Genomic DNA, 72,089 nt, shown 5'->3' on the forward strand with positions numbered 1-72,089 from the left:
AAATAGATTGGTATGGGACGTCATCTGCTTTTCTTCTGTCATCGTCTGTCGAAATCTTACCTGAGAAAAAAAACAGAGTATACTTATGAAGGAATATACCGCGGGTACTAGTGAGAGATGGGTATGAGTAGAGATGTGCAGATTATGCACTCGCATTAATTGCATAATTTTTAAAAAGGCTTTAAAACGATTCAAAGTTGATACCTGAGTCATCACTAAACCTTCCTGAGGACGAATACACCCTGCATAATAACGCATAATTGGGTCGTTTTGCAGCATAATGCGCAAAGTGCATAATTATCGCATAAAGTGGCATTTATTTTTCCTTTTTTCTGCAATTTAAATTTTCTCAACCCAAAAGGTTCATTTTTCTTAAATAAAATCAATTTAACGGCGAGTTGAACACCCTAAATTTGGTTTTAATCAAAGATTTGTCGGTAAAGTTTGGCTCCCCGAAAGTGCCGCAAGGCGAAACTTTAGCCACTTTCGAACTTTAACCCCTCCCGTACGCCAAAAGTAAGGTTAGAAGTTAAAATTTCACAAAAATAACAAAAAAAACACAAAGGTTGTCTATGAGAAATAAGCAGTTTGGTAGTTTAACCTAATGTCGGATGAGGTGAAAGAGGCAGTTCAGAACTCCAAAACAAATAAAAATAACAGATTTTGTATGCAAGGTACTGTTGGGATTGAGACCCAATTATCCTGGGTTTTTTACATACTGCATGTAAGTTTTGCATATCCGAGTGGCAAATGTCGATAGCGAACGAGCTTTTTCAGCCTATGGAGATATTCTCTCCCCTAGACGTTGCAGACTTTCTCCTGAAAACGTTGATGAGTAAAACATGAAGAGTATGAATTTGGGAAATGATTGTTCAGATTGGGTTCTCGAAGATGATGTTGAAACTTAGCTTCTTTTTTAGCTTTTTTATGAGATTAATAGTTGATAATATTATTAAATTTTTGTTATCTTGTTAAGATGTTTTATAGATTTATTATTTTTATTATCATTCGTGTCTAAGTCCCATTCTAGTTGGATGATATTATCGATCATATATTTGCCATAATTCTTTAGATCTTGCACGGAGAAAACGAGGTTGGTTTTATGAGGGTTGGGAGTTTTTTCAGCCAAGTAATCAGCTCTGTCATTGCCAGGAATTCCTATGTGGCTCGGAAGCCAAAGGAAAAGATGTTTTATAGTTACCAAAAAATGACACTGTTTAAATATAATATGTTGCGTTTTGTGAAATCTTGTGTGTTTGGTTGAAAAAGTGAAAGTTTTGTGAAATCTTGTGTTGTTTGGTTTTTGTGAAATCTTGTGTGTTTTCTGTTTATAAAAAAAAACTAACCATTTTCAACACCTTTATCAACACCTTTAACGAAAATACCCACCTTTATGCACTTCTTTACGTAAAAACATAAAATTACTTTTCTAGGAGCATTTTTTCGCATAATAAGTAACTTTTTAACGCATAATAGCCGCATAATGAGCCATTTTTGGGCGCATAAAAGCCGCATAATCAAAATTTGTTTGCATAAAATATATTCAATATGAGAAATTGAATCACACGATTCAATTTCTCATATTGAATCGACGCCTACGATTCGCTCATTTGAACGAATCACATGCATATCTAACTGTGTCTGAGCCAATGTTAACAATCTATTGACCGATCTTTTATCATAAGCTTGTACTATTTTTAAAGATAATTGAGTTTTTTCTGCTTATTAATTTTCGTGGCCAAATCGAAATACTCTCGTATTTATCAAAGCTCGATTGGGAAGTGACATAAGAAGCTATAATTGATAGATGGTATGTAAAATTGGAAACTTTCCGGGAAGGTTCCCGGAAATATTCCCCAAAGCAGAAAAGTGATAAAGTTAAGAAAATATAACTTTCAAAATATATTTAATTTTTATTATTCTCATAAATCTAATAATAAATCAAGTTGCTGTTGTCAAGGCCTGTTCACAACTTTTCCAATGTTTTGATTACTTTCCCTAAATTTAAGAAAAGTTCCCGAAAAGTGTATCTTTTCAAAAAATATCTCAAATTGTGATAGTTTGTAACAAGATTGTATCAATTGAAAATGCTTGGATGTCAGTGGATGCTGACGTCATTTCAAATTTAATTGATTCAATGCCCAAGAGGTGTGAAGCTGTGATAGCAAATAAAGGGTACTGAACAAAATATTGATAGTGCGGCCTTTTTGATACTTAAATTTAGTTTGTATTCTTAATAGCTTGGAAAAAAATAAAAGTTGCTTTATATTTGTCGCAGTAAAAAAATAGGATTATTGGAATATTTTTTTAAAGAAACTATAGGAAATAAAGATTTGTTAGTATTTTCTTGTTTCATTTGTAAATCGTGTTTTAGGGTAGTAGTTTCAAATTCATATTACAAAATAATTTGCCTTGAGTGGAAAAAATCATAAAGTTGCTCTAATTTTGTCCGATACTGTACATATTATAATGATGTCGGAGTAGAAGATGTACTTGCTTCAATTTCAAGCTGCCCGTAAACACACCGGAAAAGTCTAGGGATATTACAATTTTATCCAGCCATCATCAGTAATTTTATTATTTGCATTTCTGATATAATTAAATTAAAATAATCAAAGAGTTTATAGGACGCATTGGAAATAAAAATGCGAAATTTACCGATTTTTTCAAATTTACCTTGATTTTTATTGAACTCAAAAAATATACACATTTTTTTTATTCTAAACTGTGAATTAAAAAAAAAAGATAAAACCATTTTTACTTCATAAAGGGTATAGCCTCCTCTACTGTTCATTACAGCCCTACATCGTCTCTCCATGCTCCTGATCAGGTTGTCGATCTCTTCTTGAGGTACAGCCTGCCACGCTGCATTCACGGCCCGAACCAGATCCCTACGAGTTTCACGCGGCATACCCATTCTCAAAATTCTTTGAACCGCGTCCCATACGTGCTCGATGGGGTTGAGGTCAGGAGATTGTGCCGGCCAGGGTAAGATGTTTAATTGATGAGCATTGATAAACTCACTTACCACTCTGGCTGTATGAGGCCGTGCATTGTCATGCATGAGAATGAAGTTTCTCCCAAAATCATTGGCATATGGTAACACGACATGCTCAAGAATTAAATTACGATATGTGATTCCTGTTAGAAACCTGTTCAAGAAAAACGAGATCGGTTTTTCGGCCTAACTGGACTCCTCCCCAGACCATAACTGTTCTACCTTGATAAGGGTGCACTTCCTGAACATGATCCAACCGAATAAAATTTCCCGGTTCTCTCCATACCCTAAGCCTTCTCGAATCCGGATGAATTCCAAAGCGTGACTCATCCGTGAAGAGAACATTGGCCCATTGTTCATTCGACCACTGAACATGATCTTGAGCCCACAAATATCGTACTTCTCGATTTCCTCTCGTTAAGGGTTGAGCTCTCCAGGGGCAGCTGCTTCTTAAGTTGACCTCTCTTAATCTATTGCGAACAGTGTCAGGACTAACGGTTACATTATGTGTTTCCTGGAAAACTAAACTAAGCTCTGGTGCTGTAAGAGTCGGTCGGCGTCGATCATTTAATTGTAAAAAATGATCTTGCTGAGGGGTAGTAATGCGATGTCGCCCTGTGTGCCTTTCAGCAACTCAAAAACTTTACGTTGTATTTAATGCTCTAGCTACGTCGATTTGGCGCATTCCAGCTTCGAGCATACCCATGACCCTTAGCATTTCGTCTCTGTTAAGATGTCTACGCTCCATAATGTCGTTTAATACTAAACAGAGTTATTTGAATGAATTTTGGCCAGTTATCATAAAAACATAGCCAGTACAGGTTAAATTCGAACAATTGATGCTAGGTGCTTTTTATACATTTGACAAAAAATGCACAAACACTTCTGCAAATAACCCAAATTTAGAAATAACTAGTGTGACTACTTCGTTTCAATCGAAGTAGAAAGAATCGGCCTACAAATATGTGGTTGTTTATTCAAAACATTTATTTTTAACTTTAATAAAATGATATCCCTAGATTTTTCCGGTGTGTGTATTTTGCTGATCCACTAATTTTAGTATTTTTTTTGTTAACAAGTAGGTAATCATAATATAACTGTGAGCAGGTAAATTATTTTAAATTAATCTGCGTTCCCAATATCGCCTTAACATACGATACGGAGAGCCTGTTTCTGTCATCTGTCTATTGGGACCCTTTAATGGAAAAATTCTCTCAGAATTTGTGTTATGTGATAGTAGTGCGAAAAAATTTGACATGTTTGGAGAAACTCGCTATGGGCTTCCTCATAGGAAACGGTAGAAAATAGGAGAGTAATGTATAGAAATATTCTTCGTTGTCGTGATTTATTGATATATTAGCAGATAGGTATATCAAAATTGAAAAAAAACACGTTATTAAACATATTTTTATGTAATGTGAATAAAGAGGACAATTCGGTTAAATTCTAAAAAAGAGACCGGACGCCCGGACATAAGAGGACACATCCGGTAAAAAGAGGACGTCTAGTAACCTTAAAATGACCAATCTATTGAACTTTTAATAAATGCAGTAAAGAAAGTATGAAAATGGCGTGTAGTGATGATGGATATATCCTTTTAAATCTTCTGATCTAGGATTAAACCCTGCATTTTTTTACCTAAAAGTTTCTACATGACAAATTCAAGAAATACATGTATCTATCGTTCGTCTTACGGTTTTGGTTTCTTTCGAAAATCTCGTAGTAAAAAGCACTTACAGTTTCTTAATTTTAGGATTTTCCAGTCAACTTATTCAGTTTTCCTTTTTCCAAAGTCTATTTGTATTATGATTATCCTTTTGAAGAGACAAATAACCCAATATTAGAGAAGAGCTTTAATTTATTTATAATATTGATTATATTTTATTCGAATACATGTCATTGTGGTTCATTGGTTTTTGATATAAACATTTATGCATCCGGTATAATGTTGTTTTGTAACTTTGTAACTGAGGAGGAGATAAGATATCTATTTATCTTACTTTGGCATTTTATTCAGTTCGCTAAAGTCAGCAGCGTAATGTATATTGTTTAAATTCCTCTAACATTGCAAAAATATTCAAAAGTGATCTAAATTACCAACTCATCTTGTGTGTTTTGTGTAAAAGTTTTTAAACATGAGCGAAGACAGTTCTACAGGTAGTGACAGTGATACTGGCAATGAAGATAACAGAACAGCGATGGCACTGTTTACAGCCATTTATAAAAACGATTGTGACGAAATCCGAAAACTTGTCTCAAAAAATCGGTCAGTGGTGAATTTTAATATGAACGGTACTACCCCTCTACATGCCGTTTTGAAACAAGCGATTAAGGCCAAAGGATCTAAAAAGCCTTTAATGGAAGCTATAAAGGAGTTACTGAAAAACGGAGCCAATCAGGAAGCAAAAAATGAAAAAGATGAATCGGCTGTAGACGTAGTAACAAAACGATTAAAGAAATATCCAGATGATTCAGACTGGAAATCAATAAATAGTCTTTTTGATAGGTCTAAAGAAAAAACTCAATTGTCTTCAAAAACAGTACAAGCTGACGATAAAAGATCGGTCAATAGAATGTTAACATTGGTTCAGACACAGTCAGATGCTCCAACTACATCAAAAACGAGACCACCTGGAGAAACTTATGCAGTCTCAGGCTTAAAAACTTCTCTGCACGGTACCATCTATCAATTACAGCTTCTCATGTCACTTCTCAATCGCGGTTTGAATAAATACGACCACTTTGATTTGGCGACGGAAATGAACAAAGCAGAAAAATTTGACGACGCAGTGATTCGGTACAAGACCTCTCAAAATGAACAGTGGTCCTGGCGATTTTTTCAAGCTAAACACAAACAGGACGTCCAGCGAGATAGGATAACGGTCAACGATTTATTAACCGAATCAGACGGCCCTTTTAGCATTCAAAAGTACTTTGTTTCTTTCTGTAAAATCAAGAGCAGCGTCATGTTTGACCAATCGAACTTGGAAGAGTTTGACCTTTGCACAAACACCGATTTTGATTTTTCGGAAATTAAAAAACGGAAAAACGATGGAAACTTAACTCCCGCCGCACAGCAAAAAAACGATTTGGTAAATTTGTGGAAAAACTTATTAGAGCTGGAGAATTTAGAAAGCGATGTATTTTTATCATTTCCTAATATAACGAATGCTAAAAAATATAAGTTTAGTGATAACGCTATCCCATCGTTGTCTAAACTTTTAAACTCCAATTTCCTGAAAAAATCATTAGAATTGGAAAAACTCAAAGAATTGAAGTCAGTGATGGAGACGCTACAAGCGACACAAGTAATTGAAGATTTAAAGGAAATATTAAAAGAAATAGAATACAATGTTCTTGAATTAGAAGGTTCATTAAATAACAATAAGAGCGAAAAAGGTAAATATATTTCACTTGCTAACAAATTATTAAATGTGAAAAATAAATTTATGAGTAGCAGTAGATACGACTATTTAAAAAAAATAATTGTAAAATTTAAAAAAATTGATGTAAAAGATCAAAATTATTTTTCGGAAAGACTCAAAGTTTTTGATGTTTCAAAAGATCTGTTAAAGGAGAATTTGAGTTTTGTGTCAGAGGCTGAGAATAAACTTTTTTGTTTTGAGGATATTTCATCATCGGAACATCAAGCTCTAAAAAAAGACATATGCACGATAATAGAAACGAAAGAAAGGTATATTGATTTCAGTGATGAAATAGTAAAGTCTAAAGATCTTTCTATCCTAAAAAGCAACCTATATCGATTTCCCTATTTTCAGAAGAATTTAGATAATTTTGAGAAAAAAGGTTTGGGTTTGGATAGCGTTAAAGAAAAATTGTTGGATAATTTAGAAAATGATATTTCTGATCTTGTTATGTTAGAACTAATATTAAATAATATCAAACTAGAAGAATTTTTGAAAGAGTTTTTACGAAAGTTTAGATTCGTAGTTTGTTACCCCGATGTGGATCGGCTCAATCTGCTTATAAAGAAAGAAATGAGAAATAAGTATTCTTTTATAAATACTGATTTAATAACAGATTCTTTTCAAAAGGAAATGCTCGATTGGTTTAAAGATTATAAAGAAGGCCGAAGTGAATATTTATCTAAAGACAGAGGTGTGGAATTTTTTCAACACATTAATCTAAAAATAAAATCCTTAATGGTGTCAGGTTTAAATAAAGCTTATCCAGAAAAATTAAAGGGATTCAATATTTCATTCGAACGTTCAATATTGACTGATTTTTTGTCCTCTGAAAACAAGTTCGTGCATTTATCGACTAAACGCACTAGGCTAAGTGCCATTAAAGTCTTACAAGGCATAACCGAATCAGGATTATATAAGGAACATGATAGTTTTATATTTATTCCTTTAGAGAATCTAAGCAGATCAGAAACTCAAAAACTAGTCATTGATACTTTTGGTGCAATTGGAAGACATGATCTTCTTGTCATCGAATGCTATCCTGAAACTTACAGCAATTTTCCTTTACCTTATTGGCAAGAGTTTATTGATAATGTACATTCCATATTAATAAATAACAAAGAAAAAAAGATAATTTTAATAGGAGGACAATTTGATGAATTAGCAACGCTGTTTAAAAGTTTGAATATTTCTGGAACTGAAATGCTGCAAGACGAGTCATCTTTTAAGTGTTTAAGCCACGAATCTCAATTTAAACTATTACAACAACCAGTTACCTTTCAAGGAGAAAGAATGTCGATTAATCAATTGATCGGTTTAGAATGTGCTAGGAAAATCATTAATGAAACACATTTAGATGATCTTATTAATGGGAAAATCATTAGTTTGGGAGACGAAAAGGCTTTCAAATTTACGGATTGTGCTTTTGACTGTTATGTGCCACGATCGTTGCATATGCAGAAGCTTAAAAAATGTGTATTTGGCATTAAGCGAAGTATTTTCTTTCTTACTTGCGTCAGTAACAGTAATATATATCCTTTTATCGAAAATCTTCCCACATACGAATGGGTTGAAGGAACTATATATTCTTATGGAATCATATATACAAAACAAAGCGATGACCCTATTCGAGTTTTTAATAAAATTTGTACTAGCCATCCGGAATTGGCAGTTTACTGGATACATCAAATTCAAAATGATTTTTTTTGGAAGGTGGCTACAAAAAATGTTGATCAAATACAAGATTGTGTAGAATTGGAATATGAGTTATCTGACGACCAGTTATTTACAGAAGAAAATTTTGTTAAAGATTTTTCTAATAAAGTTATGTTGCTTGCCAATGGTCCCGGAACTGGAAAATCTACATTTTTAGCAAGTGTCGGTAAAAGACTGAAAAAGAAACATAATATGTGGTGGATTGCGAGAATTAACTTAAACGATTATGCATTTGAGAACGAATTACTACATTCTGACGATCTCAGAAAATACACGAGAAGTGTAAATGAAATCCATGAGAATATCAATACTACGGAAGCCATTGAAGTTATTTCGGAAATGGTAATTCCTCGAAGTCCTCTCATCTTTAATAACGATTTTCAAAGAGAAATATTTAAAGAAGGTCTACGAAATGGTAACGCGGAACAAATTACTCCAAAAATTGTAATTCTTTTTGATGGTTTTGACGAAATCAGTCCTCACTATAAAGAAAAAACTGCGAAGCTTATCACAGAAATTAGCAAGACAAATATTCAAAACATTTGGATTACAACTAGAATGAACGAAAAGGATTTTCTAGAACGAGCATTTTCTACGCCGGCGTTTATGTTAAGTCCTTTTAACGAACAACAGCAAATTAATTTTTTGATGAATTTTTGGAGGCACAATTTTAAAAATGAATTAGGAAACATTAGTAATCAAAATATATATCTGTTTGAAGAAACAATAAAAAAATATGTGACTACAATTCAAAAGAACTTACTTTATAATGAAGAAAGAGAAGATTCTTTGATCTCCATTCAGTGTGCAGATGATATATTTGCTCTCTTCAACTTTACGCATTTTGCACACCAGTTAGTCGACCAATGGAAAAATTCAGTTAAGGATACAGCAACCGCTTTTACAAATAATCCTCTTCAATTGAAAATGTTGGCTGAAATAGTATTTTGGGAAAATTTTGAACTGATTGGGAATTTAAGTTTACTGGAATTATTCAACAGGTTTATTGATAGAAAATTTGCTATATTTTATGAGCAAAAAAGTATTTTAGGAGTAAGCACGGGCTCAGCTGAAATTCGAGAAGATCATTCACAGATTCTTCTACACAAACATGATTTAATTGCTTTTCAAGAGATATTTCCAGACCATACTGAGTACATGGAAAACATAAATATCGAGAGAGAAATTTCAAAATTAACTCGAGTTGGACTGTTAGTGAAGAACGAGTCAAGATTAATTTTCGTACATCGAAGTTTTGCAGAATATTTTGTGAGTGGATATTTAACCAAGAATTTAAATATGACAGAAGTCCAAAATATTTTGTTCAAATATGTATTTTCTTACGAAGATTATTTAGTCGTTGCGTTATTCCTCGATCAACGGCTTGGAAAAGAAACGCATGGAATGATATTGCAGGAACCGGCAATTGCATACATTAATGAAGCAATTTCCAAGCAATTTATAGAAATTTTTACACATCATTTAGCACTAAATAACTTATCTAATACCCTCAAATTTATTTTGAGGGTCCTTTGCGAATATCCAGCCTTATTGGAAAGTGTGCTTTTAAAGGACGGGATATACGGTAAATTTTTATTATTTGAGTTAGTATATGATCCAATTGGTAGATATAACTTTTCAGAAAGTTCTAACATATTAAATGCCATCTTGATGACCATTAATGATCAGGATGATCTTCTGCTGAAACTATATACAAAAAAAGTTCTAGAAGGACTAGTTCTTCTCGATAGTAGACAAGCTAATATAACAATTTTACAAGTTACTTTACTGTCTTCTTCTAACAAGAATATGTTTCAGTTGTTACTTGATTTCGTCCGTTCAAAAATGTACATTCTTCGCCAGATTCTTTTCCAGAGTGGAGACGAACTAGGGACCTTATTACATTTTTGTTGTAGGTATGCTTCCAGAAAACTAAAGTTCTTTTTGGATTGTTTAAATTTGTCTGAAACGTGTGTAGGTTCACCGCATTTTGATCTACTGAGCGAACTAATTTTATCCAAAGATGCACTAGGTAGCACAGCATTGCATTTGCTGGCATTTAGAAATCGTTCAGAGGATATTCAGTTATTTCTGGCATGCATAAAAAACTTTTCAGAGAAACTTTTGACAGAACTACTACTATCCCGCGATAAGAAAAGTTTAACTGTTCTAGATATAGCAGTGTACAGAAACTACTCGGAAACTACAGTTGTATTACTCGATTTTTTGAAGCATCGGAAAGAATTTAAAGCTGTAGTTTTTCAAAACGGGCTCGAAAATAATATTTTATATAGAGCTATATGTCAAGGTAAGGATACTAGTATGCTGGCATTGCTTGACTGGCTTCATTCCGCCTGTCTCGATTCAGGTGATCTTTGTCTAATGGATTTTTTATTTGAAAAACATCCTGTCGATGGTAGAACATCTCTCGGTATAGCTGCGGCTAGAAATTTCGGTTCAACTTTATTCCGCTTACTGGAATGGCTAAATGGAACTAATGACGATCGCTGTACAAATAGATTTTTACTTCAGCTATTAGCTTCAACTTCTCCAGATCATGACGGAAAAACTGCTTTGCATCAAGCTGTATATTGGGAATCGGAGGATGCATTAAAAGTTATTGTGGAATACATTATAGAAAACTTTGATATCGAAGCTCTGGCAACACTTCTGCTAGCTACAGATAAGTTCTATGATACACCAATGGATTTAGCTAAGAACGAACAAACAAAAACAATTCTGCGTCAAGGATATGATATGATTATTTCAACTCTACTTTCAGTATCAGAGAAATCGTTTGTATCCGACACTCCAGTTGTTTTGTTTCTGGACCATCTGAACGTTCTGGAAAACTTTATTAAAAAACATGTGGAGCACAGTCAGAAAGAAGCTTTGGATGCAGTCATTAAATTGAAATGTATGTCGAATTATGACTTCAAACAAATACAAACACAGACCAGCGGAATTATCTTTTTAACACTTCCGGGTCCAGGGGAATCGACTCCGGTCGTAGATGATGGAGGGATGGACAATGAGGGATAATGAAATATAAAAAACTAAAAGGTATTTTATATTTCCATATATTTCTAAATATAACTTTGAACTGATATGAAACAATTTTTAAAAATTCTAGGAATATCGCCACTAAATAGAAAATATTATAGTGTTCTCATTTTTGTCATTTATACAGGGTTAAGAGATATTTTGTCATTTCTAAGGGTTATAAAAAAATCTTAATTTTATAAATGTATTTTAAGTATTTTATCTTATATACAGGGTGAGTCTTATATCAGTGCAAATATTTTCAGGACTGGTAGATCTCGATAAATGAAACATATTTTCTCTTGACCATTTTTCAAATAAGTCCAAAGTTATTCAAGTTTGAAAATTACAAAAATAATTTTCAAAAATTTTGAGAGCCAACGGTTTTTTTTTTGTATTTATATCCTTTTTAGTGCCGTAACGGAGATTAAGAAATTATACCGTGGGAAAATTTGCGGTGGACAGACAGTTCTAAAATGTTTTCTAAAACATACAGGAAAACTTAAAAGGAAATGCACGATTTTCAACACCTTTTTTACGAAAAAAAAACTACTCATAAATGTGTTCTTGGGGTCGAAACATACCACTCCTAAAATTATTTGTACTTATTTAAGATTCACTCTGTATAGTTTCATTATTTTTTCTTATTTAATTTCCAATTAGTTAGTTGTTTTCATTTGTTAGAATAGTTTTCATTGGTTAGAATAGTTTACTAGTAAAGCCACGAGAAAGTTATTCCAGAACTTTATAAAAAATAGTCAGTTCATAACTTATTTTCAATCTAGTTTTTTGCAAAAGATTACTTCATTGCTGAACTTTCTGCGTTAGTTTACATTTCCACTGAATGTTATTTTTGCGATTTGATGTAACCCATACTTGTTCTTCACATTTTGCAGCTGGAGATGCTATCGTTGACTTGTTTATCTACAGTGGTGGCCAAAAGTATGGAAACTTTTTTAATTTGTCATTTATGCTGAGAAATTAAAATATGAAATAAAACGACTTATATAATCGTGACCTACAAATAATTTCCTACAAAACCTAATACATTTAAATAAAAAATTACAGCTATCAAAAAATATATAAAAAATTATGAATATTTTCTTGGTCAAAAGTATGGAAACTTAAGAAGAATGTTTATTAAAATTGAAGATAATATAAAAATTACTAATATTTAGTGGAATATCCCTTTGAATTAATTACTTCTCTACATCTTCGTGGCATCGAATTGATCAATCTCATACAATCTTTACTGGAAATGGCCGCCCATTCAGTTTTTAGCACTTCCCATAATTCATTTTTATTTGAAATAGAATGGCTTCGAATTTCGAATTTTGCTATCCAAATGGTCCCATAAATTTTCTATGGGGTTAAGATCCGAAGACTGTGAGGGCCAATCCATTAGTGGAACATTATGTTCATTTAACCAATTTTGAACAAACCGAGATTTGTGCTTGGGATCATTGTCTTGCTGGAACAACCATCTGAGTGGCATTTCTTCATCAGCATGAGGCAGCATATTATTCTCCAATATGTCCTTGTTCAAAAAACGGTCCATTATCCCATCAATTTTAACAAGAGGACTAACACCTGAGCAAGAAAAATACCATACCATTATACTCCCACCCCCATGTTTTACTGTGGGCATCTGGTACTTACGGCTGTACCGAGTACCTTTTGGTCTTCGGACATAACGTTTCCCGTCACTACCAAACAGTTGAAACTTACTTTCGTCGCTAAACAGTACAGTATTCCATTTCTGATAAGACCAGGTGAGATGATCTTGAGCAAATTTAAAGCGGGCCGTCCTATTTTTCTTTGATATTAGTGGTTTTTTCACCGCAACTCTTCCAAAAAGTCCCATGTCATCCAACGTTCTTCTCACCGTGCGTGCAGACACCGATATTCCCCTTACACCCATTTCTCGAGAAATGTCTGTGGATGTTTTTCTTGGATCTCCCATTGATATCTTCATTACTTTCATTGTCCTGTTGCACAACTTTCTCGGTCTTCCTGATTTAAAAGCTGTTGAAACGTTCCCTGTTTTATTAAATTTACGAATTATTTTCGAAACGGTGCCTTTTAAAATGTTTAAATTTTTACTTATTTGAATTTGTTTATAACCGCTCTTGTATAATTCAACTATTTTATTTTTTAAATCCGTAGAGAAATATTTAGACTTGGGCATGATGTTTATATTTATCTGAAGCAAATCGTACCGTTTATCAGCTTAAACTAAATAATTTTAATGTATTTATTTATAGTTTCCATACTTTTGGCCACAAGAAATCTATTGTTCTCCTACAAAAACTGCCAAACATATTTTTTTCGCTGTGTAATTTTTGGAATACTTTTATTTGCTGATAAGCTGTTCTTTATATTCCTGAGAGTTTAAGCATAGCAATATTTTCTGTGATATTTTAAGAAGTAAAAAGTTTCCATACTTTTGGCCACCACTGTATATCTATACTAATTATAAAATCCTTAAGTGACTGACATACTGATTAATCACGATCCTGCTCAAACCACTCAACGTAAGAAGCTCAATTATGGCATACAGGTTGATTCTAGGGTGTAGAGGTTCGATAAGAAGGGATTTTTCGAAATTCCAGTTCCAAGAGGGTGAAACCACCCCTCAACTTACAATATTTTTTATTTAAAAAACGGTCAAGTTTCCGAAAAAACGCTTAAACACTTATATTTTATTTTGTTTTTTTACATGTTTTAAGATTTTTTAAAAATGTATACGGGGTGTTTCGAAAAATCTGGTCATTGATTAATCACGATCCTGCTTAAAGCGCTTGACGTAAAAATCTGATTTTTGGCAAACAGATTGACTTTAGGGTGTAGAGGTTCGATAAGAAGGGATTTTTCGAAACTCGAATTCTAAGGGGGTGAAACTATCCCTCAAATATTAAAATATTTTTTATTTAAAAACCGGTGAGTTTTTCGGAAAAACTCTTAAACACGTATATTTTATTTTGTTGTTTTACATATTTTAAGATTTCTTATAAATTTATACAGGGTATTTCATAAAATATGACCATTGAGTAATCACGATTCTGCTTAAACTGCTTGACGTTTAAAGCTGATTTTTGGCAAACGGATTGACTGTGGGGTGTGGAGGTTCGATAAGGAGGGGTTTCTCGAATCTCAAATTCCAAGAGGGTGAAAACGCCCCTCAAATATTACCATATTTGTTATTTAAAAAACGGTTAGTCTTTCGGGAAAACGCTTGGACGAGCATAATTTATTTGTTTTTTTAACATATTTTGAAATTTTTTAAAAAAATCATATAGGGTGTTCCAAAAAGTTGGGTTATTTCTTAACCACGATTCTGCTTAAACTGCTTGACGTAAAAAGCTTATTTTTGGCAAATGGATTTTTTGAAAGTCAAATTCCAACGAGATGAAACTACCCCTCAAATATTACCAAGTTATGTAATAATATCGCCATATTGTTTTTTTCTCATTCTGATGTAAATGCGAGGAAATTTTATCCAGTTTGTATGTTAATGGAAATTCTTGCTTTGCTTTATCATCACCATTACAAATGATTAATTCGACGCGAACGAAGTCGCTGGTACACGCTAGTGATTATATGAAGAAGTACCATTGCCTCGCTGATCGTAGAAATTTACTGTATCTTTGTGCAGCAGTATATTGCAGCGACATAATTCCGATAAAAAGGTGGAGTGGATTCTTTATTTCCCAATAAAACGTAACTCCTGGCTCTTTTTTTATCATTGTGCCTTTTACACTTGAAAGCTGAACAAAACCAACTATTAAAATTCGCTAAAATTCTGGCTGATGACCAGCTGATGACTCATTGGTTATGTCCAAAGAACTGGCGTCTAAGGTCACAAATTCTGCTGCAGCCCGTATATGGGCGTTACATGTCCTTGTGTCCTTTAGTCATTGCTTTGCACGGTATTTCTTCTGTTACGACCACAATGAACGAGTTTGGGTTACATCAAATCATAGTAAAAATCATTCGGATATAAGAAGTGAACACTAGCATATAAATATCTCCAATAAAGAGGAAATTTTGCAAGTACAATACTCTCTTAATCTGAAGTGAATTCATAAAGAATCAAGAAGAGAATTAGTAAATGTATTCTAGATTTTGTTCTTTGTCTAAATGTTAAAATTTATTTGAAACTTTAATTTTGACTATTATTAAAACATTTCTTTTATTTTAGATAGTAAACTGAGAGCTGATCGTGATCTAGAAAATTTCTGATCTTCCAGGTTTTGCCATGGAACATGATATTGACAGTTGTCATTCTTTCCTACAATGTGGATATTTTTAAAAATTTATTTGCATTTAGAGTATTTTTGTGTATTTACGCATATCTTTATTAAATTATTTTAATTTTGAATGTTATTATACATTTTTATTTCATCCCATTGCTGAAAACTCCTGTAAAGTATTTTTATAGATATTAATTATTGGTATACCGTGTGTACTTCTATCATAGTATAAGCAAACTAGTAGTTTTACTCCTTGTCAAATCCTTTGTTCTTTTTCTGCCACTTTATATGACCTTGTTCTCGTCTCCGTAGCCGACGACGTAGATGTATAGTCGTGGTCTATTAACTAGGCAAAGTATAGACGTGGCACTCGCCATAGTTTCACAGATATGTATTTAGGAAAATATGAGTTCACAATAAAATAAAATAAAAAAAATGACCATCGAGTAAAAACTTGCTTGAAAACAGAATATTTTCACATTTCGTGTAGGTAACAATTCTTCTGTATCTGAAAATCTTCTGATGGGAAGAAATGCGGAAAAAATATATAATGACATATTTTTATATTATTATCTATTTCAGAGATTTTCTACGCCTTTTTTTTATTTAAAGCAAGTTTAATTTTCTGTAGATTACTGGATTCGGCATAAAATTATGCTATAGTACACTGTTTTTATTTAAAGCACACTGCGGTGTTGCTAATCTATTTCTTATTTACTAAAAAACTTTGGTTAAAAACATTATATACGAAAAGTGGTAAAAACTAGAGTAAATATAACTTTATTAATACTTTGCTATGTTTTCTTAAACATGAAGGATATCGGAATAAATTCGTGTAGAAAAATTTACTTTATCGTATACAGGATATTTTTTATGGCGTCACCAAAATCGTAATATTTAAAAAATGTTGTATCTCATTTTTTTAAATACAACACCTTGTATATTATTTTTCTTTCAGATGTAGAATTAAAAGGTGATCATTTTTTGACAAGACAAGATAGACAAAGATCATATTAGGTGGCTTTGAAAAAAATTTACTGTTGAAAGAGCCATATGTAATATAATACTGCGAATATCTGCGACAGCGGTAAAAATTTAGAAACACTTTAAATTAATAAAAAAATGTTCACTTTTTAATTCTGCATCTGACAGAAAAATAATATACAGAATGTGTAAATATGCATTTAAAAAAGTTGAGATATACCATTTTAAATATTGCGATTTTGGTGACGTCATAAAAAATACCCAATATAGAATAATGTATATAGAATGATGTAAAATAATAAAAAAAATCAAACTAACTTTACCATAACTTTTTTTGTGACACCCTGTATATAACAAAATATTTTAGGATACACCCCTTTATAAACCTTGAAACTAAATATAATATGAATAAAACTTTTTTCACATCTTCGACAACGACGACGATATTGGACTTCCTCGCACTAATGGGCCACCCTGTATATTTACGGATGTTTAAAGCTAGGTGTGGCACTTTTCTTCCCTCAAATATAAACTCAATATTTTGTCTATAATATTTTAAATATTGTTATATTACGACCACTTATAATAAAAAATAAATAACAAAAACATAAAAAAATACAGTCCACTAAATTTATAAGAGATTATGCTATTATAAAATTCTTTCAATTAAAAAATATGAAGAATTTGCGGAGACTTTAGATGTACAAGATATTTACTCTAAAATTGTTTCAAAACCCAATTTATATAAATTATCTCGTAACATTATTATTGGCCGAAAATGAACTGGAAAATCCCCTGACCAAAAATATTTTCATGCGCATATTTGAGACAACCTGTATATCTAAAAACTATTTTTAAAAAAATAATAACATTTAATTAATTACATAATATCTCAGCTTCTAAAATAAACAAATATAATTAAATGTTAATTGATAATTACTATCAGCTTGCCGATTTACATCCGATGGAAATCTAAAAAGACCCAAAGAACAATTTTTTGAATTATTTCCACAATTAATAGCAGCGCACAGTAAGGCACTCATTTTTTGTCAATCCGTCCCTGTGCTCGGACGCAACGCTCGAACCTCACAGCTCGACGGACCGAATTGAACTGAAACCACAGACGCACAGACTGAAACGCTTTGCAACCTGCCAGCTTGCAAAAACTGGCAGAAAATATTTGCGAGAGTGCAACTACTCTTTTCCTTAAACTATGCTTCTATCCCTGTATGTATATGGAAGCGAAACCTAGGTGGCCGTACCGCCGACACATGAACGCATTAAACAAGTTGCAACTGAGACATCTTAGACAACTCTTAAGAATAAAATGGTTCCATCATGTCTCAAACGTATCGGTCCTTGAAAAAGCTAACTGCGAGAGTATTGAAGTCATGATTACAAAGTTCCGCTTAAAATGTGCTGGTCACGTATGCAGAATGCAAGAAAACCGCATACCAAATTCTCTGCTTTACGGTGAGCTTGTAGACGGTAAGAGGAGGCCGGGTGGACAACTCAAAAGGTACAAGGATATTTTCCACGAATAGTTAAAAGGGATTAACAAGCAGAATGAGTGGGAAGAGGCAGCTCACAATAGAACGGAATGGAGAAGAATTGTAAAGTCAGTTAACAGCGACAACCAAAAAGTAAAGAGGCAACAAAGCAGTGATATTTTTGAATGTCTGGAGTGCGGTAGGCAAATAACTTCACGTATCGGGCTTTTCAGTCACAGAAAAGCTCATGAACGAAAACGCCTTGCGTGACCATCTTCTGATGCTTGCCAAATACTCGTCAGCGAGTAATGGCAATATGTATGTCTATCCCTGAAGTTCTTGACAGTGCAGTGACAAATTTTGAGTTACTAGAAGTTGTTAAACTATAAAATTACAATATAATAAATATATCACGCGTTTTTCCATCATGAAATATATTTTATATATGAAATATATTTTATATTATTTAGTTAATACATGTTACAGAAATAACGACAGAAAACAGCAAGTTTCGCAAAGCTTTAAGCATGAAAACATTCGAATTCGCTAACAATCAGGCAATCAACTTGAAAATATTACAAAAACAGTACATAATATTTTAAAAATATTTAAGTAAACTAAAACACCAACCAAAGAAGTAAGAACAAAAGAAAAGGAAAAATGAAGAGAGCAAAACGTAAAGCAATTATTAATAAAATATTATAATGTTATTTCTAATCGGAACAAGAGGAAAATCAGGCATCAGAACAGCTAAAATAACTGAAAAAAAACTTTCACAAAAACTCTCAACAGGAACTACTACTACAATCATACGAATTATAAAAAAATTGTGAAAAAAATATAATGAAAACATGATATTTAAGCAAACGGTAATGAATGCCGGCGACTTAGAAATACTAAAATTTGAAAAAAGTTAGAACGCCTTGGATATCATTTTCCTAGGGATAGTCTTAAAAGACTTCAAACTGTTGCAAACGACGAAGTATGTAACCGACAATTATAATAAAGAAATCAAATTAATTTATTAATATGAAGTACTATTACAAATTAATTCCTAATTTTCCTTTTTTTAGAAACCTTATTTGAAATATGACGATCATTTAAAAAAATATATCCAAATTATTATAGTTGTTTGTTCTCTTTTAATGCGCCTATCAATCATTTCAAGGATCATTAAAAAAAAGCAATATTTATATCTATATAGATTGTATTTTAGTCGATTGCATGTACATTGTTTGTGGTTTCTCCTATACCGGGTGAGTCTCAAAAGTGGCTCACCTTTATAACTTTTTTATTTTTTCCGACAAAAAAAACGAGATTTGGTATGTTAGTATATAACATAAATTAGGATTGATTGACGTGTTCAATTGTTTTCGGTCACTTCTTGTTTCACTGGAAATGACTACAACTTTTGATTTTTAAATGGCACACATGGGTATTTTTTTTACTTTACTGGATAAAAAATAACATTCTGAACAGAATGACATATATGTCAACTTTTGACATTTTTGCATATGGTTTATTTGACATTATAACTTGCGGTTCGTAACGAAAATTTGACTCGAAATACCAAGTGTGTAGTACTATTTGTAGTACTTACTACTCGAATTATTTGTAAAAAAAGGCTTTTTCCAAATATGCTAATAAGTCACCCTCGTTCCATTTGAAAAAATTGAGATATGATTAAAAATACGATTTGGGCATTTTCTAACTGCCCAGGACAAGACACTAAAAACATTAGACGTCAAAATCTATTTTTCCAAGGCTCCTTGATTTAGAATTAGTGTTTTTAACATAGCCATGGCACTCTAGATTGAATTTTAAAATGCGATTTTTTTATTAAGGGAGAATGTCAAAAGTTGACATATGATATGTCATTGTATTCAGAATGTCATTTTCTATCGAATAAACTAAAAAAATACCGAGTATGCCATTTAAAAATCAAAAGTTGTAGTAATTACTGGGGAAATCGGAAGTGACCGAAAACAATTGGATATGTCAATCAATCCTAATTTATGTGATATACTAACATACCAAATCTCGTTTTTTTATCTGAAAAAATAAAAAAGTTATAGGGGTGAGCCACTTTTGAGACGCACCCGGTATACTTATGTATCATCATATGCACTCTCAGTTTTGCTTAAACTGTATTTAACTAAAATGGAGATAAGATATATTTATCTTATTTTTGTTATTTTATTTAGTTCGGCAAAGCTCGCATTAGGAGTATACATCATTTAACCATCGTAAAAACATTCAAAAGCGATTTTAATTACCAGTTTGTGATTGTGTAAAAGTTTCTAAACATGAGTGAAGACCGTTCTTCCGGTAGCGATAGTGATACTGGCAATGAAGACTACGCGACCGCGGCGGCGTTTTTTACCGCAATTTCTGAAAATAATTGGGATGAAATCCGAAAACATGTCTCAAGAAATCCGTCAGTGGTGAATTCTAATATGGACGGTACCACTCCCCTACATGCCCTTTTGAAACAAGCGATGAAAACGAAAGGATCTAAAAAGCTTTTAATGGAAGCTATAGAGGAGTTACTGAAAAACGGCGCTAATCAGGATACTAAAAACAACAAAGGTGAATCGGCTGTAGACATAGTTATAAGACGTTTAAAAAAATATCCAAATGATTCAGATTGGTTATCAATAAATAGACTTTTTGATAGTTCTTTAAAAAAAACTCAATTACCGAGAAAAACAATGCATCAAGCTGGTGATAAAAAATCGGATACCTTAACTGCATCAATAGCAAGACCGCCTGGAGAAACTTACGCAGTCTCAGGCTTAAAAACTTCTCTGCACGGTACCATCTATCAATTACAGCTTCTCATGTCACTTCTCAATCGCGGTTTGAATAAATACGACTACTTTGATTTGGCGACGGAAATGAACAAAGCAGAAAAATTTGACGACGCAGTGATTCGGTACAAGACCTCTCAAAATGACCAGTGGTCCTGGCGATTTTTTCAATCCAAACACAAACTGGACGTCCAGCGAGATAAGATAACGGTTAACGATTTATTAGCCGAAACAGACGGCCCTTTTAGCATTCAAAAGTACTTCGTTTCTTTCTGTAAAATCAAGAGCAGCGCCATGTTTGGCCAATCGACCTTGGAAGAGTTTGACCTTTGCACAAATACCGATTTTGATTTTTCGGAAAACACGAAGCGGAAAAACGATGGAGATCTAACTGCTGCCGCACAGCAAAATAATGATCTTGTAAATTTATGGAAAAATTTATTAGAGCTGGAGAATTTAGAAAGCGATTTATTTTTATCATTTCCAAGCAGAACGAATGCTAAAAAATATAAATTCAGTGATGACGCTATCCCATCGTTATCTAAACTTATTAATTCGGCATTTCTTAAAAAGTCACTAGTCTTGGAAGAACTTGAAGGATTGAAGACAGTAAAGGAGAAACTAAAGGCAACAAAAGTAATTAAGGATTTAAAAGAAATGCTAAAAGAAATAGAGAGTAATGTTAACGAATTAGAAGGTTCATTAAATAACAATAAGAGCGAAAAAGGTAAATATGTCGGATTTGCTAACAAAGTATTAAATGTGAAAAATAAATCTATAAGTGCCAGCAGATACAATTACTTAAAAAACTTACTTTCAAAGTTTAGAAAGATTGATGTAAAAGCTCAAAATTATTTTCCCGAAAGACTCAAAGTTTTTGTTGCTTCAAGAGACCTCTTTAATGAAAATTTCAGTTTTGTATTAGAGGCTGAAAAAAAACTTTTATGTTTTGATAATACTTTATCATCGGAACATCAAGCACTAAAAAAGGATATATGTGCGATAAAAGATAAGAAAGAACAGTATATTAATTTCAGTGATGAAATAGTAAAGTCTAAAGATCTTTGTATCCTAAAAAGCAACTTATGTCAATTTTCCTATTTTCAGCAGAAATTTGATAATTTTGAGAAAAAGGGTTTGGGTTTGGATAGCGTCAAAGAAAAATTGTTGGATAATTTAGAAAATGATATTTCTGATCTTGTTATGTTGGAACTATTATTAAATAATGCCAAACAAGAAGAATTCTTGAGAGAATTTTTGCAAAAATTTAGACTGGTAGTTTGTTACCCGGATGTAGATAGGCTAAATATTCTTATAAAGAGAGAAATGAGAAATAAGTATTCTTTTATAAATACTGATTTGATAACAGATTCTTTTCAGAAAGAGATGCTCGATTGGTTCAAGGATTATAAGGAAGGTCGAAGTGAATATTTATCTAAAGACAGAGGTGTAGAATTTTTCCAATTCATTAATCGAAAATAAACTCCTTAATGGTTTCAGGGTTAAACAAAGTTTATCCAGGAAAGTTAAAAGAATTTAATATTTCCTTTGAACGTCCAATATTGACCGATTTTTTGTCTTCTGTAAACAAATTCGTGCATTTATCGACTAAATGCACTAGACTAAGTGCTGTTAAAGTTCTACAGGGTATAATCGAATCAGGATTATATAAGGAGCATGATAGTTTTATATTTATTCCTTTAGAATATCTAAGCAGATCAGAAACTCAAAAACTAGTTATTGATACTTTTGGTGCACTTGGAAGACATGATCTTCTTGTCATAGAATGCTATCCTAAAACTTATAGCAATTTTCCTTTGCCTTATTGGCAAGAGTTTATTGATGATGTACATTCCATATTAATAAATAACAAAGAAAAAAAGATAATTTTAATAGGAGGACAATTTGATGAATTAGCAACGCTGTTTAAAAGTTTGGATATTTCTGGAACTGAAATGCTGCAAGACGAGTCATCTTTTAAGTGTTTAAGCTACGAATCTCAACTTAAACTATTACAACAACCAGTTGGTTTTCAAGGAAAAAGAATGTCGATTAATCAGTTGATCGGTTTAGAATGTGCTAAGAAAATTATTAATGAATCACGTTTATATGACCTTATTAATGGGAAAATCATCAGTGTGGGGGACGAAAAGGGTTTTAAGTTTGTGGATTGTGCTTTTGACTATTATGTGCCACGATTCTTGCATATGCAGAAGCTTAAAAAAAGGGGCTTTGACATAGAAGAATGTATTTTCTTCCTTACTTGCGACAGTAATAGTAGTATATATCCTATTATCGAAAATTTTCCCTCATACGAATGGGTTGAAGGAACTATTTATTCTAGTGGAATCATATATACAAAACAAAGCGATGACCCTATTCAAATTTTTTATAAACTTTGTACTAGCCATCCACAATTGACAGTTCACTGGATACATCAAATTCAAAATGATTTATTTTGGAAGATGTCTACAAAAATTTTTTATGAAATACAAAATTATGTAGAATTAGGATATGACCTAACTGACGACAAATTATTTACAGAAGAAATTTTTGTTAAGGAATTTTTCAGTACAGTGGTGCTAATTGCCAACGACCCCGGAACAGGAAAATCTACACTTTTAACAAGTATCGGTAAGAGACTGAAAACAAAACATAATAAGTGGTGGATTGCGAGAATTAATTTAAACGAGTACGCATTTGAGCCCGGATTACTACATTCTGACGATCTCAGAAAATACACGAAAAGTTTAAATGAAATCTATAAGAATATCAATACTCAGGAAGCCATTGAAATTATATCTGAAATGATAATTCCTCGAAGTCCTCTAATATCAAATAGTGATTTTCAAAGAGATATTTTTAAGGAAGGTCTTCGAAATGGTAACGCGGAACAAATTACTCCAAAAATTGTAATTCTTTTTGATGGTTTTGACGAAATCAGTCCTCACTATAAAGAAAAAACTGCAAAGCTTATCACAGAAATTAGCAAGACAAATATTCAAAACATTTGGATTACGACTAGAATAAACGAAAAGGATTTTCTAGAACGAGCATTTTCTACGCCGGCGTTTATGTTAAGCCCTTTTAACGAACAGCAGCAAATAAATTTTTTGATGAATTTTTGGAAACACAATTTTAAAAATGAATTCGAAACCATTAGGAATCAAGATATATATCTGTTTGACGAAACAGTAAAAAAATATGTGACTGCAATTCAAAAGAACTTACTTTATAATGAAGAAAGCGAAGATTCTTTGATCTCCATTCAATGTGCAGATGATATATTTGCTCTCTTCAACTTTACGCATTTTGCACACCAGTTAGTCGACCAATGGAAAAATTCAGTTAAGGATACAGCAACCGCTTTTACAAATAATCCTCTTCAATTGAAAATGTTGGCTGAACTAGTATTTTGGGAAAATTTTGAACTGATTGGGAATTTAAGTTTACTGGAATTATTCAACAGGTTTATTGATAGAAAATTTGCTATATTTTATGAGCAAAAAAGTATTTTAGGAGTAAGCACGGGCTCAGCTGAAATTCGAGAAGATCATTCACAGATTCTTCTACACAAACATGATTTAATTGCTTTTCAAGAGATATTTCCAGACCATACTGAGTACATGGAAAACATAAATAACGAGAGAGAAATTTCAAAATTAACTCGAGTTGGACTGTTAGTGAAGAACGAGTCAAGATTAATTTTCGTACATCGAAGTTTTGCAGAATATTTTGTGAGTGGATATTTAACCAAGAATTTAAATATGACAGAAGTCCAAAATATTTTGTTCAAATATGTATTTTCTTACGAAGATTATTTAGTCGTTGCGTTATTCCTCGATCAACGGCTTGGAAAAGAAACGCATGGAATGATATTGCAGGAACCGGCAATTGCATACATTAATGAAGCAATTTCCAAGCAATTTATAGAAATTTTTACACATCATTTAGCACTAAATAACTTATCTAATACCCTCAAATTTATTTTGAGGGTCCTTTGTCGATATCCAACATTGTTAGAAGGTGTGCTTTTAAAATCGGGGAAATATGAAAAAATTTTATTGTTCGAATTGGTTTTTGATCCGATTTTAAGATATAAGTCTTTAGAAAGGTCTAACATATTAAATGCCATCTTGATGACCATTATTGATCAAGATGATCTTCTGATGAAACTTTATACAACAAAATATTTAGATGGATTTATTCTTCTCGATAAGAGAATACAAGCTGATATGACTATTTTACAAGTTGCTTTACTGACTGATTCCGAACACAATATATTTCGGCTGTTAATAAATACGGTACGTTCTAAAATTTCCATTCTTCGAAAGATTCTTTTTCAAAATGGGATAAACGAACTAGATACTTTATTACATTTTTGTTGTACGCATGCTTCCAGAAAACTAGAGTTAATTTTTGATTGTTTAAATTTGTCTGAAACTGTTCAAGGTACCCCGTATTTTGGTTTATTGAGCGATCTTATTCTGGCGAAGGACGCACTAGGACGCACAGCATTGCATTGGCTGGCATATAGAGAATGTTCAGACGATATTCCGTTTTTTCTCGCCAGCATAAGCAACTTTTCAGAGGAGGTTTTGACAGAGCTAGTGCTGTCTCGGGATAAGCAGAAGTTAAGTGTTCTAGATATAGCAGTGTACAGAAACTACCCCGAAACTATAACTGTATTGCTCGATTTTTTACAGAATCGGAGAGAATTTAATGCATTGGTTTTTCAAAATGGCCTGGAAAATAATATCTTATATAAAGCGATACGCCAAGATAAGACTACTAGTATGCTAGCATTGCTTGACTGGTTTAAATCAACCTGTCTTGATTCCCATGATATTTTTGTAACGGAGTTGTTATTAGAAAAACATCCCATTGATGATAGAACGTCTATCAGTTTGGCCGCGGCTAGGAATTTCGGTTCAACTTTGTTCAGCTTACTGGAATGGCTTAATCAAACTAATGACGATCGCTGTACAAAGGAATTCATACTTCAGCTATTATTATCTTCAGATCGTGACGGAACAACTGCTTTGCATGAAGCTGTATATTGGAAATCTGAGGATGCAGTAAAAGTTATTATGGAATACGCCATAAAAAACTTCGACATCGAAGCTCTAGCAAAAGTCCTGTTAGCGACAGATATATTATATCATACACCAATGGATTTAGCTGAGAACGAAGAAACAAAAATAATTATACGTCATGGATATGATATGATTATTTCAACTCTACTTTCAGTATCAGAGAACCTGAATGCATCCGATACTGCATTTGTTTTATTTCTGGATCACCTTAACGTTCTGGAAAATTTTGTTAACAGGCATGTGGAACACAGGCAGAGAGAAGCTTTGGACGCAATCGTTAAATTGAAACGTATGTCAACGACTTTAAAGAAGTACAAACGCAGACCAGCGGAATTAAAATTTTAGCACTTATGGATCTAGTGGAATAATAGATTAAATGATGGATAATGAGTGATACTGAAATATATCAAACTGGTAGGTATTTTATATCTACTAAAATTTATTTAAAAAAAAGAAGACTCGGCCTTTTTTAATTCTACAAATCAGATCTCTTTCAGATAAATGGACGCCTTCTTTAAATTACTAAGGACTCAAACGCACTGACGACCAGGTCACAGCGACCAGCAATAACATTGAATTAAACGCTTTTCGCTGCGACCTGGTCGTCAGTGCGTTTGAGCCTTTGAATAAGAAGACTAAGGAAGGAGCATAATGCTATCCATGTATTCATGCATGGTGGGCGGAAAAAGCACTCTAGAGTGGGGATCCTTGACAGTTCTGTTTGACGATTCATTTGACACATTTGAATTTGATTTGAAATTTTATGGATTTGTCAGTCTTTACGGAGCTTATTTTATGTTATTTATTATTTATTCTACTACTGATAGTTGTATAAAGGTTGTAAATCTAGATGGAAATTGTGGCAGAACTTAAATTAACAGTGACACTATCGCGATTTATCGAAAAAGACTCTAATATATACATCGAAAAAGACTCTATAATATACATACGTGTAGTAAACCGATCATTTATGAAATTCACTTAAATTAACTATAACTATAACTATATATTTTTTCTTGCATTTTTGCTTTTATTTACTACTTGTCAAAGATTAGATGTCAAAGAATTTAGATACGTCAATTTGATTTACCAGATTTACCTGCTTCAGTAGCGTATCGGATGTTTGTGTTAATAAATAATTATTATAACTTATCTATTTTTATTAGAATTATATATTTTTGTAACAATTTTAATAACTACCAACATTTATTCACAACGTCAAATAAAACAACATATTATTGAGTCTACCCCACGTCTACCCTACATCATAGTTTTACATTTTTAAATAAAATTAGAACGGCACTGAATAACCGCAATTTAAGTCGGCCATATTTGAGGCCCATCGCGGTGGACCTAAGATTTTTGATATGCTCCTTCGTTAGTCTTCTTATTCAAAGGTTTGAGCCCTAATGCTTATAATTATAATCTTGAATTCGATATGAAAAACTTCTGCAAAGATCTGGGAATATCGCCACTGAATAAAAAAAAAATACTATTGTGTTCTCTTTTTACTTTTTCATCATTTCAAACTACACTTTTTCAAACATGTCCTTCAAATCCTTCAATTTAATAGCTAATAGTTAGTAAGAAGTTTCACTTCAAATATGCGCACATAGTGCAAACACAGTTTTTTTCCCGTTTATATAATTTGCATATTTTCCGTTTTTCATTTTTGCTTCCCGGAAGTAGGGGGTATTTTTTGTAATTTCCTTATTTCCGCAAACGTCAGCTGATTTTGTTAGATAGAAAAATATGTTTACTATGAAAATGAAATGTAATCTTTCAGTGGCAATATTTTTACAACTTTTTACCCTTAATACGAAATATATTAATCAAGAATTAAATACATAAATAGTTACCGGTATTTCTTTTTTTCTGTTTCTACATTTTTTTGCAAAATATAAGTTTGTTCTTTAGTGCTGAACTTTCTACATTAGTGTATATTTCGACTCAGTGTTGCCAACTATCCTAAATAAAATTTCCCACGGAGAGAAATTTCACGTTTTTTTTTCCAAAAGAAAATTTTCAAGTGAGCTTCATTCCTTCCTATACGAGTATATTAACTGTGAAAAAAAATTCTTCACGGATAGCACAATAATCAAAATAATTCAATTTTGCATTTTTGGGTTTTCAAAGTAATATAAAGTATCGTTGATCATTATAAAAGGTTCAATTTACTCAATTTGCTGAATACGATAACTATTTTTTACGAATAATATATTAACTTTAGAATCTCCCACGAATATCCATGGTGTTTTGGGTTAAAATTTCCCTTTTCCCTTTTCCCTCTCGGGAAATTTCCCACTGTGAATTAGCATCACTGTTTCGACTGAATGTTATTTTTTGCGATTTGGCGTAACCTAAACTTATTTTGTGGCTCGTAGCTGTAGATGATATCATTGACTTATTAAGGTTAACTTTTTCTAAAAAATTATCAACTCACTTAGATTTTTTTCTGATTTACCCAGTGAACATAATTTTGTTATGCAGCTTATGATCCTGTTACCAGCAGCTGTATGCAGCTTATGTTCTTCCTTACCTTACTGGGCCTAGAAATTTACTGTTCCTGTGTGTTTCTGTTAGCTTTTTGTTTCGAAGGTTTTATAGCATAGTATGGTATTATTTTTGGGGTAATTCCAAGGGGATGGAAAGGATATTTCGAGTACCAAAACATGCTTATGGAGTATCTTCGGATTGAATCAACAGAAAACCTGCAGGGAGATTTTTCTTAACGTGCTTACAGTTGCTTTGATATTTTGGATGCTGTGATGTTGGATTTTAATCTTGTAATTGCTTGATTGTTTTTGCAATTACAGATTGCTTTTTTGCATTTGCACTCATTTTTTTCTCTCATCACAATAATAAACGAAGTTGGATATAAGAAGTATAAATCTCTCTCTTTGCTTTCAACCTTCTAAGTAAAATACTCTCTGAATTTGAAGTAAATTCAGAGTGAATCAAAAAGAGAATTAGTGAATGTATTCTAGATTTTAATTTAAACTTTAATCTTGTCTATTCAATTTTTTTATTTTAGATAGCAAAGTGAGAATTGATCACAATCGAGGAAATTTCTGATCTTCCAGGTTTTGCCATGGAGCATGGTATTAACAACAGTTGTCATTCGTCCTTACAATGGGGATATTTTTAAAAATGTATTTACATTTAGATTATTTTTGTATGTATATATATAGGCATTTCTTTATTAAATTATTTTAAATTTGAATTTTAGTATACATTTTTAATTCCATCCCATATTTAATTGCTGAAAACTGCTGTAATGTATTTTTATAGACATTAATTCGTACACCGTGTGTATTTCTGTCACTTAAGTTCTTGACAGTGCATTGACAAATTTTGAGTTATTAGAAGTTGTCAAACTTTAAAATGACAATATACAGGGTGGTCCGAACTGTATTCCGGAAACTTCGGCAGCATATTCTGCAGATAAAAATAAGTAATTTTTTTTATAAATGTATGTCCTAAAATGGGGGCTTAGTTTGGGAGATACAGGGTGTAGAAGTTTCATTTTTATTTTGATTTTTTCTAAATAATTTCTTTTCGCCCGTACCTGTATAAAACTACTGAGTTAAAAAGTATACATTTACAATATTTTTTACGTAAAAATGTGTCTTGATAAAAATCGCTACCAATAATGGTTCCCGAGATATTTGGAATCGAAATTATCAATACCTGTCATCATTGACATAAATTAAACATGTTGACTAAATAGTTATTAGTCTAAAATCATAAATATGAAATGTTTTTGTACCAAAAGTTCAACAGGAACTGTTTTATTATCATTTTTTTTTCATTTTTTCATTTCTAAAGTCCCAAATTTTGAACCCAGTACTAAAGAATAGCTTTAATTTAATATTAATTATATTTTATTCGCATACTTCGTCATTGTGGTCGTTGGTTTTTTATATAAACATTTATGCATCCGGTACAATGTTGTTTTGTAACTTTGTAACTGAGGGGGAGATAAGATATCTATTTATCGTACTTTGGTATTTTATTCAATTCGCAGTTCGCAGTTAAGTCGGCAGCGTAATGTATATTGTTTAAAACTCCTCTAACGTCGCAAAAATATTCAAAAGTAACCTAAATTATCAACTCAACTTGTGTTTTGTGTAAAAGTTTTTAAACATGAGCGAAGACAGTTCTACAGGTAGTGACAGTGATACTGGCAATGAAAATAACAGAACAGCGATGGCACTGTTTACAGCCATTTATAAAAACGATTGTGACGAAATCCGAAAACTTGTCTCAAAAAATCGGTCAGTGGTGAATTTTAATATGAACGGTACTACCCCTCTACATGCCATTTTGAAACAAACGATTAAGGCCAAAGGATCTAAAAAGCCTTTAATGGAAGCTATAAAGGAGTTACTGAAAAGCGGTGCCAATCAGGAAGCAAAAAATGAAAAAGGTGAATCGGCTGTAGACGTAGTAACAAAACGATTAAAGAAATATCCAGATGATTCAGACTGGAAATCAATAAATAGTCTTTTTGATAGATCTAACGAAAAAACTCAATTATCTTCAAAAACAGTACAAGCTGATGATAAAAGATCGGCCAATAGAATGTTAACATTGGCTCAGACACAGTCAGGTGCTCCAACTACATCAAAAACGAGACCATCTGGCGAAACTTATGCAGTCTCAGGCTTAAAAACTTCTCTGCACGGTACCATCTATCAATTACAGCTTCTCATGTCACTTCTCAATCGCGGCTTGAATAAATACGACTACTTTGATTTGGCGACGGAAATGAACAAAGCAGAAAAATTTGACGACGCAGTAATTCGGTACAAGACCTCTCGAAATGACCAGTGGTCTTGGCGATTTTTTCAAGCCAAACACAAACTGGACGTCCAGTGAGATAGGATAACGGTTAACGATTTATTAGCCGAATCAGACGGCCCTTTTAGCATTCAAAAGTACTTCGTTTCTTTCTGTAAAATCAAGAGCAGCGTCATGTTTGACCAATCGAACTTGGAAGAGTTTGATCTTTGCACAAATACCGATTTTGATTTTTCGGAATATAAAAACCAGAAAAACGATGGAAATTTAACTACCGCCGCACAGCAAAAGAACGATGTGGTAAATTTGTGGAAAAACTTATTAGAGCTGGAGAATTTAGAAAGCGATTTATTTTTATCATTTCCCAACATAACGAATGCTAAAAAATATAAATTCAGTGATAACGCTATACCATCGTTGTCTAAACTTTTAAACTCAACTTTCTTAAAAAAATCATTAGAATTGGAAAAAGTCAAAGAATTGAAGTCAGTGATGGAGAAACTACAAGCGACACAAGTAATTGGAGATTTAAAGGAAATATTACAAGAAATAAAGGGCAATGTTCTTGAATTAGAAGGTTCATTAAATAACAATAAGAGCGAAAAAGGTAAATATATTTCACTTGCTAACAAAGTATTAAATGTGAAAAATAAATTTATGAATAGCAGTAGATACGACTATTTAAAAAAAATAATTGTAAAATTTAAAAGAATTGATGTAAAAGATCAAAATTATTTTCCCGAAAGACTCAAAGTTTTTGGTGCTTCAAGAGACCTCTTTAATGAAAATTTCAGTTTTGTATTAGAGGCTGAAAAGAAACTTTTATGTTTTGATAATACTTTATCATCGGAACATCAAGCACTAGAAAATGATATATGTGCGATAAAAGATAAGAAAGAACAGTATATTTATTTCAGTGATCAAATAGTAAAGTCTAAAGATCTTTGTATCCTAAAAAGCAGCTTATATCAATTTTCCTATTTTCAGCAGAAATTTGATAATTTTGAGAAAAAAGGTTTGGGTTTGGATAGCGTCAAAGAAAAATTGTTGGATAATTTAGAAAATGATATTTCTGATCTTGTTATGTTGGAACTATTATTAAATAATGCCACACAAGAAGAATTCTTGAGAGAATTTTTGCAAAAATTTAGACTGGTAGTTTGTTACCCGGATGTAGATAGGCTAAATATTCTTATAAAGAGAGAAATGAGAAATAAGTATTCTTTTATAAATACTGATTTGATAACAGATTCTTTTCAGAAAGAGATGCTCGATTGGTTCAAGGATTATAAGGAAGGTCGAAGTGAATATTTATCTAAAAACAGAGGTGTCGAATTTTTCCAATTCATTAATCGGAAAATCAACTCCTTAATGGTTTCAGGGTTAAACAAGGTTTATCCAGGAAAGTTAAAAGAATTCAATATTTCATTTGAACATTCAATATTGACCGATTTTTTATCATCTGAAAACAAATTCGTGCATTTATCGACTAAATGCACTAGACTAAGTGCCATTAAAGTCTTACAAGGCATAACCGAATCAGGATTATATAATGAACATGACAGTTTCATATTTATTCCTTTGGAAACTCTAATCAGATCAGAAACTCGAAACCTAGTCATTGATTCTTTTGACGCAATTGAATCGCAGATCCTCTTTGTTCATCGACTGCCAATCTAATACTAATAGCAATTTTGATTTATCCTATTTAGAAGAGTTTATTGCTAATGTGCATACCATATTAGTAAACAACAAGGAAAAAAAGTTGATTTTAATAGGAAGCGAATCTGATCAGTTAGCAGACGAGTTTAAAAGTTTGAATATTTATGGAACTGAAATGCTGCAGGACGAGTCATCTTTTGATTGTTTAAGCCACGAATCTCAACGTGAACTATTAAAACAACCCGTTAGCTTTCAAGGAAAAAAGATGGCGATTAATCAACTGATCGGTTTAGAATGTGCTAGGAAAATTATTAATGAAACACGTTTAGATGATCTTATTAATGGGAAAGTGATTAGTGTGGGAGATGAAAAGGCTTTCAAGTTTGTGGATTGTGCTTTTGACTATTATGTGCCACGATCGTTGCATATGCAGAAGCTTAAAAAAAGTGTATTTGACATAAAAGAATGTCTTTTCTTTCTTACTTGCGATAGTAATAGTAGTATATACCCTTTTATCGAAAATATTCCCGCATACGAATGGATCGAAGGAACTATTTATTCTTGTGGAATCATATATACAAAACAAAGCGATGACCCTATTCAAATTTTTGATAAACTTTGTACTAGCCATCCACAATTGACAGTTCACTGGATACATCAAATTCAAAATGATTTATTTTGGAAAATGTCGACAGATGATTTTTATGAAATGCAAAAGTGTGTACAATTGGGATATGACCTAACTGACGACCAATTATTTACAGAAGAAATTTTTGTTAAGGAATTTTTAAGTACAGTTGTGGTAATTGCCAACGACCCCGGAACAGGAAAATCTACACTTTTAACAAGTATCGGTAACAGTCTGAAAACGAATCATAATAAGTGGTGGATTGCGAGAATTAACTTAAACGATTACGCATTTGAGAACGAATTACTACGTTCTGACGATCTCAGAAAATACACGAGAAATTTAAATGAAATCCATGAAAATATCAATACTCAAGAAGCCATTGATATTATATCTGAAATGATAATTCCTCGAAGTCCTTTAATATCAAATAGTGATTTTCAAAGAGATATTTTTAAGGAAGGTCTTCGAAATGGTAACGCGGAACAAATTACTCCAAAAATTGTAATTCTTTTTGATGGTTTTGATGAAATCAGTCCTCACTATAAAGAAAAAACTGCAAAGCTTATCACAGAAATTAGCAAGACAAATATTCAAAACATTTGGATTACGACTAGAATGAACGAAAAGGATTTTCTTGAACGAGCATTTTCTGCGCCGGCGTTTATGTTAAGTCCGCTTAACGAACTGCAGCAAATTAATTTATTGATGGATTTTTGGAAACTGGAAATTAAACATAAATTCGAAGAGGCTCGTGTTAAAAACACAATTGAAACAGAAATAGAAAAATACGTAACTATAATTCAAAAGAAATTATTATACAATGAACATCATGGAGATTCGTTAATTTCCATTCAGTGTGCAGATGATATATTTACTGTTTTCAACTTTATGCAGTTTGCACGTCAACTAGTGGAACAATGGAAAGTTTCACTTAAGGAATATTATATATATAGTAGAGACACAGCATTTACAAATAATCCTCTTCAACTAAGAATGTTGGCTGAAATAGTATTTAATGGGGATTTTGAATTAATCGGAAATATAAGTTTACTGGAACTATTCGACAAGTTTGTTAAAAAAAAGTTTGATGTATTTTACGATCAAAAGAGCGATTTGGGAGTATCCGTAGGCTCGATTGATATTCGTCAAGATCATCGTCCATATCTTCGAGAAAAGCATCGTTTAATTGCTTTACAACAAATATTACCGCACTATTTTAGACACAATAAAAACTTAAATTTCGAGGTAGACATTTCTACATTAGCTCGAGTTGGACTGTTAGTGAAGAACGAGGCAAGATTAATTTTCGTACATCGAAGTTTTGCAGAATATTTTGTGAGTGATTATTTAATCCATAATTTGAATATGATCGAAGTCCAAAAAATTTTGTTCGAGTATGTATTTGGCCACATAGAGTGTTTGCTCGTTTCCTTATTCCTCGATCAATGGTTTGGAAAAGAAAGGCATGAAATGATATTGCAGGAACTAGTATTTACATACAGTTATAAATTAATGTCCGTGCAAAATACGGAAATTTTTATACTAAATACATTATTAATGGCACTTAATCATTTAGCAGTACATAAATTCATTAATACCCTCAAATTTATTTTGAGGGTATTATGTCGATATCCAGCATTGTTAGGTCTCCTTTTAAACTTGGGGAAATATGAAGATTTTTTATTGTTCGAATTGGTTTTTGAACCAGTTTTAAGATATAAATCTTCAGAAAGGTCTAACATATTAAATGACATCTTGATGACTATTATTGATCAAGATGATCTTCTGCTGAAACTCTATACAACAAAATATTTGGATGGATTTATTCTTTTTGATAAAAGAATACAAGCTGATATGACTATTTTACAAGTTGCTTTACTGACTGATTCCGAAGACAATATATTTCGGCTGTTAATGAATTTTGTACGTTCTAAAATTCCCATTCTTCGAAAGATTCTTTTTCAAAATGGGATAAACGAACTAGAGACTTTATTACATTTTTGTTGTACGTATGCTTCCAGAAAACTAGAGTTAATTTTTGATTGTTTAAATTTGTCTGAAACTGTTCAAGGTACCCCGTATTTTGGTTTATTGAGTGATCTTATTTTGGCGAAGGATGCACTAGGAAGCACGGCATTGCATTGGCTGGCATATAGAGAATGTTCAGACGGTATTCCGTTTTTTCTCGCCAGCATAAGCAACTTTTCAGAGGAGGTTTTGACAGAGTTACTGCTGTCTCGGGATAAGCAGAAGTTAAGTGTTCTAGATATAGCAGTGTACAGAAACTACCCCGAAACTATAACTGTATTGCTCGATTTTTTACAGAATCGGAGAGAATTTAATGCATTGGTTTTTCAAAATGGCCTGGAAAATAATATCTTATATAAATCGATACGCCAAGATAAGACTACTAGTATGCTAGCATTGCTTGACTGGTTTGAATCAACCTGTCTTGATTCCCATGATATTTTTGTAACGGAGTTGTTATTAGAAAAACATCCCCTTGATGATAGAACGTCTATCAGTTTAGCCGCGGCTAGAAATTCTGGTTCAACTTTGTCCAGCTTACTGGAATGGATAAGTAAAATTAATGACGATCGCTATACAAAGGAATTCATACTTCAGCTGTTATTATCTCCAGATCATGACGGAAAAACTGCTTTGCATGAAGCTGTATATTGGAAATCGGAGGATGCATTAAAAGTTATTATGGAATACGCCATAAAAAACTTCGACATCGAAGCTCTAGCAAAAGTCCTGTTAGCGACAGATACATTTTATGATACACCAATTGATTTAGCTGAGAACGAAGAAACAAAAATAAATCTACGTCGTGGATATGATATGATTATTTCAACTCTACTTTCAGTATCAGGGAAGGTGAATGCATCCGATACTGCTTTTGTTTTATTTCCGGGCTACCTTAACGTTCTGGAAAACTTTGTTAAGAAACATATGGATCACGGTCAGAGAGAAGCTTTGGATTCAATTATCAAGTTAAAATCTATGTCGAATTACGACTATAAAGAAGTACAAACGTGTAAGAAAAAGCGAAGTACAAATGTGGAGCCCGGTCAGAGAGACTCTTTGGACTCAGTCAACAAAACACAAGTACAAAAGCAAACCAGCGGAATTAAACTTATAACACTTCCTAGGCCATCGCAATCGACTTCGGTCTCAGATGATGAGGCGATGGAAATTAGCGACGATGAAATATAAGAAATTAGTAGGTATTATATTATGTTTACAAACGTATATGAATATAACCTTGAACTGGATAATATGAAAAAATTCTCCAAAGTTTTAGGAATATCGCCACGGAATAAAAAAATCTCTTTTGTTCAATTTTTTTTAATTTAGAGAGTTTGAATATTTTCGCTTTTTAATATACCCCAAAAGAGGGGATGTTTATGTTGGTTAGGCAAAAATGTTTACTAAAAAAACACTGAGAAAGTAGTCGCCATGGAAGCTAAATCTAATAAGTTTTTTTTATCGTAGATAGATAAAGGAAACAAGTTTAAATTGGAATGCTCGGCTTGCCGTCAAAACTTATAATTGTTTTGGAGTGCATACGTTGTATACGCATACCGAAAAATGCGTCCATTTTCAAAGTAATTTGTGACACTATCTTGTGAGTTTAATTTAAATGTTATTTACTCAAACATGTCCTTAAATAAATTAAAGTTTCTTATCTGCAACACACTGTATTTTATTTAAACAATTAAAAGAAAATAATAATAAATTTGCATAAATAATATTTGGCGACATAATTTCGGAAAAAGCCGAACCGCTCCGAAATTATCAAAAGCTTTGGAGAGCGACAGTTGTAAGAATAGCGCCAAATAGTATTTACATTGTCACTATGGACACTTTCCAAACTAAACTTGTTTCTTTTATCTATGGTTTTTATATGTATTTTGGATTTTTTTGTTTTAGTTGTGATATTTTTAGAAGTTTATAGGCCCAATTTTTTTCCCGAATGAAAAATGTAATTAAATGTCGCCATATTTTTTTTTATTTTGGGATATGTTTTTTGCAAAATGTAGGTTTGTTCGTCTATTGCTAAACTTTCTACATTAGTGTACAGGGTGAGTCAACGATAAAGTCCATTATCTCATTTGTTTCTAAGTTTACAAAAAAAAATTAAATATAAAAGTTTTAGGAAAGGTTAAGATACACATTTTAAAATTATTATAGAGTGTACAAGGTGCTTAAAAAAGTGTGGCGGATATACAGGGTGTTTCAAAACAAATGCGAAAAACTTCAGGGGGCGATTCCTTGTTCAAAATAAAGGGTAGTTTGCTTTATAAACGTTGGGTCAAAAGTCAACCATTAGGGAGATATCACGGTACAAAGATGGCGGAAAAATAATGTTTTTATTTTTTATCTTGAAAACGAAAAGAGATAGACTAATAAAATTTTATGGAAGCATTACTGTTATGAAACACACTTTCTGGTAATTTTTTCACTTTTTTAAAATGAGTGGAAGGGGTTGAAATAAACTACCCCTATCATTCTTGTTAACGAAATTTAAAGAAAAATCTTATCAAACACATACAAAAAAATTAATTTGGATAGTTTAGCTTGTTTAGAAACTTTTTTATCTCTTGTATTTTTTTGATAAAACTCACCGTTTTGAAATTAAAAAATAAAATGTAAAGCATTACATGCCAGGACAAAAAACATTTTCTGATAAAGAATCTGGTGGGCTGCTGTAATTTTTTTAGGAAAAAATCTAGTCGGCCGCTGTTACTTTTTAGGATGTTCCTAATATTATTTTATTTGACATTACTCTACTGCAATACGTTATTATCTAGATGATTATTATTATCGTTATTATCATAGATTCTTAATCTAAAATGTTCTTCTTTGTCCTGACATGTAATGCTTTACATTTTATTTTTTAATTTCAAATCGGTGAGTTTTATCAAAAGAACACAAGAGATAAAAAAGTTTCTAAACAAACTAAACTATCCAAATTAAAGCATTTGCATGTGTTTGATAAGATTTTTCTTTAAATTTCGTTAACAAGAATGATAGGGGTAATTTATTTCAACCCCTTCCACTCATTTTAAAAAAGTAAAAAAAAATACCAGAAAGTGTGTTTTCATAACAGTAATGCTTCCATAAAATTTCATTAGTCTATCTCTTTTTGTTTTCAAGATAAAACATAAAAACATTATTTTTCCACCATTTTTGTACCGCGATATCTCCCTAATGGTTGACTTTTGACCCAACGTTTATAAAGCAAACTACCCTTTATTTAGAACAAGGAATCACCCCCTAAAGTTTTTCGCATTTGTTTTGAAACACCCTGTATATATGTAGTGTAATTGTATTAAAAATATGGGTAAAAATAGAAAAAAAAACTTTTTTTTGCCCATCTTAATAGCTTACCATACCTATTGGTATGGTCGGCTAAAAATTGGAAAAATTCCTTTACTTTGAATTACGGGAGCGGTGAAAACTACCTCCATCCCTACATAAATTTTAGTATAAATATTTCATATACTCAACCGACGACCGACTTTTTCTTCGTAAAATGGTCCTTCTAGTATTTACTACATTTTTTGTGTCTTGAAAAAAAAACGCCACCGCGATTTCAATTTAAATTTCCATTTTGACTATTATTGAGACATATTTCTTTTCTTTTAGATAACAATAGATCGTATGGTTCTGCCACTGGTTCTGCCTAAACTAATAAATATCTATCGTGCTGCATTCGTGAACTCTCAGATCTTGTATGGAGTCCAGTTCTGGAGTGTTCCGCCTTTTGCTGACAGTGTTTTCATATTTCAAAAACGCATATTAAAAAGGGCAAATGTTTAAAAATTAGTTAAAAATGTTTTTTTTATGAAACCTGTTTTGCAGTCGAGTTTATTAACGAGTTTATTAAATAGGCAACTTTTTTATACAGGGTGAGTTTCCTACGATGTTCTCTATGGGTATCTCGGAAACTACTGGAGATAGAGAGTCGGTTAAATGGGGAAAGAATTGCAGTTTTGTGTGGTCATAAATATGCGCCTTTCAGATTTTTGAAAAAGTTCATGGCTTACTAGATATTTCGAAAAAAACAAATTTCGGCTTTTTCAAAAATTGTCCGTAATTCCATTAAGCTATTTTAGACAAAACGTTTTCAGATAAAACTTGTAGATAATCACATCCTTAATGAGACTGTGTCCTCCGTTTTTTTCTAAAGCCTGTCATTTTTGACATATGACACAAACGTAGGTTTTTTTTAAATGGAAACCATAGTTGGCCATGGCTTCATAAAAAGCGCCATTTTTTAAGCTTTTTAGTGATATAAGCTATAATATCTTGTCTTCGAAAAATTACTGAGTTATAGCAAATTTTTATCATTTTTAAACAAATTCACTTAGTTAGCCATGGAAACAAGTTCAATCGCCGTTGCTCTCAGAAATGTGAAGCTGTCACATCCAAACTTTGTAAATGAAAATAAACAAAAATTGTAAATATGAATTTTTCAAATGAAGAAAGAATGAATAGAGTGGTTCCAACATGACTTTCATTATGACACACCACCCCCCACCCCCCATAACGAGAGAAATGTTAAAAATTATTTATATCATAATTATATAAACGCAGAGATAGGAAGAGGTGGACTAATTGCATGTGCCTCCCCGATCACCTGACCTATCCATTTTAGAATTTCTTATGTGGTATAGTTAACAATTACAAAAAAACTTATGAATTAAGAGAGGCACTAGAAATGGCGGTACAAGAAAAGTTTAATTAAGTCGACCGGTCCTTCTGTGAGAATAGGTAGTAATTCAGTTTTAAAAAGATGCAACTCAAAAACGATGGCGGATTTTTTGAACATTTTCTAAAATAACTTAAAGTATATGTAGTGATATTATTTTTAATTTAGATTAAGTTTTAGTTTGTGTAATGTAAATTGTAAAGAACCGTTTAGTAATATATTCTGACTTTTTATTAGTATTTTTTATTTTATAGAATAAGAATACCATGCAATCCAAGTGAAATTAGTCAAGAAAGATAAAAATTGGCTATAAGTAAATTTAACTTTTCTAACATGTCTTAAAAATCGTTCTCTAAAAAACGTAACATTCACCGGTCAACGTATCCTCGAAAATGTATGGTCAAGAAAAGTTGAACCAATAATCCTACACGCTTTTCTTCATTTGAAGAAAAGCGTGTATTCATATTAAGAATTTATGAGAGCAAAGACGATTAATCTTGTTTCCATGGCTAACTAAGTGAAATTATTTAAAAATGATAAGAATTTGCTATAACTCAGTAATTTTTCGAAGAAAAGGTATTATAGCTTATATCACTAAAAAGCTTAAAAAATGGCGCTTTTTATGAAGTCATGGCCAATTATGGTTTCCATTTAAAAAAAACTATGTTTGTGTCATATATAAAAAATTACGGGCTTTAGAAAAAAACGGAGGACACAGTCTCATTAAGGATGTGATTCTTTCCCCATTTAACCGACTCTCTCCAGTAGTTTCCGAGATACCCATAGAGAACATCGTAGGAAACTCACCCTGTATACAGGGTGGTCCGAACTGTATTCCGGAAACTTCGGCAGCATATTCTGCACACAAAAATAAGTAAAAAAGTTCATATAAATATATGTCCTAAAATACTTAGTTTCAGAGATACAGGGTGTAGAACTTTCATTTTTATTTCGATTTTTTCCATATAATTTCTAAAGTAACGTCAATATTTGGATGAAAATTGGTGTCTGGGAGTTTTTTGGCATGGGAAAATTGATTTTTATGACAATATGACTCCTATTTGTAGAGGGCGCCACCTACATGTGATTTAACTGTTTTGAAGAGTAATCATTTTTCGTCCGTACCTGTATAAAACTACTGAGTGAAAAAATATAAATTTCCGTGATTTTTTACGTAAAATATATCACTTGGTAAAAATCGCTACGAGCAATCGTTCTCAAGATATTTAGAATGGAAATAGCCAAACATGTCGTTATTGAAAAAAATTAAGTATGTTGAGCAGACAGTTATTTGACTGAAATGATAAATTCCGGAAACGAATTTCAAAAAACTTTTTCTTGTAAAAAATGATGATAAAACAGTTTCTGTTGAACTTTTACCACAAAAACATTTCAAATTTATGATTTCAGTCTAATAACTATGTAGTCAACATGTTTAATTTATGACAATGATGACAGATATTGATACATTTGATTCCAAATATCTCGAGAACCATTGCTCGTAACGATTTTTAGCAAGAGGCCTTTTTTACGTAAGAAATGTCGTAAATGTATATTTTTTTACTCAGTAGTTTTATACATGTACGCACGAAAAGTTATTACTTTTCAAACCAGTTAAAAATATTTAGGTGGCGCCCTCTATAAGTAGGAGTCATATTGACATCAAAATCAAATTTCTCATGTGAAAAAACTCCTAGGCACTAATTTTCATACAAATATTGACGTTGTTTCAGAAATTATACGGAAAAAATCGAGATAAAAATGAAACTTCTACACCCTGTATCTCCGAAACTAAGCATTTTAGGACATACATTTATACGAACTTTTTTACTTATTTTTATTCGCAGAATATGCCGCCGGAGTTTCGGAATACAGTTCGGACCACCCTGTATATAGTTAATACATGACATACATGTCTTCAGATTGTCTTTAAAAAAGGAAAATCTTTTATTATTAACTTTTTGAGATTTTTTTCTTGTTAAGACAAACCGGGGACATAGTGTATGCAAAGATTAAGACTACTCTTTGGTTGTATGCATACAGGGTGACAATTTGAAAACGAACAGTATTTAATATTACCTCTACCGATGATAGTATGAAAATTTGGCGAAACACGTCAATTTACATATCAAGGGGGACAATTTTTGATGCATTTGTTGACGTGTTACTTTCAACCCTTTGACCCCCAGGGCACCTACCTCTAAAATTTTAAATAGCAACCCCTATTTCTACATAAACTGCATTATTTTTTTGAGAATTTTATAAGGAACACAAAAATGGTAAAAGAAATAGGGGTTGCCATTTAAAATTTTAGGGGTACGTGCCCTGGGGGTCAAAGGGTTCAAAGTAACACGACAACAAATGCCTCAAAAATTGTCCCTCTTGATATGTAAATTGACGTATTTCGCCAAATTTTCATACTATCATCGGTAGAGGTAATATTAAATACTGTTCGTTTTCAAATTGTCACCCTCTATATTACGGTTAAAGTCCGATATCCGGTTAATGTTTGGGTTTGGTTTTGTTTTTGGTTGTTTTGTTTTATTAAATTGTACTGAAGCTGTGGTTGGTTCCTTGTGAAACATCGTTGAAATATTAGTATTTTAATAAAGCACGCTTTTAGATGTTTCAAAAAACTTTTAATAAGAGTAACTTTAACTCTACATATATGTTTCGGCTTGTTAGGCCTTTTTCAAGAGTTTTTTAAGAACTAATCGTCTAACTACACTGTAACTATATATATATTTGCTATTGGGGTGGGTTCAGAGAGTTTACAATAGGAGTAATAAAAAATGTGTTTAGAAATCCTTGTTGGTCGTTAACATTATTTTCGTTTTTAACAGATTTTAGTATGTCTAACTGTTCAATGTAATTTAAGCGTCTACCTTTTGTTTCTCTGTGTAGTAAGTTAATTGAGTTTTCATTAATTTTGTGATTATTTACTATACAATGAGTTGCAAGACCAGAACTATGCTGGAGATTATTAATATACTTTACATGTTCTTTAATCCTTATATCTACATTTCTACCTGTTTGGCCTATGTACACGGCATCACAATCATTGCAATCCACCCTATATACACCCGACTTATTTTTGACATTAGTTTTGTCTTTATTATTTAATAAAATTTGACCTAAATTTCTTTTATTTACGTTAATAGTTTTACATCCTATTTTATTGAGATTATTTGATATTTTGTTAGTTAAATTAGGAATGTAGTTTAAAAGTCGATAATTGTTATTGTCTTTAGAATTAGCGGAATAAAAATTTTTCATTAATATTTTCTTTTGTTTTTTCTTTAGCATATTATTAATAAGGGAACACTTATATCCATTGTTGATGGCGATTTGTTTAATATGTTTTGTTTTATGTTATTCTCGAGATTAACCGGGTAATGTCGACATTAACCGGATATTGAACCTTAACCGTAACATATACATAATATAAGTATATCGTTTGTAATCTTAATATGTTGTTGTTTTATTCTAAAATTGACAGATTCCATACACTTTTGTATCAATTCTAGAAATAAAGATTATGTTTTGACAGTGGGTTCACAGTTTAATTCGCCTCTACAACGGATATTTTTTTAAAATTTATTTCGTATTTTTTTTAAATAAATTATTTTATTTATCAATTTTTTTGCTTTCATTTCATTTTTCCCTATTTAGTTTTGTTTAATAATTTCCCTAATTTTATTGATATCTCCTGTTTATGTCCATCAATCTTCATTAGTATATTTATATTATATATCATATTGTCACTGGTCGGGTTTTATAGGTTGTTCTTGTCATATTTGTACTTGAAGATATGTTCTTCGGGAATGTTGCCTAGCTGCAGTAGATGTGGGAGGCAATTTTGATAAAAGTACCGTGCTGTTTGCTTGACCAACTAACTTTCAATAAGTTAGTTAACAAGCGTATCTTTGCTCACTAAGGCTCCCTTCAGATGATTTAAGTTTGTATAGTTTCAGTATAAACGTCTCTCCAGCTTTTTCAATTACTTCAGGTGTTGACTTTGCGTTGTTAAAAATATAGACGATACTATCAAGGTCTTTTTCTTTATTAAATATTTGTACGTGTTGTTGTTTTCCTTTTCCAAAAAATCCAGATGTTGTGTCACACCCGCTAATAGCGTGAATAAATAAAATTGATTTTTTTTTAAATTACGTATAATACTGGATGATTGCAAGACTCTCGAACTACACATTTGTTGTTTCACATTACCTATGACTTCTTTCAGAAAAAGAATGTCTTTTTCATCGGGGGAAATTGCTGCTAATAAAACAAGATCGACATCTTGTCCAACGACTAGAACTTGTTCATTTTTCTCAGATATTTGGATGGCAGTACGAATAATTTGAACATCAGCAAACAAAATTGTGTAAAAAGATGCAGTTGCATTAAAGCCGGCATGAAATGTACAACTATGTGCGGAACCTGTCGTGGGCAAAGTTGTTCGAATATTGAGCACATTCTAGAAACTATAGACGATGACAATATGTAGATGAAAGTAAGAATGTTAGTTTAGTGGAATACGCAATGTTTTTGTTTATATTATACAGTATTATATCTGTTGCGTGTATAATTAACACGTTAAAATACCTTGGGAGACTATAATTTGAAAGGCGACCTGTATTTTTTTGTACTCAATTTTTCAAACGGTTATTGCTCGAAATACATTGGATAAATATAAATAATGAATAGAACCTTTTTTGTAGCAAATTTTATAAGGAATATTTTAACAAGAATAAAATTTTCTATGCGACTAATGGTTTTCGAGAAAAACGAGAAAAACCACCGCTGTGCGTATTGGGGGTGAAGCTCACATTTTACAGTTAGGAACTCTTTTGATTTTAAAAAGTCTCCTTTTAGTACGTATAACCTCAACATATCAAAACTTTATAATTTTTTTTTTCTAAATATGTTAATATCAACGTACTACATGAGTATACTGTTTACAGATATCTAATGATTTTTTGACCATTTTTGCCAATAGCAGTTACTTCTCGGAGCAAAATATCTGATAATAATTAATAAATTTATCTGTGATATTTATCTATCTAGCGGTTATACTTCTATGTTGAATGAATTTAATAGTTTTTTAAAGAAAAATAATAATTTAGTTATTAAAACGTACTTCACTGATAATAAACCCTTAATTAATGCCTTATGATCGAATAAAAACGGCGTCAACGATGGCTATGAAATGAAGATCGCTGTCATTTTATATGTAAAATTATACGGGAAATGTCATCGATCGTCATTTCCAAGCCAACTGGACGCCGTTTTTTTTTCGATCATACGGTATTTATAATACAAATTCCTAAATCTGATTAGAAGTTCTAAAAGACGAATATATTATACATACAAAAAGTCTACGAGTATAAGTAAGCCATGAACTATATGTTTTATTTTGTTTCAGGTGAGTGTCCCTAAACAGCTTACCAGTAGTGTATCAGAAAGCTTGCCTGATGTAAGTATTAAAAATTACAGGAACTCAGTGGAGATTGAATGCTAACAGTATTGTATTGCAAAATACATTAACATGTCATAAAACTATATATTTTATCTACAACCGTTTAGTTATAACGTCACTATTTTTTTAGTATTTCAGTATTTCAGTTACGTTATGAGATTCATAACACAACTAGTGGTGTTATGAATCTATAACACAACTAGTTTTTATAATAACGAAAAACAACTACGAACATCTAAATATATTAATTTTTGATACAAATTCCTACTACTAATTATTATAAATATTAATAACACCATTTTTTACACTTCTTCAAAACAATTCCTGCTGCTGATGATGATGACGATGATAATAGTGAAGGTCTAACTGAAAAGTCTAAGGCCTGTCTGTCACCATTATAATTAAAAAAATGTGACAAATGTCATAGTTAAAGGTGGGCGACTAATAAACGAAAATTAAAACAGCATTTTCGTATTTTTCGGTTGTAGATAAAACGTTGTACATGACACGTGCGTTTAAACATGATTACAACACTCGTGTGATTAGAACGTTCACACTTGTTGTTGTAATCATGTTCATAAATACACTTGTACTGTAAATAACTATTACGAATTAAGGATGCTTCACGCTACACCGTAACGGGTCCGAGCCGTGCGTCGGTGAAGACACCGGCCAAATATTGTCAAGTGTTCTTTACACATATACATTCATGCTAAGCCGAGCACGGTCCGAGCTTCGCCGGAACGCGTCCGTGCCCCGTCCAAGAAATGTCGGTGTACATTTTTCCTCGGATCCGCTACGTTCCGGCCCCGTTGCGGCAAACATAAATTAGAGATGGGCAAAAGTAACCGGTTTTTTGAATAACCGGTATTTTCCTCTAAAATAACCGGTTATTTAAAGGTAGTTTTTTTTTCACCAGTTAACCTAATAACCTTGCATTACTTTCAATAACCTATAGCCGGTTATTTTTTAAAAAATCGTACTTGTTTAAAACAAGTAACAATTAAATATTAGCTGTTTGAATCGTAAATTTCGAAGGAGCGAACGGCACGGATCTTCCAGATATTACGACGATAACGGGAGATCCCGCTCCCGCTCCCAAAACGAAAATATATGACATCAAACATCAAATGTCAAAATTAAATCAGGCATCAGGCGAACGCTGATAATAATCAAAACAACAGCCGAATGGCCCTGACAGGTCAGGCCGTAAAACAAAGTACTAATGCCATAGACTACTACTAGCCACCAGCTAGCCAAGTGATACGAACCTAACTTCAAATAGATTCTCTAAATTCTATATTTAAATTTTAACCGACTTTAACGGAATTTCAACGGTTCTTCAAAAGTTTTCCATGGTTTCGCCCAGTTTCACCGTAAATATATTTTATTTGTAGTTTGAAGTCTCTCTTGAAGCTTAGACTAAGAATACAAAATTGAAGTTCAAGTAACGAATGAAGATACTCTTTCATTATTTATTCATTCAGTCTCCTTATTTTTCTTTGGTATTTGATTAAAATAACTTGGTTGTAGATTGTAGAACTTGTGAGTTGTGTGGTTTATTTGAACGTTAAGTAATTACTAGTTTTAATATCATATCCATGTCTACTCAAAAAAAATGAGGTTAGCATTTTTATTTAAATTCATTTTGTACATATACATACTTACATTGCTACAATCTCTATTTAATCATGCGATTTAACTAAGTTTATTATCTAAATTTGAAGTAGACCTATGGAGTGTAGAGGTAAGTAAACCTATAGGAAAACTAAATATTTAGTTTTGCTAGGTTAGGTTATTTGAATAACCGGTTAATTTGTGTCGGTTAATTTTGTCAAGTTATTATTTTTTAAAGATAATTCCGGTTAACCTATAACCGGTTTTTTACCAATAACCGCCCATCTCTACTCCAAAACTCGATCGCACCAATGTGAAACGGCTCATATGTATTCTACAGCAACTTTTGGCCTTGGCTGCGTGGAGAACGTGATTGAGGCCGTGATCGCACCAGTGTGCGTACAGCTTTATGCGGGAAAGTACACACTCGCCGAGGCAATCCGAGGCGCGTCAAAAAAGACTGTCTTAACTAGTGTTGGGAAAATTCGAATTAAATAATACGACTAATTCGATAGTAAATTAAAACTAACTAATTCGAATTATCTTTTTCGATATAATCGAGATAAAAATTAGTAGTATTTTATATTATATCTGTGGTAACCGAATTACAAATGAACATAAAACATAACCTCTTATGGAAGAATACGAATATTAATAATTAGTATAGTACTATTAGTAGTATATCTTTCGTTCTGAACGAACTGAAAATTTTCACTTAAACTGATTTATAAAGGGAATCGACAAAGAAAGGAACGATCCGATATAGAAAAATCCAGAAATCATTGTTACTTCCTATACCACGTAGGAATAAATCAGTTTAAGTGAAAATTTTCATTTCGTTCAGAACGAAAGAATACTACTATTATTTGGTTCATTTCCATCTCACCCAAATTTCACCGAACACCGCCGAACACTAAAATTAGTTTTTTTCTTTTATCTAAATAATTATTGATTGCAACTGATAAAATAAAAAGAAATATGGGTATACCGAAATATGAACCGCACGTAAACAAGGACATACTTATATCGTTTTAGAAGAAGCTTCTATTTTAGATATGAGCTTTTCAATAGGAATTGAAACAATCATAAACTCGGCACTTTTAAATTTTAAACTTTAAATTATGGTTTAATTTATTAAACGGCTTCGGCACAGTTAATAGAATACATTGAATAAAGAATATTTTTTTTTATTTTTTATTCGGTGATAGAATATAGGTATGGCAATGGTTCAGAATTTGTTTAAAATATCCCCTAGACGAGCACTAGCTGGGACGAATTTATTTTTAGGTTAAATTTATAATACTACTAAATAATTCGAATTATTAATTCGATTGTGAAATATGAATTATTACTATTATCTGATGGTGAAAATAATTGATTATTCCCATCACTAATATCTATATTCTCACGGGCCTATAGCGACTGTTTTGTAATCGGCACGGACATGATCCCCGTTGTCCACTGGTGTAACATTATATTGAAGGTTCGACGTGGCTCGGTGTCTATTTCTTCACGGAACGTGCCTGGTTTCAAGCACGCCCTGGTGTACCGTGAATCATCCTTTACATTTTTGTATGTAACTAGTTGCATTGATTTTTTTAAGTTTAAAGATAGATTTAAAATAAACTGAGAACGCTAACAGAGACCATCTAATCTCTCTTCTTTTTACCAGGCTCGATTTGTTCTGTTTTTATATTTGGACATTTTAATATTTCTTTTTTTTTAAATAATATATTTTGTATAAGTTTTATACCGATCGGCATTTCTTTGGGTGCCGATATTCGTACGGATAATAAGGGTACGATCAATACTCTAAGGTAGGGTATACAGGGTGTCCCAGGCTGAGCGTGCATTAGAAGTTTCTAGAGTACTACAATATCTAGATCGGATGTTTTTTGCAAGCATTATTTTACAATGAGATCTATGGATTAAAAATATTTTCAATATGGCGGCAATACCGGAAGTTGACAGCAACTTCTATATTTTAAATGGATACCACCATTTTTTAATTACTTTTTTATACATGTTCCTATACTTAAAATATATCGTTTTTAAGATTTAAATGTAAAATCTCTGACGAGGGGACTCAAAAAACTCACAATCTTTAAGGATGTTGTTCAGATTGTGAGTTTTTTGAGTCCCCTACCCAGGGGTGGATGGGCCATATGGGAAAACGGGAAAATTCCCGGTGGGCCGGTGGAAAGATGGGCCGGTGGGCCGGTCCCGATCAGAGCTCAAAAAAGATTGGACTAGCAAAAATTAAATGGTCAATCTTCTAACTAAAGTGACGTAAGATCCTTAGTGACTCCATAACTAACTAATCAATTTGCATCAGTATAATCGTCAGTTGCTTTCAAACATAAACACCAATTTTAAAATAACTATTTTAAAATGTCTTTCTCTGGGACACTTATAATTTTAATAGTCATCTGTTGTTTGTTCGGTTTGAAAATGTTTATTATAGAAGGTGAGTCTATAAGTGCAAATATTTTCAGGGCTGGTAGATCTCAATAAAATAAACATAATATATTCTCTTTATCGAGTTTCAAATCCAAGTTATTAAAGTTTGGAAATTTAAAAAAAAATATGTAGATTTATTTTAAAAAAAATTTGAGCCACCTCAATTTTTCTGTATTTGCATCTCTTTTAGTATCGTAATATCAGAGATTAAGAAACTATACCATGGGAGAAAATTTGCGGTGAACAGAAAGTTCTAAAAAGTTTTCTAAAATATACAGGAAAATTTAAAAGAAAATGCTAGATTTTTAACATCTTTTTTTTGCAAAAAAAACTCATAGACGTGTTCCTAGGGTCGAAATATACTACCTACCCCTGAAAATATTTGCACTAATTTAAGGCTCACCCTGTATAGTTTTACCCACTATTCTTTTATTAATAAAAAATAAATACGACTGATCATAGCAAAAAAGAATAAATAGAATTAGGTAAATTTAAATAGTCTCGATCTAAATGTATACCAAGAATACGGTAGCGTAGATTGACAACTAGGGGCCTCGGTGCAATATTTTTCGAGTTCCCCTTTGTAAAAAGGTAGACGAATTTGACGTGAACTCTGCGGTTGACGGAGAAAACATATCTATGCTTGGCTTGAATTGGGAACGGACTAAAAGTCTGAGAACTAAAAGCCAAGTCTAAATTGTTGTTTAAAATGTTTTTAAAAAGGCCAAAATGAATTTGCTAAAAATTGCTGAGACAGCAGAGAAGAGTTAAATAAGGTTTAAACTAGATTAGATAATAAAATATTAATATTTCTCGAAAATCCAAATATTCTTATTATGGACTGTAACATAGCATTACATCAGAATACTTTTATATCCACTGACTAGGTATTGCCTAGGTTTTTTTCGTTTGAGTCATGGCATTATCATACAAGATGCCAAATGTAGAAAAGTATAGAGGAAAAGTTTCGTGATAAGAACTATATAATGATGAACTTAATGCAGAGAATAAGCATATATGTAGGGTTTTTTGGCCTTTTTTTTCGCTACTCGTATTTTGTTTATAACTATATAATAACCTAAAAAATACTATAGTTGTAATGGCGACCGCGGTTCATTCAGTTAAAAACACGTGTACACGAGGAGGCTGCTGCTGTAGCAGAAAAGGGAGAATTTCTTTCTACAATGTGTAAGAAAGTATACATATATCCGAAAAGCTAAGAAAATAATGTATTTCACGGAGGATTGGGTCAGCTAAACTGAATGAATCAGGGAGTCTTAAAGTTTCTCAAAATCGTAGCCTATTCAAGATCAAATTACCGTTATTGATAATGGAAATAAAACAGTAGCACCCTGTAAAACTGAGTCATTTTGTAGTAAAAATTCCAATGTCCGACCCAATATTGGTCTTTACGAAAATTTTGATCAAGACAATTTATTTTTTTTTTAAAACCTGAGGCAAAAGAGCTTTTTCGCACGAGCGAAAAACACCCTTACTTTTTATGTATATATTAATAAATAAAATATGTTTCTTCGTTATGGTCATTTTGTTTTTGTGGATTTGGGCCGGTTGCCTGTTTTTCCCGGGCCGGTTTCCACTTCCCATCCACCCCTGTTTGCATGGATCCATTTTTAGCACGTACTACACCAAAACACTTTAACACTGGACGTGCGTTTCGCTAACCAAGTTAGCATCATCAGCAGATGATATAGTGTGCAAAAATAAAGTGTTTTGATGTATTGTGATGAAGTAGTGTTTTATTTTGTTGTTAGGTTCCAACCCCCTACCGGTTGAGAAAGATTTCAACCCCCTACTGTAATAACAATATGGCTGCCGAAATAAATTTTTGAATTTCCCTTTCGATATCATTATCAGAATTTTGGTTTGGTTTGGCTGTTATTAAATTATGGACAGTTTCTAAGGTTTAAAATAAGAAGATAGAAATATTATTTTGATATTTGAGTAGTTATCAGTTATTGTTTGCATCATTCATTGTAGGTTAGATGTTATGGTACATTCATTAAGAGCGCCGAGCGTCAAAATTCAAAATTTTCAATTTTTTTTTCATAAAAAATACCTCAGGCTTGTTTCTGAGGTCGATATATACTACCAGTTAAAATACTTGCACTTATTTCTGGGACACCCTGTAGGGTTTCTCACCGTAGTCGTTCGTTAGAAGTTTTTGAGGTTAGGAATAACTTAGAAATTTGAAATTTCGAGACTTAGGGTTATTTAAAATTTCCTTTCATTAAAAAATATTTTCAAGGTCACACCACTTATCAAGCACCACCATTAACTTCCTTATTTTAAATGGAACACCCTGTATATTATTTTATTTTTGGATTTCTAAGGAAATTTTATGATGAGTTTCATTAGGTTTTCCTATGACTATTTTCAACTCATTCTCAGATATCTTGATTTATTTGAAAAGTTTTACAGATTTACCACTATTTTTAACAGAGGGTTTTTTACTCATATTTAATTGGGGATAAACGTTTCTGCGGTAAACTGGAGCAGAGGACTAATACTTTTGAAGTCCATATTGACAACTAATTTATCGTATACAGGGTGTCCGAAATTTGATAACTGATTAGATTATTTTCAAACTCAAAAAAGTTCATTTTTTCAAATGAGACGCCCTGTATATTTTTCGATAGTTGGATGTAGAATTCAATCTGCATCGATTTGCTATAACTTTCCCTATACCCATTTTCAACGGTTTTCTTGTTAATCCTTATTTTTTATTTTAATTCAATTTTTGGCAGAATCGACAATTATCGTTTGTGTTTTTTAAAATAAAATAATTATGTTAAAGTAACGAAATTGAATGTAATTAGAACATACGAACAAAACAGGAACAAAACAAAAGTGAAATCATATAAAATATAACATAACATAACAAAACCAACATATAACAGTAACGGTGAGGCATTAATTATTAACACTAGACGTTAGTGTATCCCTACCACAATAAAAAAGTAAACACAATAATTACAAAAATTATTGTTCGAAGTAACCGCTATTTTGGTTGAAACATTGAAAGCTCTGCGATGCACTCCTTGCGAAACAGACCTCCAGATTTTGTCTGGGCATAGATTAAGTAAACGCATGCTTAACAGGGTTTAAAAACTTTAATGTTATATTTTATACGTTTTCACTTTTGTTTTGTTCCTGTTTTGTTCGTATGTTCTAATTACATTCAATTTCGTTACTTTAACTAAATTATTTTATTTTAAAAAACACAAACGATATTGTCGATTCTGTCAAAAAAACTGAATTAAAGTAAAAAATACGGATTAACAAGAAAACCGTTGAAAATGGGTATAGGGAAAATTATAGCAAACTGATGCAGAATTGAATTCTGCATCTAACTATCGAAAAATATACAGGGTATCTCATTTGAAAAATGAACTTTTTTGAGTTTGAAAATAATCTAATAAGTTATCAAATTTTGGACACCCTGTATGCAATAAATTAGTTGTCAATATGGACTTAGAAAGCATTAGTCCTCTTCGGTTTACCGCAGACGCGTTTATCACCGATTCAAAATGAGTAAAAGACCCACTGTCAAAATCTGTAAAAAAATTTCAAATAAATCAAGATATCTGAGAAACAGTTGAAAATAGGTATAGGAAAACCTAATGAAACTCATCATAAAATTTTCTTAGAAATCCAAAAGTAAAATAATATACAGGGTGTTACATTTAAAATAAGGAAGTTAATAGCGACTTCCGGTGTAATCGGAAGTGGTGTGTCCTTGAAAATATTTTTAAATGAAAGGAAATTTTAAATAACCCTAAGTCTCAAAATTTCAAACTTCTAAGCGTTTCCTAACCCCAAAAACTTCTAACGAACGGCTACGGTGAGAAACCCTGTAAATACATAGCACAGATAAACAAGTATAGAAAGCATGACTACATACTGCATCTTAAGAAATGTGAACAAAAAATAAATATGAAAGTAAAAAAAAACTCTGGTTAAAATTGTACTTAAAAAAAGAAACAATTATCATAGAACAAACGATTTCACTTCAGATAGTTCCAAAGTCTACTAGGCTAAATAGATTGTTAAACTACACACTATTTCTTTGCTGTTTCTACTATTTTGATACCAGTGTTCATGTTAGCAGACTTACTGTTTTTAATGAATTTTCAAAAGATGAGAACATATTTTATTAAAATAACTCTGAAGAATACATTGTTTTTCTTTTTCGATAATTGATTTTTAAAGTAGAACCTAATTAACAAAGTTAACCTAGTTAAACAAAATATGTCTCAAGTTGTTTTAGTTACCATAATTAAATTTTAACGTCACATCATATAAAATCGACAACCAGGATTGTCCTTTATCATTTTTTGTCTAAGACCAATTCGGCAATTATTTTCATTTACAAGGTGATTCAAACTTGACACATTTAGCTGATGGTCAGGAAAATGATAAATAAAGTTCAAATTTGGTCGATGGCATCCAAAAGGGGAATTTGTTTTTTTTCACATATTAATAATGTCATCTAAACTGTTGTTTTCACAACTTTACTTTTTTGCCATAATAATCGGAAAAAACATATTTTTTAAATAACTTTTAAGTTTTTTTTTCTCGCTTGGACAGCGAGACATCTTACTTAATTACAAAAATAACCACAAAACTGTGTATGCCCAATAAATCTATAGAATGGTGGAAAAATTAACGAGGATAGAGTCACATGAAACAGTTCATCATAGTACACATTGATCAAAATTACCGACAGAACTGATAAGCAATGACAGCAAAAAATTTCAAAACTGTAATGGTTGGGCCAACAGGGCATTGCAAGCTAAATAAGCATTTAAAGCTGAATTAACAACCAGCAAGCCATGTATACTTTTGTCAGAAAAAAACATCAGAACATATTTATTCTATGTCTGTGCAATGACAAATGCACTAGTCGATGACTTCAAGTTACTAGACTTTTGTTTCTTGTTACATTCATCATTTAAAAAAAGACAACTAGCGATGTACAAAAAGTATACCAAAATGTTAGCCAGTCCTTTTTGAATTACGTGAACTAATTTTGAAATTTCATTTACCACATTCTGGGTTTTATAGCGCAACGCGCCAAATTTGAACCACTACCAAAACTACGTCTCACGATAACTAAATTTTAGCAATTTTAGAAATGAAACTGGTCAATTAATTGATGGCAAGTTTAATAAAATACTTTTAAGCAAATTATTTTTGAGTCTTCTCGAAAATGTTATGGTCTTAAACAAAAATGACACTGCTAACAACACAGACTTTCACAGTAGTAATCTTAATATGTTGTTGTTTTATTCTAAAAATTGACAGATTCCATACACTTTTGTATCAATTCTAGAAATAAAGATTATGTTTTGACAGTGGGTTCACAGTTTAATTCGCCTCTACAACGGATATTTTTTTAAAATTTATTTCGTATTTTTTTTAAATAAATTATTTTATTTATCAATTTTTTTGTTTTCGTTTCATTTTTCCCTATTTAGCTTTTTTTAATAATTTCCCTAATTTTATTGATATCTCCTGTTTATGTCCATCAATCTTCATTAGTATATTTATATTACACCTAAAATCGCCGAATAGAAGAAAAAATTTATAAAGTTTTGATATGTTGAGATTAGACGCACCAAAAGGAGACTTTTCAAAATCAAAAGAGTTCTTAACTCCTAAGTGTGAGCTTCACCCCAAAAAACCACCCCCAATACGCCCTTCGATGGTTTTTCGCTTTTTTCTCAGAACCTGTTGGTCCCACAAAAATGTTATACTTACCAAAAATATTCCTTATATAATTTGCTACAAAAAAGGTTCTATTCATTATTTATATTTATCCAATGCATTTCGAGCAATAACCGTTTGAAAAATGTAGTACAAAAAATACAGGTCGCCTTTCAAATTATAGTCTCCCAAGGTATTTTAACGTGCTAAATATACACGCAACAGATATAATACTGTATAATATAAACAAAAACATTGCCTATTCCACTAAACTAACATTCATACTTTCATCTACATATTATTGTCATCGTCTATGTTTCTAGAATGTGCTCAGTATTCGAACAACTTTGCCCACGACAGGTTCCGCACATAGTGGTACATTTCATGCCGGCTTTAATGCAACTGCATCTTTTTACACAATCTTGTTTGCAGTTGCACGTTATTAATGACATAATTGAAGCAGAAGCGGGCGATTCTGTTGTATATAAAGGTGACAGGGTGTTGTTGATTTTCTTCCAGCCCCACTGGTCGAGTTTTATAGGTTGTTCTTGTCATATTTGTACTTGAAGATATGTTCTTCGGGAATGTTGCCTAGCTGCACTAGATGTGGGAGGCAATTTTGATAAAAGTACCGTGCTGTTTGCTTGACCAACTAACTTTCAATAAGTTAGTTAACAAGCGTATCTTTGCTCACTAAGGCTCGCTTCAGATGATTTAAGTTTGTATAGTTTCAGTATAAACGTCTCTCCAGCTTTTTCAATTTCTTCAGGTGTTGACTTTGCGTTGTTAAAATATAGACGATACTATCAAGGTCTTTTTTCTTTATTAAATATTTGTACGTGTTGTTGTTTTCTTTTCCAAAAATCCAGATGTTGTGTCACACCCGCTAATAGCGTGAATAAATAAAATTGATTTTTTTTAAATTACGTATAATACTGGATGATTGCAAGACTCTCGAACTACACATTTGTTGTTTCACATTACCTATGACTTCTTTCAGAAAAAGAATGTCTTTTTTCATCGGGGAAATTGCTGCTAATAAAACAAGATCGACATCTTGTCCAACGACTAGAACTTGTTCATTTTCTCAGATATTTGGATGGCAGTACGAATAATTTGAACATCAGCAAACAAAATTGTGTAAAAAGATGCAGTTGCATTAAAGCCGGTATGAAATGTACAACTATGCAAAAGTGGAACCTGTCGTGGGTAAAGTTGTTCGAATATTGAGCACATTCTAGAAACTATAGACGATGACAATATGTAGATGAAAGTAAGAATGTTAGTTTAGTGGAATACGCAATGTTTTTTGTTTATATTATACAGTATTATATCTGTTGCGTGTATAAATAACACGTTAAAATACCTTGGGAGACTATAATTTGAAAGGCGACCTGTATTTTTTGTACTCAATTTTTCAAACGGTTATTGCTCGAAATACATTGGATAAATATAAATAATGAATAGAACCTTTTTTGTAGCAAATTTTATAAGGAATATTTTAACAAGAATAAAATTTTCTATGCGACTAATGGTTTTCGAGAAAAACGAGAAAAACCACCGCTGTGCGTATTGGGGTGAAGCTCACATTTTACAGTTAGGAACTCTTTGATTTTAAAGTCTCCTTTTTAGTACGTATAACCTCAACATATCAAAACTTTATAATTTTTTTTCTAAATATGTTAATATCAACGTACTACATGAGTATACTGTTTACAGATATCTAATGATTTTTTGACCATTTTTGCCAATAGCAGTTACTTCTGGAGCAAAATATCTGATAATAATTAATAAATTTATCTGTGATATTTATCTATCTAGCGGTTATACTTCTATGTTGAATGAATTTAATAGTTTTTAAAGAAAAATAATAATTTAGTTATTAAAACGTAACTTCACTGATAATAAACCCTTAATTAATGCCTTATGATCGAATAAAAACGGCGTCAACGATGGCTATGAAATGAAGATCGCTGTCATTTTATATGTAAAATTATACGGGAAATGTCATCGATCGTCATTTCCAAGCCAACTGGACGCCGTTTTTCGACGATCATACGGTATTTATAATACAAATTCTAAATCTGATTAGAAGTTCTAAAAAGACGAATATATTATACATACAAAAAGTCTACGAGTATAAGTAAGCCATGAACTATATGTTTTATTTTGTTTCAGGTGAGTGTCCCTAAACAGCTTACCAGTAGTGTATCAGAAAGCTTGCCTGATGTAAGTATTAAAAATTACAGGAACTCAGTGGAGATTGAATGCTAACAGTATTGTATTGCAACATACATTAGCATGTCATAAAACTATTTTATCTACAACCGTTTAGTTTGTCACTATTTTTTTAGTATTTCAGTTACGTTATGAGATCTATAACACAACTAATTGCTATAATAACGAAAAACAACTACGAACATCTAAATATATTAATTTTTGATACAAATTCCTACTACTAATTATTATAAATATTAATAACACATTTTTTACACTTTTTCAAAACAATTCCTGCTGCTGATGATGATGACGATGATAATAGTGAAGGTCTAACTGAAAAGTCTAAGGTCTGTCTGTCACCATTATAATTAAAAAAATGTGACAAATGTCATAGTTAAAGGTGTTAAAGGTGGGCGACTAATAAACGAAAATTAAAACAGCATTTTCGTATTTTTCGGTTGTAGATAAAACGTTGTACATGACACGTGCGTTTAAACATGATTACAACACTCGTGTGATTAGAACGTTCACACTTGTTGTTGTAATCATGTTCATAAATACACTTGTACTGTAAATAACTATTACGAATTACGGATGCTTCACGCTACACCGTAACGGGTCCGAGCCGTGCGTCGGTGAAGACACCGGCCAAATATTGTCAAGTGTTCTTTACACATATACATTCATGCTAAGCCGAGCACGGTCCGAGTTTCGCCGGAACGCGTCCGTGCCCCGTCCAAGAAATGTCGGTGTACATTTTTCCTCGGATCCGCTACGTTCCGGCCCCGTTGCGGCAAACACATAGACTTAAAATAAAATATAGACTGAGCATCTCATTCATAAATAGCTGGAACATGCGGTCAGACACTGTCTTGTTATTGTTGTGTTATAGTTGTGTTATTGTTTTAGGTTATAACGAGTGCGACACGAGCATAGACTTAAAATAAAATATAGACTACGCTATTTACATCTCAACGCGGACAAACAACCTTTTTTGTACACATGTTTACTTCCGGGTACAGTCGACCGAGCCTTCCTCATCCAGCCTATGTTGTCACGTCTTTAATATTATCAATATTTTTTTTCTTGTTATACACATATATTGAGATATTAATACTACAGTTTAATAAAGTAGGTTTTAATATTCCATAGATGTATTAAATAGTCCTTATACTACTAAATTATAAGTCGGATACTGTTTAATAAGGATAAGTTCTTTACAATATGACAACACCGATTAGAGGCGAGGGAGCCTATTCATTCATTTATTACCTTAGTAGTACGTGTCGCACGTGTGCGGTAAAGCTTTGTTGCCGCTATCTCCCCGGCTGTATTAACGCATTTTCTTAGCTTGTAGTCCTTAAGTGTTTATTTTATTGACTTTTCTGTTCAAAAACTATAAAATATGGTTCGCCAGTGCCAAATTTGCAAGAAATTTGACTTAAATAATCCATTTAAGTCTTGAAACGACTTTTTGACCGGTAGGCAACTCTCAATTTACCCATTGGCAGTCAGTGGCGTTGTTGTAGAAAGGCGCTATTTAGATAATATTTTAGTAAAATGTAAAATCTGAATTTTTCTTTACATTACATTATTTACTTACTTACATTGTAACAAAATCATAATTATAACCCTGTTAATAATTAATAATGTTTTTATTAAAAATATATTCCGGTCTATTCTAAAATTATCTTCAGAATCTAAAATAACATACAAGAATTTTAAAATGATATTACATTATGAAACAATATTTTTTTAATATACCGGGTCGTCTCAAAAGTGGCTCAACCCTATAACTTGTTTATTTTTTCAGATAAAAAAAATGATTTTTTATGTTAGTAGGTATATGACATAAATTAGGATTTATTGACGTATTCAATTGTTTTTGGTCTCTTCCTGTTTCACCGAAATGATTACATCTTTTGATTTTTAAAGGCACCCTCGGTATATTGCTACTTTATTCGATAAAAAATGACTTCGAATAGAATGACATATCATATGTCAACTTTTGACATTGTCGCTTAAAAACAAATCCTATTTTAAATTTCAATCCAGGGTGCCATGGTGTTGTTAAAACACTAAGTTTTAACCAAGGAGCGGAAAATAGTTTTGATCGTTCAATAGGTTTCGTGTCTTGTGTCTAGGCCGGTTAAAAGATGTACAAATCGTATTTTTAATCATACATATGTCAATTTTTTTCAAATGGAACAAAGGGTGACTCATTAGCATATTTGGAAAAGCATTTTTATGAATATATTGATACCACACACTGGTATTTCGAGTCAAATTGTCGTTATGAACCGCGTGTTACAATTACAATTAAACCATATGCGAAAATGTCAAAAGTTGACATATGATATGTCATTCTATTCAGAGTGTCATTTTCTATCAAATAAAGTAGAAAGTATACCGAGGGTGCCGTTTAAAAATTAAAAGTTATAAAGTCATTTCCGGTGAAACAGGAAGTGACCAAAAACAGATGAATGCGTCAATCAATCCTAATTTATTTCATATACTAACATACTAAATCTTGTTTTTTTATTTGAAAATATAAAAATTATGGGGATGAGCCACTTTTTGAGACGCACCCGGTATAATAAAGACAGTACCGAGTTATAAATGTAGTTTTATTTTATCCATTTCTATCACCTTCCTTGCTTTTATCGGAACAGATTTATGTTTTCTCTAATTTAATAAGACATCACTTAACCAGAAAAAAATTAAACAAATCATATTTTTTTCTCTCCCTGTTGCCGATTCTATTATATCTGTGGAATAGATCCTGTTTTGATTAATATTAGGGGTTGTAAATGTTTGACTAAAATTAATAATTTATTATTAATTTCAAAAATTACCTAATTTCGTTTATAAAATTTTTCTATAACGTATTTTATTATTTTTATCCTTTTTGGACTTAAATTGTTTTTCTAAACTTTTATTTAAACCTGTCCTAAATCTTAATAAAATATAAAAAAGTTTAAATACGATATATTATAGCTTCATTAAAATAAAAAAATTACCCGGCTATGATACGAGAGTTCAGGTGTACTTGAGAAACGAAAGACAGTAGTTGTGTTTCTCGGCAGAGTCGTCAGGGGAACGATCGTTACGACAGAGACAACCTATCTATCGCTCGTGTCGCACTCGTTATAACCTAAAACAATAACACAACAATAACAAGACAGTGTCTGACCGCATGTTCCAGCTATTTATGAATGAGATGCTCAGTCTATATTTTATTTTAAGTCTATGCACAACACTGTCTTTCGTTTCTCAAGTACACCTGAACTCTCCGTATCATAGCCGGGTAATTTTTTTATTTTAATGAAGCTATAATTAAATTAAAAATATATCGTATTTAAACTTTTTTATATTTTATTAAGATTTAGGACAGGTTTTTAAATAAAAGTTTAGAAAAACAATTTAGAGTCCAAAAGGGATAAAAATAATAAAATACACGTTATAGAAAAAAATTTTATAATCAAAATTAGGTAATTTTGAAATTAATAATAAATTATTAATTTTAGTCCAAACATTTACAACCCTAATATTAATCAAAACAGGATCTATTCCACAGATATAATAGAATCGAGTGACAGGGACAGAAAAAAAAAAAATATGATTGTTGTAATTTTTTTTTTCTGGTTAAGTGATGTCTTATTATGTAAATTAGAGAAAACATAAATCTGTTCCATTAAAGCAAGGAAGGTGATAGGAAGTGGATAAAATAAAAACTACATTTATTTAACTCGGTACTGTCTTTATTATACCAGGTGCGTCTCAAAAGTGGCTCTTCCCCATAATTTTTATATTTTCAAATAAAAGACAAGATTTAGTATGTTAGTATATGAAATAAATTAGGATTGATTGACGCATCTCAATTGTTTTGGTCACTTCCTGTTTCACCGGAAATGAATATAACTTTTAATTTTTAAACGGCACCTCGGTATATTTTACTTTATTCTACTCTTTTATTTAGAAAATGACACTCTGAATAGAATGATATATCATATGTCAACTTTTGACATTTTCGCATATGGTTTTAATTGTAATTGTACACACGTGGTTCATAGCGACAATTTGACCTGAAATACCAAGTGTGTGGTATCAATTAATTCATAAAAAATGCTTTTTCAAATATGCTAATGAGTCACCCTTGTTCCATTTGAAAAATTGACATATGTATGGATTTAAAAATACGATTTGTACATCTTTTAACCGGCCTAGACAAGACACGAAACCTATTAGACGATCAAACTATTTTCCAAGGCTCCTTGATTAAAACTTAGTGGATTGAAAAAAACTGGATTGAAATTTGGCAAAATAGGATATGTTTTTAAGCGACAATGTCAAAAGTTGACATATGATATGTCATTCTATTCAGAGTGTCATTTTTTATCGAATAAAGTAGTTAGATTCTGAAGATAATTTTAAAATAAACCGGAATATATTTTTAATAAAAACATTATTAATTATTAACAGGGTTATAATTATGATTTTGTTACAATGTAAGTAAGTAAATAATGTAATGTAAAAGAAAAAATTCAGATTTTACATTTTACTAAAATATTATCTAAATAAGCGCCTTTCTACAACAACGCCACTGACTGCCAATGGGTAAATTGAGAGTTGCCTACCGGTCAAAAAGTCGTTTCAAGACTTAAATGGATTATTTAAGTCAAATTTCTTGCAAATTTGGCACTGGCGAACCATATTTTATAGTTTTTGAACAGAAAAAGTCAATAAAATAAACACTTAAGGATTACAAGCTAAGAAAATGCGTTAATACAGCCGGGGAGATAGCGGCAACAAAGCTTTACCACACACGTGCGACACGTACTACAAGGTAATAAATGAATGAATAGGCTCCCTCGCCTCTAATCGGTGTTGTCATATTGTAAAGAACTTATCCTTATTAAACAGTATCCGACTTATAATTTAGTAGTATAAGGACTATTTAATACATCTATGGAATATTAAAACCTACTTTATTAAACTGTAGTATTAATATCTCAATATATGTGTATAACAAGAAAAGAAATATTGATAATATTAAAGACGTGACAACATATGCTGGATGAGGAAGGCTCGGTCGACTGTACCCGGAAGTAAACATGTGTACAAAAAAGGTTGTTTGTCCGCGTTGAGATGTAAATAGTGTAGTCTATATTTTATTTTAAGTCTATGGGCAAACATAAATGAGCCGCGGCGGTGCACGGCCCCACCATGCTCCGATTTCAGACTGCAGCATATCTATTAGTGTTGGAAAAATTCGAATTAAATAATACGACTAATTCGATAGTAAATTAAAACTAACTAATTCGAATTATCTTTTTCGATATAATCGAGATAAAAATTAGTAGTATTTTATATTATATCTGTGGTAACCGAATTACAAATGAACATAAAACATAACCTCTTATGGACGAATACGAATATTAGTAATTAGTACAGTACTATTAGTAGTATTCTTTCGTTCGGAACGAACTGAAAATTTTCACTTAAACTGATTTATAAAGGGAATCAACAAAGAAAGGAATGATCTGATATAGAAAAATCCAGAAATCAATGTTATTTCCTATATCACGTAGGAATAAATCAGTTTAAGTGAACATTTTCATTTCGTTCAGAACGAAAGAATACTACTATTATTTGGTTCATTTCCATCTCACCCAAATTTCACCGAAACACTAAAATTAATTTTCTTCTTTTTTATCTAAATAATTATTGATTGCAACTGATAAAATAAAAAGAAATACGAACCGCACGTAAACAAGGACATACTTATATCGTTTTAGAAGAAGCTTTTATTTTAGATATGAGCTTTTTTCAATAGGAATTGAAACAATCATAAACTCGGCACTTTTAAATTTAAAACTTTAAATTATGGTTTAATTTATTAAACAGCTTCGGCACAGTTAATAGAATACATTAAATAAAGAATATTTTTTTTATTTTTTATTCAGTGATAGAATATAGGTATGACAATGGTTCAGGTTTGTTTAAAATAGCCCCTAGACGAGCACTAGCTGGGACGAATTTATTTTTAGGTTAAATTTATAATACTACTAAATAATTCGAATTATTAATTCGATTATGAAATATGAATTATTACTAATTATTCGATGGTGAAAATAATTCGATTATTCCCATCACTAATATCTATATATTCTACGGGCCTATAGCGACTGTTTTGTAATCGGCACGGACATGATTGTCCATTCGGCCGTTGTCCACTCGGTGTAACATATATTGAAGGTTCGGACGTGGCTCGGTGTCTACTTCACGGAACGTGCCCGGCTCGGGCACGCTCCGGTGTACCGTGAATCATCCTTTACATTTTTGTATAACTAGTTGCATTGATTTTTTTAAGTTTTAAGATAGATTTAAAAATAAACTGGAGAACGCTAACAGAGACCATCTAATCTCTTCTTTTTACCAGGCTCGGATTTGTTCTGTTTTTATATTTGGACATTTTTAATATTTTTTAAATAATATATTTTGTATAAGTTTTATACCGGTCGGCATTTCTGACCTTGGGTGCCGATATTCGTACGGATAATAAGGGTACGATCAATACTCTAAGATAGGGTATACAGGGTGTCCCAGGCTGAGCGTGCATTAGAAGTTCCTAGAGTACTACAATATCTAGATCGGAAGTTTTTTGCACATCATTATTTTACAATGAGATCTATCGATTAAAAATATTTTCAATTTGACGGCAATAGCGGAAGTTGGCAACAACTTCTATATTTTAAATGGATACCACCATTTTTTAATTACTTTTTGATTATACATGTTCCTATACTTAAAATATATCGTTTTTAAGTTATTAAGATTTAAATGTAAAATCTCTGACGAGGGGACTCAAAAAACTCACAATCTTTTAGGATGTTGTTCAGATTGTGAGTTTTTTGAGTCTCCTACCCAGGGGTGGATGGGAAAACGGGAAAATTCCCGGTGGGCCGGTGGGCCGGTCCCGATCAGAGCTCAAAAAAGATTGGATTAGCAAAAATTAAATGGTCAATCTTCTAACTAAAGTGACGTAAGATCCTTAGTGACTCCATAACTAACTAATCAATTTGCATCAGTATAATCGTCAGTTGCTTTCAAACATAAACACCAATTTTTAAAATAACTATTTTAAAATGTCTTTTTCTGGGACACTTATAATTTTAATAGTCATCTGTTGTTCGTTCGGTTTGAAAATGTTTATTATACAAGGTGAGTCTATAAGTGCAAATATTTTCAGGGCTGGTAGATCTCAATAAAATAAACATAATATATTCTCTTTATCGAGTTTCAAATCCAAGTTATTAAAGTTTGAAAATTTAAAAAAAAAATATATGTAGATTTATTTTAAAAAAAATTTGAGCCACCTCAATTTTTCTGTATTTGCATCTCTTTTAGTGCCGTAATATCAGAGATTAAGAAACTATACCATGGGAGAAAATATGCGGTGAACAGAAAGTTCTAAAAAGTTTTCTATAATATACAGGAAAATTTAAAAGAAAATGCTAGATTTTTAACATCTTTTTTTTGCAAAAAAAACTCATAGACGTGTTCCTAGGGTCGAAATATACTACCTACCCCTGAAAATATTTGCACTAATTTAAGGCTCACCCTGTATAGTTTTACCCACTATTCTTTTATTAATAAAAAAAAATAAATACGACTGACTGGCAGCAAAAAAAAAGAATAAATAGAATTAGGTAAATTTAAATAGTATCGATCTAAATGTATACTAAGAATACGGTAGCGTAGATTGACAACTAGGGGCCTCGGTGCAATATTTTTCGAGTTCCCCTTTGTAAAAAGGTAGACGAATTTGACGTGAACTCTGCGGTTGACGGAGAAAACATATCTATGCTTGGCTTGAATTGGGAACGGACTAAAAGACAAGTCTGAGAACTAAAAGCCAAGTCTAAATTGTTATTTAAAATGTTGCCAAAATGAATTTGCTAAAAATTGCTGAGACAGCAGAGAAGAGTTAAATAAGGTTTAAACTAGATTAGATAATAAAATATTAATATTTCTCGAAAATCCAAATATTCTTATTATGGATTGTAACATAGCATTACATCAGAATACATTTATATCCACTGACTAGGTATTGCCTAGGTTTTTTTCGTTTGAGTCATGGCATTATCATACAAGATGCCAAATGTAGAAAAGTATAGAGGAAAAGTTTCGTGATAAGAACTATACAGGGTGTTTCAAAACAAATGCGAAAAACTTCAGGGGGTGATTCCTTGTTCAAAATAAAGGGTAGTTTGCTTCATAAACGTTGGGTCAAAAGTCAACCATTAGGGAGATATTGCGGTACAAAGATGGCGGAAAAATAATGTTTTTATTTTTTATCTTGAAAACGAAAACAGATAGACTAATAAAATTTTATGGAAGTATTACTGTTATGAAAACACACTTTCTGGTAATTTTTTCACTTTTTAAAATGAGTGGAAGGTTGGAAATAAACTACCCCTATCATTCTTGTTAACGAAATTTAAAGAAAAATCTTATCAAACACATGCAAAAAAATTAATTTGGATAGTTTAGTTTGTTTAGAAATTTTTTTATCTCTGTATTTTTTTGATAAAACTCACCGATTTGAAATTAAAATATAAAATGTAAAGCATTACATGTCAGGACAAAAACATTTTCTGATAAAGAATCTAGTGGGCTGCTGTAATTTTTAGGAAAAATCTAGTCGGCCGCTGTTACTTTTTAGGATGTTCCTAATATTATTTTATTTGACATTACTCTACTGCAATACGTTATTATCTAGATGATTATTATTATCGTTATTATCACTAGATTCTTAATCTAAAAATGTTTTTGTCCTGACATGTAATGCTCTACATTTTATTTTTTTAATTTCCAATCGGTGAGTTTTATCAAAAAAACACAAGAGGTAAAAAAGTTTCTAAACAAACTAAACTATCCAAATTAAAGTATTTGCATGTGTTTGATAAGATTTTTCTTTAAATTTCGTTAACAAGAATGATAGGGGTGGTTTATTTCAACCCCTTCCACTCATTTTAAAAAAGTGAAAAAATTACCAGAAAGTGTGTTTTCATAACAGTAATGCTTCCATAAAATTTTATTAGTCTATCTCCTTTCGTTTTCAAGATAAAAAATAAAAACATTATTTTTCGGCCATCTTTGTACCGCGATATCTCCCTAATGGTTGACTTTTGACCCAACGTTTATAAAGCAAACTACCCTTTATTTTGAACAAGGAATCACCCCCTAAAGTTTTTCGCATTTGTTTTGAAACACCCTGTATAATGATGAACTTAATGCAGAGAATAAGCATATATGTAGGGTTTTTTGGCCCCTCTTTCCGCTACTCGTATTTTGTTTATAACTATATAATAACCTAAAAAATGCTGTAGTTGTAATGGCGACCGCGGTTCATTCAGTTAAAAACACGTGTACACGAGGAGGCTGCTGCTGTAGCAGAAAAGGGAGAATTTCTTTCTAGAATGTGTAAGAAAGTATACATATATGCGAAAAGCTAAGAAAATAATGTATTTCACGGAGGATTGGGTCAGCTAAACTGAATGAATCAGGGAGTCTTAAAGTTTCTCAAAATCGTAGCCTATTCAAGATCAAATTACCGTTATTGATAATGGAAATAAAACAGTAAAACCCTGTAAAACTGAGTCATTTTGTAGTAAAAATTCCAATGTCCGACCCAATATTGGTCTTTACGAAAATTTTGATCAAGACAATTTAATTTTTTTTAAAAAAACCTTAATTTAGAGCTTTTTCGCACGAGCGAAAAACACCCTTACTTTTTATGTATATATTAATAAATAAAATATGTTTCTTCGTTATGGTCATTTTGTTTTTGTGGATTTGGGCCGGTTGCCTGTTTTTCCCGGGCCGGTTTCCACTTCCCATCCACCCCTGTTTGCATGGATCCATTTTTAGCACGTACTAATATAAATAATAATAATAATATTTATATTATAAATATTTTTGTAAAATGTCGCCGTGACAATTATTGTCCCATGACATATATGTCAAAATTATTTTTATTTGATATTAGGTAGGCTGAAGTGATTTCGCATGAACTTTTCTTCGCACACTTTGTGTATTTCTTGCGTTATTTTAATTCATGACAGTTTTATTACAAATTAAGGTTAATTAATTTGTTATAGTAATTAAATAAGATTTGTATGAATCTTTGTAATGGCACTTAAAACTATCAGAAATAAATTTCAGTTTACAAGTTAAATAATAATATGAACAAGAGACCAATAAAAAGTCCATTAAAAGCAGTAAATGGTATTATTATAAATTATATTACTATAGCAACAGGAAGTGCGTCCTTTTTATTTAATGTAACGTGATAAGTAATGAGTCATATAAAGTTGTATTTTTAGTGTTTATATACTACAAGGCTACTCATTGGCAACGTCGCAGATAAAATTACAAATTCCGTTCTAAAGGAAACATATACGATACAGAATGTTGTAGGGTAAGTTGTATAACCAGTTGAATGTTAAACCAAAAGCAAAACGTATAAAAGTATTTATTAAAACTTATAATATCGTTTCAACCGTTTGAAAAGTGAATGATTTATATTCAAGTGGTTTTCTTGGTATCTGACGTGATTATATTGCTAGCATGCCCTTGAAGAATGTATACCTACATAAATCAAAAATAGACTTGCGAACATGTCATAAAATCAACATCAATAATAGTTATCTCATTCAAGTACCATAAACATTTGTAGAATTTATACAGATAACCTTTGCAGATAAGATAACCTCCAGTTAAAAATATACTTTTTATCTTGCTTACTAAATTTTGTATTTGAAAATATAGGTTTATTTTGCACATTAAGAAGTGATAGGGGTTTTGAATAAAACAACATAGAGTATTTAATTATTTTTATTCCATTGCTTACATTTAAAACCATGATCTCTTGTGTGCACCATAGTTTAAACACTTGTGGAGTAACATTACAATACAATATGGCTGCAAAATAAAACACTAATTCACCACAATACACCAAAACACTTTAACACTGGACGTGCGTTTCGCTAACCAAGTTAGCATCATCGGCAGATGATAAAGTGTGCAAAAATAAAGTGTTTTGGTGTATTGTGGTGAAGTAGTGTTTTATTTTGTTGTTAGGTTCCAACCCCCTACCGGTTGAGAAAGATTTCAACCCCCTACTGTAATAACAATATGGCTGCCGAAATAAATTTTTGAATTTCCCTTTGGATATCATTCTCAGAATTTTGAGCTGTTATTAAATTGTGGACAGTTTTTAAGGTTAGAAGATATAAATATTATTTTGATATTTGAGTAGTTATCAGTTATTGTTTGCATCATTCATTGTAGGTTAGACGTTAAGGTACATTCAGGCTAAGAACGCCGAGCGTCAAAATTCAAAATTTTCAATTTTTTTTTCGCAAAAAATACCTCATAGGCGGGTTTCTGAGGTCGATATACAGAGTGTCCTAGGCTGAGCGTGCATTAGAAGTTTCTAGAGAACTACAACATCTAGCTCGGAGATTTTTTGTACATCATAGTTTCATAACGAGATCTATCGATTAAAAATATTTTCAATATGGCGGCACTTCCGGAAATACCGGAAGTTGACAACAACTTTCTTATTTTAAATGTGTGCCCCCATTTTTTATTACATACTTAAATTCTCCGTAAAATTTTATGAATTTTGATATTAAACACCTATCATTCATTAAATACCTAACATTCACCGTTTTTGAGAAAAAAAATATTTAAAATTTTTGAACAAAAAAAACTACCTGTCAAAAATATGTGTATAGCCTAAACGTCAAATTTAGTGATTACCACAGCCACTGTGCCATAAAGAGAAAACATGTGGTTACCTATTTCAAAAATTAAACTGTTCGAATGTCATATAACAATGGCCGCAGCTGTCATAGAATTGAGCGATTTAAAAATTATCATAGGTCATTTTTTTCAAAAAAGTGGGTTTCCAACTTTTTTATTTCACTAGTGAAAAGGCTTTTCAATTCGTTACTTTTTGACTATACATGTTCCTATACCTAAAATAAATCGATTTTAAGTTATTTAAGATTTAGTTTTAAACCCTATATATTTTTTGGATTTTAACCAGTAGCCTATGACTTTAAACGTCAAGTGATGTAAAACAATAGAGCTGGCCATGTCATATTGTATATTGTGGCGCTTTGTTCAAAAAGCAGCATCATTTCCGAACCAACTTTGCGCTGTTATTTTTTCGATCATACGGAATATTATTAATAATATCAACTATTAGATATCACTAAAAAGCGAAAATACGAGATATATTTTTATAAATAATACACTTTTTAAACTTAAGAGGGCAGGCAGTATTTATTATATAAGAAATTCAAATAATTCGTTTTCTGACAGATGGAAATAAATTTTCTGACCGTTTGACACTTAATGTCAAAGGAAGCTAGATAAAATCGAGAAAAATATACGTTTTCAAATTAAATCTTAAATAACTTAAAAACGTTTTATTTTAGGCATAGGAACATGTATACTCAAAAAGTAACAAATTGAAAAACCTTTTCATTAGTCAAATAAAAAAAGTGGGTTTCCATTTGAAAAAAATGATTTAAGATAATTTTTTAATCGCCCAATTCCATGACAGCTACCGCCATTATTATATGTCATTTGAAAAATTTAATTTTTGAAATAGATAGCCACATGTCTTCTCTTTATGTTACAGTGGGTGTGGTAATCACACTAAATTTGATTTTTAGGCTATACAAATTTTTTTGACAGGTAGTTTTTTCGGCCAAAAATTTTAAATATTTTTTTTTCTCAAAAACGGTTAATGTTAGGTATAGAGTGTTTAATATCAATATTCGTAAAATTTTACAGAGAATTTAAATATGTAATAAAAAATGGGGGCACCCTTTTAAAATAAAAAAGTTGCTGTCAACTTCCGATATTTCCGGAAGTGCCGCCATATTGAAAATATTTAAAATCGATAGATCTCGTTGTAAAACAATGATGTGCAAAAAATCTCCGATCTAGATATTGTGGTTCTCTAGAAACTTCTAATGCACGCCCAGCCTGGGACACCCTGTATAAAATGGTAATGGCAGATAGTAATTAGTTTATTGAAGAAAAACAATCTTCAAATATTAGATCTAACAAATTATAAATACATAGCACAGATAAACAAGTATAGAAAGCATGACTACATACTACATTTTAAGAAATGTGAACAAAAAATAAATATGAAAGTAAAAAAAAATTCTGGTTAAAATTGTAAAAAAAGAAACAATTATCATAGAACAAACGATTTCACTTCAGATAGTTCCAAAGTCTACTAGGCTAAATAGATTGTTAAACTACACACTATTTCTTTGCTGTTTCTACTATTTTGATACCAGTGTTCATGTTAGCAGACTTACTGTTTTTAATGGATTTTCAAAAGATGAGAACATATTTTATTAAAAAAAACTCTGAAGAATACATTGTTTTTCTTTTTCGATAATTGATTTTTAAAGTAGAACCTAATTAACAAAGTTAACCTAGTTAAAAAAAATATGTCTCAAGTTGTTTTAGTTACCATAATTAAATTTTAACGTCACATCATATAAAATCGACAACCAGGATTGTCCTTTATCATTTTTTGTCTAAGACCAATTCGGCAATTATCTTCATTTACAAGGTGATTCAAACTTGACACATTTAGCTGATGGTCAGGAAAATGATAAATAAAGTTCAAATTTGGTCGATGGCATCCAAAAGGGGAATTTGTTTTTTTTCACATATTATAATGTCATCTAAACTGTTGTTTTCACAACTTTACTTTTTTGTCATAATAATCGGAAAAAACATATTTTTTAAATAACTTTTAAGTTTTTTTTTTCTCGCTTGGACAGCGAGACATCTTACTTAATTACAAAAATGACCACAAAACTGTGTATGCCCAATAAATCTATAGAATGGTGGAAAAATTAACGAGGATAGAGTCACACGAAACAGTTCATCATAGTAGACATTGATCAAAATTACCGACAGAACTGATAAGCAATGACAGCAAAAAAATTTCAAAACTGTAATAGGTGGACCAACAGGGTCATTGCAAGCTCAATAAGCATTTAAAGCTGAATTAACAACCAGCAAGCCATGTATACTTTTGTCAGAAAAAAACATCAGAACATATTTATTCTGTGTCTGTGCAATGACAAATGCACTAGTCGATGACTTCAAGTTACTAGACTTATTGTTTCTTGTTACATTCATCATTTAAAAAAAGACAACTAGCGACTATGTACAAAAAGTATACCAAAATGTTAGCCAGTCCTTTTTGTATTACGTGAACTAATTTTGAAATTTCATTTACCACATTCTGGGTTTTATAGCGCAACGCGCCAAATTTGAACCACTACCAAAACTACGTCTCGCGATAACTAAATTTTAGCAATTTTAGAAATGAAACTGGTCAATTAATTGATGGCAAGTTTAATAAAATACTTTTAAGCAAATTATTTTTGAGTCTTCTCGAAAATGTTATGGTCTTAAACAAAAATGACACTGCTAACAACACAGACTTTCACAGTAATTTAAATATAAGAAAACAATATGAACAAGTCATTGCATTCGTCGTTAAAACGCCACCACACTGTATTATACCGAAATAAATTTTCGATTCAGCCATTAAACACAACGAAAGTGAACGTTATAGACGTGATAAAATCGCACACCCACAGCTAAAACGACCTAGCGCTCCAACCGACGAACGGAGCCAGAATGAAATGAATCGGCAATCGGCTGAACGGTAATAAAAGCGGAGAACATTCCGTAGCGACGTCTCGTGAGAGATTTGGCATGCGCTTGTAATAGGAGCGACGAGCAACGTTGCCGACTATTCCTCGAATTTCCTGGGATTTAGGGATATTTTCTAGTGTTGACTTAATGTTGTACTTTTTATTATTATGTGCTACA

At 31.7% G+C, this 72,089-nt stretch overlaps 3 protein-coding genes across 5 annotated transcripts in view; all 3 read left to right on the forward strand.

The window, feature by feature from the left end:
- The first annotated feature begins 5,036 nt into the window (after window positions 1-5,036).
- LOC115890497 lies at window positions 5,037-28,957 on the forward strand. Of its 3 annotated transcripts, XR_004051655.1 has the most exons (3): window positions 5,037-10,931; window positions 25,979-26,228; window positions 28,849-28,957. XR_004051655.1 is itself a non-coding variant. In XM_030910745.1 (2 exons), the coding sequence occupies exons 1-2, from the start codon at window positions 5,134-5,136 to the stop codon at window positions 26,157-26,159; spliced, it is 5,979 nt and encodes a 1,992-aa protein (XP_030766605.1). In that variant the 5' UTR covers window positions 5,037-5,133; the 3' UTR covers window positions 26,160-26,370. The 3 variants fall into 3 exon arrangements, 2 of the variants coding, with proteins under 2 accessions (XP_030766605.1, XP_030766604.1); XM_030910745.1 differs by lacking the exon at window positions 28,849-28,957 and having other exon boundaries at window positions 25,979-26,370; XM_030910744.1 differs by lacking the exons at window positions 25,979-26,228; window positions 28,849-28,957 and adding an exon at window positions 15,383-15,524 and having other exon boundaries at window positions 5,037-11,202.
- A 3,358-nt stretch (window positions 28,958-32,315) lies between these two features.
- LOC115890498 lies at window positions 32,316-38,867 on the forward strand. The gene is made up of 2 exons (XM_030910746.1): window positions 32,316-36,136; window positions 38,566-38,867. The coding sequence occupies exon 1, from the start codon at window positions 32,455-32,457 to the stop codon at window positions 36,127-36,129; it is 3,675 nt and encodes a 1,224-aa protein (XP_030766606.1). The 5' UTR covers window positions 32,316-32,454; the 3' UTR covers window positions 36,130-36,136; window positions 38,566-38,867.
- A 33,212-nt stretch (window positions 38,868-72,079) lies between these two features.
- The window catches only part of LOC115890522, a 621-nt gene continuing 611 nt past the window's right edge, over window positions 72,080-72,089 (forward strand). The window contains exon 1 of the mRNA XM_030910767.1: window positions 72,080-72,089. This exon is cut by the window's right edge and continues 611 nt beyond it. Coding sequence (XP_030766627.1) covers window positions 72,080-72,089 — 10 coding nt within the window.

Source organism: Sitophilus oryzae, unplaced genomic scaffold (genome assembly GCF_002938485.1).
Source record: "Sitophilus oryzae breed Bouriz unplaced genomic scaffold, Soryzae_2.0 scaffold_87_pilon_pilon, whole genome shotgun sequence".
Lineage (NCBI taxonomy): Eukaryota > Metazoa > Arthropoda > Insecta > Coleoptera > Curculionidae > Sitophilus > Sitophilus oryzae.

Coding starts and splice junctions, on each gene's coding strand:
- LOC115890497 (XM_030910744.1), top strand. CDS start 5,134: ATGAGCGAAGACAGTTCTACAGGTAGTGACAGTGATACTGGCAATGAA.
- LOC115890498 (XM_030910746.1), top strand. CDS start 32,455: ATGCTGCAGGACGAGTCATCTTTTGATTGTTTAAGCCACGAATCTCAA.